Source organism: Rattus rattus, chromosome 7, assembly GCF_011064425.1.
Source record: "Rattus rattus isolate New Zealand chromosome 7, Rrattus_CSIRO_v1, whole genome shotgun sequence".
Taxonomy (NCBI): Eukaryota; Metazoa; Chordata; class Mammalia; order Rodentia; family Muridae; genus Rattus; species Rattus rattus.
Window position 1 is genome coordinate 87,026,573 of NC_046160.1, and position 72,089 is coordinate 87,098,661.

Sequence of the window (72,089 nt, forward strand, 5' to 3'; positions counted from 1 at the left end):
CCCAGTGCCTGGCACACAATGACTATCTGTCAAACAGAGGCACTTATTTGATAAGAGCTAGTGTTAGGCCACAGCCACACGCTGGGTCTTGAGGGGAAACCTTCCACTAGGACTTGGCTGGTAGTACTCACAGTTCACATTTTTCTCAGGGACCAGGAGTCATAGAGGCAGCAAAAGATGGCTAGCTCCCTTCTGCTTGGTCCTGGGACGGCTAACCCACCCCCACCTCAGCAGTGATGTCACACAGGGCATTGATTCTCTAATCCTTCTCATTCTTTAACTGCTGTTTTTCATTACCATGAAATGGTGAGGGGGGAGAGGGAGGGAGGGGATGGGGTGGGGCACCCCATCCCTGAATAAAATTAGTTTAGGGCTATTTCATATGTTCAAATTCAAGAAAAAATGGGTAACAGAAACTAAATTTTGGATTAAGTTTTTCAAATCAAGGAAGAGAAAAATGAGGGCAAGAAAGGAAAAGGAGATGAAAGGAGTACAGAAGAAAGGGAGAAGAGAGACAAGAAGAAAGCAGACAAGAGGAGGACACACGAAGTGGCTATGGGAGAAAGAAAACCCCAAACCAGGTAGTGAAGCAGAGGAAGGGAGAGACGGACCTCTGGGCTACTTGGCTTTGTACTTGGGTAGTGCTCAGCTTTCTGTGGAAGGATGGTTGGCTGGCTGGGGGAAGGGGCTTCTCAGGCATCCTGGAGGATCATTTACATGCAGGAGAAGCACTTTGAAAGGCCTGGGTTTTAGGCCATCTCAGACCGAGCCTCTGGATGCACCATAATAGTTATGCAATAAGAAATGTAACCCCACACACTTTTTCTTTTAAATGTATATTAATAGTTCATCTTTAATAATGGAGAGAGTATTGAGTGTACTAGGCTTTAATTTTGTGTACTAGTGGTTTGGGGTCCTTCTGTTTGTTTTTGTTGTTTGAGACAGGGTTTCTCTGTATAGCCCAGGTGGTCCTGAAGCTCACTCTGTAGACCAGGCTGGCCTCTCACAGAGCTCCGCCTGCCTCTGGCTCCTGAGTGATAGGATTAGAGGCATGCACCAGCACTGGCCTACTCTAATATTCATGTTTAGTATTAAGTGTATTGGTCTTAGCTTCCTTACTGAAGCCCTTGTCTTTGCCTCACTCACTCCTAGGCTACAGGAGCACAGTAAATTTAGTACTTTTTGAAACTATATACCTTTCTCTGTTAACTAAAAAAAAAAAAATTATTCTGCAAAAACGATCAAACTGATATGTCACCAAAATTTGTTGTGAAGACTTCAAACACTGGTTAGAGGATTAAAGTCTAACAGTTCAAATGTGAAAAACAGTTATTCCTCTTATTTCCAAAGCCCCTTTTCTCATGGTTGTCATATCTTTAATCCCAGCACTCAGGAGGCTGAGAGAAGTGTGAATTTCAGGATAGCCAGGGCTATGTGTGTTTCTGAGGTGGTAATATGTGCATATTATGTCTAGGTGGTGGAAACTCAGAGACTTAATTTTGATGACTTGAGATTGGTCATAAAGGAAGGACTAATACTTTGGAAGTAGTAAACACAACAGATAAAGGCTTGGCCGTGCCTTGTCTGAATTTAAGAGTGGAACCCGGAAAAGGCTTCCTATAGGAACTAGGTGTGTCTCATCTTTAACTTTTACATGGCAGTTTATTTTATTTATTTTCTGAGACCCTGTCTCATCAGCAACACCAAAAATTTGATAATAGAAGGGAATATCATAGTTGAACATCTTAGACAATATGAATGTCTAATTCCAATCTTTTAAATGTTAAACTTATGGCCCACAAGTTTCCTACATACTACAACATCCCCACAGATGGTGTCCAGAGACTTGGTAGACACAGTTGACCAGTTGTCTGTTATGCACCAGGAAGACTCCTGAAAAAAAAAATCTCATATTTTATATACTGTATATTATCTGCCTCTTCTGTTACCCAGGTTTTCTTACAAAGCTAGAACAGAGAGACTGCAGAAATGTAAACCCAGAGAAAACCCTCCCAATTTCCTATAGTGTACATTGCCACAGATGACTCAGCTCCTCTCTCTCAACAAGACAATGTGTTGCTTAAGAGCACTGTAGACAGGTGTGGTGGTGCACCGCAGGAGTAGGGATGTGAAAGCAGGAGGACCAGTTAATGTCCCTCTCAGTTTCATAAGAGTTTAAGGACAGCCTGGGAAGTCTAAGACTCCATTCTGACACACACACTCACACACACACACACACACACACACACACACACACACAGACAGCACTAAATAGTGGCTGTCACATTACTTTTCTACCTTGGAACATTGACAAATCCACTCGAATGCCCATCATGCAGTAACTTGTTCAAAGTACTAAAAGTACTATGAATTGAGTCAGGTATGGTGGCACACGCTTGTTCCATCAGCAATCCAGAGGCAGACTGGGAGGATCCCTGTATGTTTGAGGCCAACAAGAGCTACACAGAGACCTTGTCTCAGAAAACAAAATGAAACAAAACAAGCACATGCACATAACACAAACCCTAACCAGGGCTGAGGACAGAATTCAGTGGTTGAGGACTTAACCTGGCTTTAATCCCCACATCAATAATAAAACTTAAATAAACCATCCTGTATACATAATATATAACCCAATAAAGTGGCATTTCATAAAAAGATTCTGCATCTAATTTCATTTTTTTCTCCACTTGTGTAGAAAAGAACTAAGAACTGTATAGTGATATTTATTTTTACTTTATATACCTGGAGATGTTACATATTCATCTTATTCCCAAGATACTGAGTGATTTGGAGGGTCAGTGGGTCTGCTGGCAACTGGTAGTCATAGGTGGTCCTGCCGTTAGATGTCAGGTGTGAAAGTGAAGAAGGAGAATCATTTTCCACAAGTCATGGTGAAAATATCGGACATGGTTTCCACAATATCCAAAGTAGAGAAATAGTTTGTGGAATGATAGTCTGCGAAAAGCAGGTTGCATTTGATCTTTGAGTCAAGACAATGGAGTTGTTTTTAATAGACACAAAGTAGCAGGGTGCAAATCTCAGTAAGCTCCAGAGAAGAGGGGGCAGGCCACAGTGCAATTCATCTTACTGGCTTGAACTCTATTTGGCTAATAGTTTATATGTATATATATTTATTTAAAACATTAGCCTGTTTCAACGGAATATATGCTTTTTCTTTGTATTATACCAGAATCTCTCTTAAACTTCTATTCCTGCGATTTTGGTGTAAGGGTTAAGCAGTGACTGAAAAGCTGGAAAGGCACCCCAGCCAATGGGAACTCATACTGGTGATGTACTGCTTTCCAGCTCTGATTCATTGGCTGCCTAGGGTTTGTCATTCTATCCCGGCGTCTGCAAGCAGCGTGGGTCGGATTTTCTGTGGTCTAGCTAGCTAAACTGGATTCTGGTCGCCTGCACGTGCAGCTTCAATTACCTTTAGCTCATCTCTAGCTCTTCATGAAAGCAGCTGTCATGTTTCTGGTTACCCTCTAGATTTAAAAAAAAAAAAAAAAAATCCTCGGTTCCATTAACCCCATTGGAGGTCTTTGGAAGTGTCCGTTGAGACCGGATCACGTGACCCTGTAACGTGCACATAAATACAATTCGGAATCCCTAGAGCGACTCAGGGACAACCCACGAGAAGCTCTAGGCACGTGTCCCAAGGCGTGAACTGGTTGCACACGCACGATTGCGGTATGGCCGTGGCAGCCGTGTGGGCCCCCTGAGGTCGAAGGGGCAGGCTGACTCCCCTACGCCGGGCCCTAACCGAGACTGCACCTGATGACTGGCGTCTGTAGGCAGGTGTAAGAGTCAGGTGTGGACGAAGACGGCCGGGTTTGGAGGGGGCCCTCCGCGCCCTAGCACGAAGGCCGCGCGCCTGGCTCCCACCCAGGACTTCGAGGCTCCCAAGGGATCAGCCCGCGGCGCCGGCGGCCCCACAGCAGCCGGCTAAGGAGCAGCGCAGGGCAGTGACGTCACCACAGCCCCTCCCCCGCCCTAGCCGCAGTTCCGGCCCTCCCACATCCGGGTCTCTCCAGCCCAAGGGCCGCGCCGCAGCTGCAGGGCCGGGGGTGGGGGGAGCGGCCGCGCGGGGCGGGGCCGGGCAGGGAGAGGGGCAGCGCGGTCGAGAGCGCGCGTGCGCGGGGCCGCGCTAGAGGCGGCGGCGGCGCTGGGGGCGGGAGCGCGCGCAGGAGCTAGAACGCCGTGGTCTCCGCGCCGGCCGGGTCCGCAGCTTGGGATCGGGTGGCTGGGGCGGGGGGAGGGGGGCCCAGGCAGGTGGGGCGGAAAGCGATGAATCCTCGGCGCCTCCTCCGCCTCCCGCGGGCCCCGCTCTCTGCCTCCCGCTCCGACGCCCGGATGATCTGAGCCGCGAGGGCTCCGAGAGCCGGGGGCCCGGACCCAGCCCGGCTCCTCCCCTCCTCCGCCCGGGCCCGGCCGCTGTCGCGGGACCCCGTGCCCGGCCGCCGTCGCCACCGCCGCCCCGGCCGACCGAGGGACCCGCCCGCCCGCGGCTGCTCCGGGTAAGCGCGGCGCGAGGGCGAGGGCGAGGGCGGGCGGGCCTGTGCGGCGGCGGCCAGGCCTGGGGCCTGTAAACAAGCCGGGCGTCTGCCCGGGCGATCCCGGGAGGAGACGCGACAACTCCACCCCCTGGGCGGCCTCCTCCCGGAGTCCGCGCCGGGCGGCGAGGGGTTAACGCGCGGCGGGGGCGGGGGCGGGGTGTGTGCGGCGGCAGGGAAGGGGCGCGACCCTCGGCCGGGCGGGGCGGACACCAGCGGCCGCCGAACTTTCGGGTTCGGGGAGCCTGCTGCCGGGTCTCCCCTAGAACAGACCAGCCGGTGAGTCCTCTGGATTTGGAGACTCACCCCCTGGGCTTAAAGTGAGGCCCCCAACTCCGTAGTAATGCCTCCAGTTCATTCATTATTCCGGCTTGGAGCAAACTCATTGAAGTAAACTACAGGTTTTGCATCATTTTGGCCTTGTATATTGGAGGAAAGTTCTTTATGTTAGAGTTTAGTTGAGGCTTAGCTCCCTTCTGCTTGTAGGTTGTAAATACACTCGGATCCTCTTCTTGAAAGACAGCTGGCTGTAGAGAGAGCCTCTGCCAACTGGAGTTTTAGATGTTTTGCACATTTCACCATCCGAAGTATATTTTTCTCTTCTCTCAAGCACCACATGATACTTAGAAATCCACAGAAGTCAGAGTCTAAGCAATCTATGTTGCCGCTCCCACCCCAAGTTTCCTGCTAGTTGGAATAATGTGCCTGATGTATTTTTAAACGTGGTTAGTGTATACGAGATTGGCATTGTTTGAGAATAAATGATTTTGACGTTATGAAAATTAGTTTTCAACAGTTCTGAGAAGAAGAAAAAGCAATCTTTTCAAACCCGGGCTTTCAGATTCCAAACATGACCACTTTCTGGAAGGAGGAAAAGCCCTCTGAAGAGTCAGAATTTAAATGGTTGTCTTCTGGGCCTTAGGATTTTAGAGTTTCTGAGGGATCACTCTGTAGTCAGTAGCGCTTGGTCCTCCTCACCTCTGTTTAACCAGACCGAATATTTCATTTTCACACTTCTACCTTTTTGTATTTTGGACCTTTCCCAAAGATTATTTCTGTAGTTATAGATGAGGAAACTTAGGACTAGAAAGACAGGAGCACACACCCACACACTTTTACATCTTAGATACTGCCTTGTTATTGCCTTAATGTCTCCTTTTACCACTTAATAATTTGAAGCACAAAAAGCACTTCGGCTTCCCAGTGCTACAGTGTTTTTTATATTTAAAACTACCTTTCGTTTTTTTATGTTTGTCTGTTTTGCATTGCTGGGTATAGATTTTTAGCTCAGGGCCTCTTGAATGGTGAGTTACACTCCCAACCCTCGTTCTCATTTGTCTATCTTGTAAATATCTGATTAAACAGTCAGCTATGTTGGGATGATTGCTTTTAACCTGGAAGTTTACAGCAGTAACAGATTGAAATTATAGTGAACTACATGTGCAAGTTTCTTCAAACATTTGTATTTAATACTAAACACTTATTTTTACCTCGGAAGTAATTATGATGGTGGTATAAAATATTAAGATGGATATCTATCGTTCCACATTAGTTGCCTTAATATATGTTTGAAAAATAGCATAATTGGCCAAGCACCAAGTTGCCCCTTGCATGGATTGAATAACTATATTTCAGTATGAAGCACTACCGTGATGAACCCAGTATAAGCTGCTGTAAGGAACCCTGCTCTGCCAGAAAAGTGCTGAAATTATCTGTGTCCACAGACACCTCCTGTAACCTTTGAGTCTCAGCTTCGGAATCAGTAATGCCAGGAGTTGGATTACATCATCCCATGTATAGTTATTACTGTTTGTGGGTTTTTTTTTGCTATTCTGTGACTGTTAACACATACCTTTCACAAATACGTGATAGGTGCCAGCCACTTAGATGTGTTACCATTCTGAAATTTACTTCTCTTTGTGGGCTCTGTTGTATTGAAGTTTGTGGCTGTGGTTTAGGGAAGCCTTCGCTTATCTTTCTCTTGCCGTTGGGAGCCTAGAAGAACCTGTGGGGCAGACAGGAGGATGGATGTCTGCAGAGACAGCATGTGCCAGAGACAGCATGTTTGAAAGAAGCTGGGATCCTCAGTGGTTAGATAGGCATTATAAGAATACAGGGGGGTTGGGGATTTAGCTCAGTGGTAGAGCGCTTGCCTAGGAAGCGCAAGACCCTGGGTTCGGTCCCCAGCTCCGAAAAAAAGAACCAAAAAAAAAAAAAAGAATACAGGGAAAAAAAGAAAGAAAAAGAGTACTCCGTGTGTGTGTGTGTTCGTGTGTTCGTTCAAGCCGAGAGTGTTGTTGATCTTGTCTTACTAAACTTTTGTTTGGAAATTCACCTAATACCTAGTTGTCATCCTCCCCACCCCGCTACCAAAATGTGTAGCAACCTCTTTTGCTAAGTGGTTACTAAATGCCGGCATCTTTCGAATTTTTTCAGACCACATGTTGACTGTTTACCCTATGGCCAATAGGATGAATTGCAGCTCCTGGTTTAGCCATCATTGTTTCTCTAAAGACTGGATTGTCTTGAGGCTAGTCTGTTCAGATACAAAGATTATTCTGATATGTATTTGATGTTTCTTTCAAATGATCATCTGAAGTAATTCCCTTGAGTATGTTTCATCTTTAATCAAATCAGAAGACAGTCTTAAACAAAAATCAGCTCAAGGGGAGTTGACCCAAACAGATGAACTAAAGCTTTGGCCCTGTGACATACACAGGGACGGACCTCAGGAGAGGAGTACATACTGCGTGGCGTTAGGAGGGTTCCTGAAATGTCATGTTTGCCCTGCCTTCAGATAACACTTAACAGTTCAGTGGCCTCTCGTGTTACTTCATTGTTTTTAGCAAGAATGTATGTATTTTCTGTCCTGTTATTAACTATTCTCATGTAAGAAGCTTGGATTAATGCTAAAGAAAGGCTGATTATATTCTTCATGCTTTCTAATGTTTAATGCATCCATATTATATAACATTTAAATTATTTTATTTATTTATTTACTTACTTACTTTTTGGAGACAGAGTCTTACTACATAACCTTGGCTGGCCTAGAACTTACTATGTAGACAGGCTGGCCTTGAACTCACAGAAATCCATCTAATGCTTGGCTCCCAGTGCTGGGACGAAAGGCACATGCCACCATTCTCAGCTATAAGTAACACTTTTTTGCTTCATTATATGTTTCCAGAATGAATGAATGGATAAATGAATGAAAAATATAAAAAATGATTGTAATCTTTATATTACCTGTCTAAATACTACCTATACTGAGCTCCTCCCTGCCCCAGGCAAGAAGAGCTAGAGAAAGTGTTGAGTGTGATGAGCTCTACTTTTACATAAAATGTAATAAGACTTTATATTTTTTTAAGTACATCTATACTTGTATGAGTACACTGTAGCTGTCTGCAGACACACCAGAAGACAACATTGGATCCCATACAGATGGTTATGAGCCACCATGTGGTTGCTAGGAATTGGCCTCTGGACCTCTGGGAGAGCAAATGACTGAACCAGCTCTCCAGCCCTAAACTTGACAATTTTTATAAGAAACTAAAAAGTGCAAATTTATATATATTGAAAAATTGAATCGTAGGGCTAGAGAGATGTGTCTGGTTAGGACCATTTGCTGGGGTTTTTTTTTTTGTTTTTTGTTTTCGGTAAAGAACTAAAATTTGATTCCCAGCACCCCATGGCAGCTCATCATCAGTTACTCCAGTTCCAGGAAATTGGATGCTTTCCCAGCTCCATAAGCTGTGGTGTGTAGACATACATACAAAATAAAAAACAAATCTTTAAAAACAAAGATACTGTGTTCTTAATAGAGATATTTTAAGCATTGGGTGAGTGATAAAGAAGAGAGAACTTGAGTTTTCATAATTCTTAATGCTTTTATTTGCAACCCATTGACTCAGGTGTATGTAGTATTAGTATTTAGGATCTGAATTAAAATTCATTAGTTTTTGTGGCAGATGATTTTGAAAATCATGACACAAAAGCTCTTCAGGATAAATAAAAGTAAATAATAAAAACTATACTTACCCGGCAGTGGTGGTGCATTCATTTACAGACAGATCTCTGTTAGTTCAAGGCCAGCCTCATCTACAGAGTTTCAGGACAGACAAGGCTACACAGAAAAACCATCTCGAAAAACAAAACCCCCTATTGACTTTACTTATGTAAAGCTTTAATTTTTTCACAACAGTCTTCTAAAATACATGATGATTTCTCCTCTGGACAATTAATTTTCTGCCTCTTGGTTCAATCAACCTTGAGTTAATTTTTTTTTATTGAATATGTTTCTAAACATTTACAGACTTTCTTGTATTTATTCTCTAAACCATATAGTTTAATTTACACAGCATTTCTAATGTTTGGTAGGCACTAAAACGATCTAAAGGTGATTTGACGTGTACAGTGGGTGGGTATAAGTCCCACACAGCTACAACACTGTATTAAATGAGAGGCGTGGATCCTGCATCCAGTCCCCTGTTAGGGGCCAAGGGAGAGGCTTAGTGAGCCTAAACGACATCACAGAATCACATCAGTAGATTTAAACATAGTCTTAAAAAGGTCCCGAGTGCATTCTTCCAACTAAAAGGGCCTTGTTCTGGAACCAGAATTTTAAAAGCTCAATGTTAGCATTTATGAAATGTGGCTTTCGGGAGTCGAGATAGTGCCTGTAAGTGTACATAGTTGTCCTCATCTGAAGACTCTGGTGAAGGTTTGCCTCCTAGCCATGCTCCTAGAAATAAAACTCGAACTCAAAATATATTTACAGGTATCTTGGCCATATAGCTAGGTTCTACTCAGACTAAGTCATAACTAAAATATCCACTTACTTTACCCTACATTCTCTCATGTGGCTGATTACCTGTGCCCAGACCATGCCTTCCACCTCCTTACAGCCTCCCAGAATTCTTTCTCCCTCCCAGATGTTCCCTGTTTAAGCTATAGGCCGTAGGCCTTTTAACTGACAGGCGATGCATCCATACAATACACACGATGTTCCTTGTATACTGAAGGGGGCGGGAATACAAGAATCCCTTCAATAAGGATGTGTGATGATGCTTTTTATTAATGCCATTTCAAGGGCTTTAGAAGTTAAAGCCAAAAATGTTGTCTTTGCTCCCCACCATTGCGATCGAGGGGTAGAGTTAATACTCATGAATGGTTGAGGATTTTAGTGTAGAACCTGAGTACTTGAGTAGATGACCATTGTAGCCTCTTAGAAGGATCCATAAGAAGAAGTATAACACAGCTATCCTCCAAAAGCTAGACTTCAGTAGGTGTTCTTGACTAATTTACTTGATTTCTTAGTTTTCCCCTATCTGTCACATGGAAATGTCTCTTATGAGATTGTCTTAAAGATTTGGTGGAATAATTATAAAGACTTGTATCGGGCATGGTGACTCATAACAGCACAGGGTGTGATCTCTGAGTTCCATGCCAACCTGGTCCATATAGGGAGCTCAAGGCCTGCAAAGGCTACATAGATAGCAAGACCTTGTCTCAAAAAGGGGGGTGGGGCACTTGACATTTTCCATCATAAAGAAAGTACCAAATAAATGGTAGCTATTGTTACTAAGTTTATGGGATCTTACATACTTAGGGATATTGACCAGCTGTTAGTAAAAAAAATTGAGAACATGTAAAGACTTGGAATATGCACAGAATGAATTATGAATTTTGGTGTTCTGGAGTTGGTGATTAGGCAATAATAGATGGTAAACTTGGTGATAAAGAACAGCAGTGACAGCAAAGGTGAGAAGAGCAGTAAGTAGGGAAGAGTTGAACTGGTAAAGAAGAGTAAGGAAACCACGTTATTCTGCCTGGCTCAATTCTACTGTTTTAAAAACGTCTCTTTGTGATGGGCATTAAGGCTTTGTGTTTGTTCTGGGTTATTTAAGGCTTACTACCTCAACAGAGAGCAGCAGCAGCACTCCATTCTGTAAATACAAGATTCCCTCAAATGCTGTTTCTGTCTTGTTCCCGTCCTTCCCCTCTTCCCCTTCTGTGCTTAGCTCCAGGCATCGTCTGTCTCAAAGTGCATCCCTTCCTGCCTCTCCAGGGTCTTCCTCATACTAATTAGCAGTCTGGAATCTGCATAGCTCCCTCCCCCTTTAAATCAAAGAAGCTCGTATCAGTAGCATGCGCGCATTATTTCTATGGTTTTAAGTCGTGTATTTTAGGAGCTTTGGGTAGCAGGACTGGCTCTTTCACACATCCCAACCATTCACAGATGATGCAGATGAGGGATCTGGGCCTGGGTGGCAGCTGAGCTGATCAGCACACCTGCTGTCCCTTATCTACACCACCAGGGTGAGCTCTCCAGCACGACTCTAGCTAGGCCACCTAATACCACAGTCAGCAGGAGGCAGGGTCAACTCCTGCTCTCATGCCCTCAGCCAGCTCACCCATTCCCATGCCTCCAGAACCAGTCCCACTGTGCTGCCCAGTTAAGGCATGAGGCCCACTCTTCCAAGTGTTGTAGCCTGTGAGGGTGGGCCAGCTCTCTCATGCTTACACCTTGGGAGCTGGCTCATCTGCGTCAGCCATAAGTGCCAGCTCTACTGTGTTGCCCAGAAGAGGTGCAGGGTCTGCTCTCCCAAATACCACATTGTAAGGGGTAATTGGGGGGAGGGCACCCCCCTGCATTCATGCAGTTGAGTGGCTGTGTCCGCTCTCCCGTGCTCTTGCCCTTCAGCTTGGTCATCTGTGCAGTCTCCACCAGGGCTGGCTCCAGTGATTGGACTTCTGTTGCTGCTGTTGAAAGCCTGGTGGGTAGTGAGGTTTCGGTCTTGCTATACAAAGGGCATGACTTCAGTTGTGTTGTATCGAGTGTGACTCTGGTGGTGAGTGGGGATCTAATATAGCAGTGTATAAAACATGTGAAAAACATATCATATACTTTAGTTCCCTTTAGAACTTTTTACCAAGCAGAGTTACATATATGCTAGGGAACACATACAGACACTCACTTCTGGGGCTATAGTATAAAAGAAAGTCCTTGAAAATTGGGGCCTTTACTTACTGGAACTAGTTCTTCAGTATATTCCTGTTATCATTTCATTCTCTTTTGGTTTCTGATCACATGACAACAAATTAAATGTGAGCTAGAAATATGTCAGACTCTAAGAAAGTATAGGTCATGTGCAATTCAGTGTAATTGTAGACTGGTACTTTGCATTTATCTGTGGTATGACTGTCTCAAGCAGAGATGGGAAAATCATTTTTACTCTCCCTATGTATATCTTAAGTTATTTTAGCGAATGTGCTATTCACAAAGTATATATTCTGTTTCAAAGAACAACATAATTGATTACCAGCTTCGAATGCCTAAATTCTTAGTACTGCTTCCTTTAGTATGATTGGCAGAAACTTTAATCAAATTGTTATTACATCTATAGGATAGGGTTTGCCCTCCATTTTTAACAATTCAGAAGTGAAAAATGAGACAAAATACAAATAACTATGTATTTTGTTTTGTTCTTGTTTTCTATGCAAAAATGTCAAAACTTGCTAGGCTTTAGGAAAACATCTTTGCAGCTTGTCCCCATGCTTCAGAATGGTGGGGGGTGGGGCGCCCTGCCCTGGCTTGGAATATATTTGAGCCTTCCTACTGAGATACAGAAGGCGGGGATGTCAAGAAGTAGGTCTGCCAAGTGCTAGCTACTTTTCTGTGGTCAGTCCACAGCTTAGCCCACGTGTGACAGATGTGTCATGTGTCTGCACACATGCTTCCTGCTGCTGTGGTCCCTCAGCATGTAATCAGTCATGGGACTGCTGGTCCTACAGTGGCTGTGGGCAATGGGAAAGTAGCTCCTCTACTGCAGCTCTAAGTCTGTCAGAGGAGTGCCTCCTGCTCCCATAAGTTAGAGCTTTTCATGTAAAATACCTTTTTCAAAGATTTATTATGTATGCAGCATTCTGCCTGCATATATGCCTGTATACCAGAAGAGGGCGCCCGATCTCATTACAGATGGTTTTGAGCCACCGTGTGATTGCTGGGAATTGAACTGAAGACCTCTGAGGAGCAGCCAGGGCTCTTAACCTGTGAGCCATCTCTCCGGCCTAGAAGAAGAATTTTTAATGAACACATCTGTAGCTCTCTAGTTTGATGTTTTCCTAGGATGGGGATCTCATTAGGTTGCCTAGGCTGCTGTAAACAACCCAACTCAGAAGGTACTGCCACCTTATTATTCTTCCCCACTTCACATGGGCATTGCCCAGCTCAGTATTTCCTATATGTGACCTGTTGTGATTGTTTGTGTGTGTGTGTGTGTGTGTGTGTGTGTGTGTGTGTGTGTGTGTGGGGCAGTGAAACTGAATGCACTGCGTTCTACAGGGTAAACGGGTGGAAATGGTAAGACATGGTTTGCTGGCAGGTCAGAATCTCTTTGTTTGTAGAACAGATTCCCTGCTGACAATGGGAAAGTCAAGATGGCAGCTGCCCTTCATTTCCTCCACGTGCACCCTATCGGGTGTTATCCTGTGCTAAATACTGGCCACAGAGGCAGCTTCTCTTCATGAATCTTAAATATAATCAGAGACTGCTCTGACAGTGAGTGCCTCTCTGAGCATGTGGCTAGTGGCAGATCAATCTCCTGAGACAGGGAAAGTGATAGGGACTTGGTGTTCTTTCGCCCATGTCACTGAAGTGAGGCTATTCAAATATATGCAGCAATTGGATGTAATTTCTTATTCCTTTCCCAGCATCCCTGTCCTACATTGGAAGTATCTGTGTCAGTGTATAGAGTCCGTGAATGTTCGTGCTGTTTGTTTTGGAAGACACATCTCTTAAGTCTTCTTAGAGCAGCTGCTATTGGCTGACTTTCCTAGAGGGCACAATTATATGTAAAATATTTAGAAGCCCCATGTATTTCTTGTGCTGATGAAGAATGTCTCACCTTAAATGTTAAATAAGTTACACCTCTCCCTTCTTTCGACTTAAACATACAAGGTTTTAGCAAATGTTTCAGGTGTTCAGTTGAGGGGCTTGTTTTCAGCAAAAGAAGAAAGGGTAGCGGGGCCCGGGAACTCAGCTATTGGATTCCAAGTCTGAATTGTTACAAGGATTAAACATTAGAAAACCTAGAATTAGCTATATTAAAATCTGTAGCGGACGAGACCAATGGAGATTGTACGTATCACACATTCGCAGAGGACTTACAGAGAAAGTAACTCTATGCCATTTAAATCCAGACTATAATGGTTAGAGAAATGGGTCAGTCTCTAATTTTTATAGTCTCTGGAGCCCTTCAGCTAAATTTGGCTCAGATATTTTTTCAGGCACTTATTCGGTGTACTTGTAAAATTTACATTAGAAAACTGTGTGAGACATATGTAAGCAGTGTGTGGCCGGTATCCTTACGCACTATGCAATGTGGATAACTTTTAGAAAGTTAGGAAACACGGGCCGCAAAACTCTGTGATGTGCACTCTGAAACTGGCCAACATCTGGACAAACCGATTGGCTGGAATACTAGTAAATTTTTACCTGGTCTGGCAAGAACTAATAATTTAGGGGTTAGAAGAATGACCGTTAGCATAGTAGACCTTTGTCTTATTTTGGTTGATTCAATTAGTTGATTCTAGTTGCATTTTGAATTTTTTTACAGCTTTTATTTGGGGACATTTAATACAGGGCTTCACTTGCATTAGAATTATTTGAAGCTATTTGTTGTGGAGGAAGGTATAAATATTTAATTGTAAAAGTAAATACTTAGTTGCAGCTATACAATGAAATATTGGGCAACTGAGAAATTTTCCAGTAATTTCTTTCTCCTTTAGAAAAACAAATACAGATCTTTTCCATATTAGTATGTCTAGTCTTATGGCCATGTTTCAGCCAGTTTATGTAAAGTGAAACGCAGAAAAGGCTGTAGGAATAGCCCTAAACAGCTTTTCTAGGTCACATGCCGTGAGTTTGCCCACTTGAAGGTTAGAGTGGTGGTTTTTTGTTCACAGAATTAGCGGTCACTACTACAGCTGCTGTGCTCGCTTAGTTTAAACTGTTTGGGGGACAGGCTTTCCCACTGCCCCCTAAACTGGTCTCTAGCTGTTGGGTTTGCTCAGCCCTCCCATCTCAGCCTCCTGAGGAGCTGAGACATAGATAGATGTCGCTATGCTCCCTTCCCCCAGTTAGTTGGAGGGTATTCTTATAGTCCCAAAGATTTATATTCTCCAGCAGTTGGTCCCTGAGTCTTTCTCTCCTATCCCTAAAAATCTCTTTTTGTCTGTAGATTTGTCTATATGAATATTTTATATAAATGCAATGCAGGTAACTTAAAAAAAAAACCCAAAACAGTGTTAATGCTCAAAAGAGAACTACTTATAGGTAAAATCATTGCTTTTTTCTTGTGTAACTAGGGAAAAAATACTCTAATTCAGAGAGTGTTCAAATTAAATCAAGACTCAGACTTGTCTCTAACATAACTGAATATATGCATAGGTCTCTAGTGCTTTTTGATGGTTACTGTGTGATTTCCTTTTCTTTCTTTTTTTTTTTTTTTTTTTTTTTTTTTGGTTTTTTTTTTTCCGGAGCTGGGGATCGAACCCAGGGCCTTGCGCTTCCTAGGCAAGCGCTCTACCACTGAGCTAAATCCCCAACCCGTGATTTCCTTTTCAAAATGCCACTATTGTAGTCTTCATGATTTTGTTTTTGTTTTCCCCCTCCTGCTAATACTACTCAGGCTTGCCTGAGTTTCACTGAAAGGTTTCTCTTTGCAGCCCTCAGGCTTGGGTTCAGGGGCTCTCCTTTCCGCCCAAGTTCATTCAGTAAGACAGACTTGAAAGCTAGATGGTTAGGTAGAGTGGCATTACTTGAGGTGTGGGAGAGAAGAGTGGTAAGAACAGATTCCAATGGCTTCAGATCCCAGTGACACTGAATTTGGTACAGTAGAATAAAAGTGAGGCTGTTGAAGAGAAGAATAAAGCTAGGCACTTTGGGGCACATCTTTAACCCCAGCACTCAGGGGGCAGAGGCTAGGGCCAGCTTGGTCTACACACCAAGTTCCAGACTAGTCAGGGCTACATAGTAAGATGATGAGAGAAATGGGGAGGGCAGAGGAACACCTGAGACAAAGATGTAATGTGATAAAGGGTAAGAAAGATGGGTGAATTTAAAAAATAACTTTGTTGTATGACGCTCAGTCATACTTCAGTGATAAAACAAATAGGTTTCTGATACTTAGTTCCCTAAGATTCTTTTTCTAGAACCTTGGTTAGGAATTTTGAAGGTCTTACAGTCTTATCCAAGGTATTCAAGTTGGAACCAGTGTAGAGTAGTAAAGCCATATAGTCACCTTGAAATAGGTTTTTGGAGTCTCCTAGAGGACCCAGTAGCATCCTTCTGGGTTTCCATGTTAGAGGAACCCATACCTTGTAGGATTGGGACTCTATCATTAACCAGCAAAATAGAGCTAGTTAAGAAATGGCTCAGTGTGAGACATAAGAACTGTCTGGCTTGGTCAGAATCATTAATCAGTGAGATTTTTAGGATCAGTCAGTAGAAGTGCCCTCAAAATCAGAAACCCACATAGAATTTTAAAATCAGTAAAGTGCTATTGTAGTAAACAAACTGGGAATTCATGGGCAGGAGGCTATAAGCTATGAAGTCTTAGATACTGTAGAGTAATAGGTTAGAGATGCTGTCAAGAATATTTTGTGTATTTTACGTGTATGAGTGTTTAGTCTGCTTGTATGCTGTATGTGGGGGGTGTCAGATCTTGGAGTTTAGCAGACAGTTGTGGGCTGCCATGTGGGTGTTGGGAACCGAACTTGGGTTCTCTGCAAGAGTAGTCAATTCTCTTTAGTTCTCTTTGACTGCTAAGCTATCGCTCCTAACAAGGGTCTTAAATGCCAAGACTTCTTTATTTTCTTAGAGCAAGTGGGGCTTGTTTGTTTGTTTTGAGGTTCATTGTTTTATTTTAATGGTTAAAGTTGCCTGATTTAAATTGAGCTTGTAATAGAAACAGATTTATTTATAATGGCTGTATTATTTGTTTTAACTTTTAGGACATTTGGTAAAAGACTTCCATATAAATCTACATTTATACACAGTTTTCTAAGGAAATGATGAAAGTGGGCTCTTACTCTCCCGTCAGCTTACAAAATAATTGTTATCATGCAAAATAATGGGTTTTGTTGATATCTTCTACATACATGTTATTTCACTTAACATTATCTCTTACATTTTCCTGCAAATATTTAGTTCTTTGTATCAGAAATATTGCCTAGAATATTTTGTATCTAATTTTTTAAGAACAAAGTGATAGGAATGTATTTTCTTAGAGCAAGTGGAGTTCATTTTTTTGAGGTTAATTATCTTAACAGTTAGAGTTGCTTGATTTAAATTGAGCTTCTAATGGAAACAGGTTTATAATGTATATACTATTTTTTTTTTAATGATAAGGATACTCTGTAAAAGACTTCTATATAAATCTTTTTATAAATGACCTATATTATATTAGGAGAAACTTAATATGGATTTTTAACTAATTAACCTCCAGGCTAGATTATTTTGTTTTTTATTTTGTTTTTGTTTTAAAATAATAATTGAGTCAAGAGGAATCTGAGAAAATACAAACCTCGGAAGAAAATTAATGTGGCATCCTAAAACATTGGCTTTGTAAACTGCCAGCTAATAGACCATGCAGGAAAATCTGTGTCACCAACACAGGTGAGCCCAGCATCCACACGGTGGCTCGAATTCATCTGTAACGCCAGTTCCAGAGGATCTGGTGGCACAGACTTCTCTTTGATGTAAAGTGTTTAGAAAACACGAGCTGCTAGAACCTTTGCTGCGTGAGATTTGGCTCACTATAGATGAGGTGCCACACTTGGCTGGCTTTGAGCATCTGTGCAACAAGTCATGCTAGAGAATTCTGCTATTGCCTTACGTCAGGGAGCACAGAGCTCTAGACTTGAGGCTCTGCAGTGCCTGTATCTAAGGGTCATTTGTTATTAATGTAGCTTACATATCCTTTCAAATGACTGATCCCTGTCTATCTCTGTGAAATACTTTTTTAAAAAAAGACCAAATTTCTTTGCCTGTAATGGGAATTATGAATAACCTTCAAGAAAGCTGGAGAAAGATGGCTCAGGTATATGCTTGGGGCTGGCTTAACCCAAAAGCTCACACAAGGGAGCTGACAGCCTCTTCTGACCTCCAAGAGCACTGAGCATACAGATGGTGCACATACAGACATTCAGACAGAACACCGACACACATAAATAAATCCAAAAATCTTTTTAAAGGAAGGTAATATGTGAAAAATAAGTTTGTGTATAATGGCTAGTGAGGTTGGTCATTGTTCCATGTACTTACTTATCTATGTGTTTTATTTATTCATTTAATTGCCTTTTTCCATTTCATTTTCGTTGAAATGTTTGCTCTTCCCAGGGGTGAATATTGGAGGATTAGGACTTCAAGCTGTTTTAGGCCTCAACCGGTTCCAGGGCCCTGGCTGTGGTAGACTCAGTCTGAAAATGATAAATCAGTAGTTCTTGTCTTAAGAGTCTTTTATATATTTTAGGAACGCTAAGTTTTGTTTCATATATTGCAGGTACTTAAAATTGCTTGCCTTTCAGAATTTTTTGTTGGTATTACTGTTATGTTATTTTGTTCCTGAGATAGGGTCTTGCTGTCCTCAATGTGTGACGACCCTCCTGTCTCAGAAGTACACACCAAACACTCCCCCTAGTTTTACAAACTTTTTCTAAGTATAAAAGTTTATTCAGGTGCAGAGTTTTATTCCTCTGGAGTTTTATCTTCCTTTCCCTTTGCTCCATTACTGCCATGCTTGGAAAGCTCTTTCCTACCCTCAAGTCAGAGAGATTTTCCAGGTGTACTGGTACGGCCCTATTATTAAATTTTCGATTTAAGTCTTTACTCTTGTGTATCTTTATAAGGTGGGAGGTGGCTTCCCACAGCAGGGGCGGAGAAGGCTGTTGTCACCATTGCTGAGCCTGTTCCTGTCAGGTTCCTCCCTGGTCTCAGCTCTGTTTTACCCCTCAGGTTCGTCTGTTTCAGAACCGCCTCTCAAACACTCTGATGGTGCAATTCCTGGTGCTTGAGAGTGTGTGGGCCACTCATTCACATTTGTTTTTCCAAATATATTTTGAAATTTGATCGAGGCCTACTTGTGGCTCTATTGAGTTTATAGTCCACTAGGATGACATGATCTTCATAATGGATCTGTGTAAGTAAAGTCTTATTCTAGACAGAGCCTCCTTAAAGGTGGTCGGTGTTGCCCAGGCAGGCTCTTGAACTTGGTCTCCTACCTACCTCAGCCTCCCACACGCTGGGTTGGTGAACAGGTGCTTCCTGCCATACCCACTCCACGTTTCTGATTTTATTGCTGTTTTCTTTTAATTTTTTAAATGACAAATTGTTAATAGTTTTCATATGATTTCTCTATATCCTTGTGACCTGACAGTTTTTTTTCATGTGTACATGTTAGGTTTTCAGTAGTTGTTGGGAAATTTGCCCTGTTACCGTTTCGCATTTCTATCTCACCGTGTTAACAAGTCAGTCTTTCCAGACATTGCTAAGTAACAGGAAGAATATCCCGCTCTTGTTTTTTTCCCTCAGGAATTGTTGTAGTCACAGTGTTTCATTTTTTTATCTTACTTATTTATTTATTCATTTATTTTTATGTATGTGATTACACTATAGCTGACTTCAGACACCAGAAGAGGGCATCGGGTCCTATTACAGATGGTTGTGAGCCACCATGTGGTTGCTAGGAATTGACCTCAGGACCTCTGGGAGAGCAAACAGCTGAGCCGGCTCTCCAGCCCTCATCTTTGATTTTAAATATGAATTACCAAAGAATGAATTTTGTCAGATGTTTTTAGGGTATGCTATAGTTGTACGTTTTCCCTGGAAGTCTTTTGAGATGGTCTCACTATAGCCTTTCCCGGCCTGGAATTTGCTGTGTAAACGAGACTAGCCTCAGACTCGGAGGTTGGCCACTCTTCAGACATCTGCCTGTTTCTGCTTCTGAGTGCTGGGATTGAAGGCGTACGCCTCCACACCTGGCTCCTTTGAACTTTCCTTTTTAAAGATTTATATATTTTATATGAGTACACTGTAGCTGTCTTTAGACACAACTGAGGATGTTATCAGATCCCGTTAAAGTGAATGCTCCTTGGTTATTGGTTATTTATAGTCACATTTAACTTTGTTTTTTCTAAGAACATGTTTGCATAGTTGGTGGAGTGTGCTTCTTTAGCCACAGAATACACAGACATTGTTTTACCATGGCCTAGTTGATACTGCAAAGGAGTCTGAAGCAAGCTAATTTGTTCCTTGTGAGGAGGGACATGTTAGATTTGTCTGAATCATTATAATAATGAATTTCATTATCAAATTATGCTTTGATGCTGTCCAGCTTCTATTGAGCTTAAATTTATTTTATGATTATCATACCTATGTCCCCAAATAGCTATGAGTACAGCCCAATGTAAAACTGTAAACCAAAAACATTCTGGGTTTTTTAATTGGACCGTGAAGCTCTTGATGTGAACTTTCTGGATGAGTCACCTGCCGGGCAAAGGCACTGCTGTTTGTTGTCCTTGGGCTTCGATTGGTGATTGGTTCGGACCTGGTTTAGTTGCTCCCCTGCTGTTTGCTTTTCTTTCGATGTGTGAGAGTCTCCTTAGTGTGCATCTCTCCATGCACTCACTCTGACACAGGCGGCTGCTTTCCTTAGTTTCCCTAGGCACATGGCTTGCATCTCCCAGCTCCTCTCCTGGCAGCTAAAATGTTGCAATTTTTTTAATCTCCTAAATTTATTTTCTTACCTTCGCTAATGATTTTTTTCTTATTTTTCATGTTTTACAAACCAGCTTTTTAAAATTTTTTTATGCGTAAGTTTTGTTTTTTCAAGTAAATCAAAGTCAACACATTCTTGAATACTTTTTCAGAATTTATATATTTATGGTCCATAATTTTTTGGAATATTTTTTATTTTGATAATTTCGTATATGCATACAATGTATCTTGATCATCTCCGATCCAAATCCCTCTCCTCCCAGACCCCCTCCCACCTTAAAGCCTTGTCATCTTGTTAGGTTTTTTGATAACCCATTGAGCCCAGTTAGCCCTGCCTGAGTACACATTTGTGTGAGGCTGTTCACTACTCCTGGGCAACTTCAGTGCTCCTCAGGTGGGAACTGGAGCTCAAGTCTCTCCCATCTATGCTGGAGAATTGACTAGTGCAGCCTTGTGCTGGTAACCATGACTGCTGTCAGTTCACGGCGCCCTCCCATCCTCTGACTTTTGCATCCTTTCCTCCCCCTCCTCCTCAGTGTTCCCTGAGCCTTGGCAGTGGCTGAGGGTGGAAGAGGAGCACTATAGAAATATCCCAGGGAGCACTGAGCACTCAGCTGTCACATGTGCTCTTCTCAGCACTCTGACTGGTTCCATCTGACTGCTTTGACTGGTGCTCAGTACAGACAAGCTTCTCTGACCAGACCCAGACCAAGACCATCATTAGCCTGTGGCTATAAACAAATATTTAAAGGCAGTTTGACAAGAGAATTTAGCAAAACTACAGTATAAGCTTCCCCCTGCTGCCAGCCTTTAATACAGTTCTGATGTTGTGGTATCCCCAACCATAAGGTTAGTTTTGTTGCAATTTCTTAACTGTAATTTTGCTACTGTTATGAATTGTAAGTATCTGTGTGGGTTGTTTGTTTGTTTGTTTGTTTGTTTTTTCCTTTTCTTTTTTTCCGGAGCTGGGGACCGAACCCAGGGCCTTGTGCTTCCTAGGCAAGCGCTCTACCACTGAGCTAAATCCCCAACCCCCTGTGTTTTTTTTTTTTAAAGATTTATTTATTTATTATATGTAAGTATGCTGTAGCTGTCTTCAGACACACCAGAAGAAGGCATCGGATCCTATTACAGATGGTTGTGAACCACCATGTGGTTGCCGGGAATTGAACTCAGAACCTCTGGAAGAGCAGTCAGTGCTCTTAACCACTGAGCCACCTCTCCAGTCCCGTATCTGTGTTTTCTAAGGTAGCCTCTAGAGGAGTTGCAAACTGCTGCCCTAGGATTATGACCTCTTTAGCCCTGGACTCTTGATCAGGTTTATAATGAGATGCCACTTCCCTCCAGTGGAACAAGCCTCAGATTTGGTCAGAAAGTAGTTGATCACCCCTCAGTCCTGCATCATTGTACCAGTGGGCACATCTTTTGTAACATGTAGGATCTACCACAGTGTAAGTCCGTGGATGATTTTTCTCTCCTGCTGCCATGCATAGCACCTTGTAGCACAGTAGGTAGGAAATTTCCAGATCTGTTCTAGTTTGATGGCTCCACAAATTTTGTTTCTGCTTTCTACTTAAAGGTTACTAATTTTCTCTGTTGTTTACCCCAAAATAGTTAACTCTTGTTTGTTAGACTATCTGGGCACCATTCATATGTTCCCCTTGGAATTTAAACTAAGAGACTGGATTATATAGACTTAACAGTTTATTATGCCTGTTCTTTGAAGGGTCCTCACTGGTTTTCTCCTGTTTCTTATTGCAGTTACTGCAGATTACCATCTTTGCCAGTAGAAGCCCTTGAGTACTACTGGGCATTAGTATTCACAGCTGACTTGATAAATTACCGTGAACTTAGTGGTTTAAAGCACTTTAGTTCTAGTGTAAAGTAGGTGTCACTAGGTCTAGGTCATAGTCAAGAAATTGGAGGAATGTGCTCACTCCAGTGGCTTTCTCCCGCTCCTTCTGTGGCTGTTTGCATCCTAGTCCTTGCCTTGTAGGCACATGGCTCCAAGTACCAAGGTGACCATCCTCAGACGGTTCTGTGCTGTCAGGTGACTTTCGTGTGCCAGTTATTTTCTAACTGAGTCAAGGACATGTAGATGTGGATCTCCCAGGATTACTTTCCCATCTCAAATTCCCAACTTAATCTCTACAAAGACCATCTTTCTGACCTCCAAAATTAGGTAGCACAGGATTAAGGCCTGGTAATTTCGGAGCTGTTATTCACCCCACAACAGGTATTGTTTTGTTTTGCTGCTTTGAATGAAGCAGGCAGGTGGACTCAAGATTGAATTAAAGCCTTAGACTTTATGCTGCTAATTAGAATGCAGCAGTGTTGTTCTCCTCATGGAGTGATGAGGCAGTGACACTGTGTGTGTGTGTGTGTGTGTGTGTGTGTGTGTGTGTGTGTGTGTGTGTGTGTGTGTGTTGGTTGATGGAATGGGGAGAGGGCAACAACTTCTGAAGGTCTGACTGCTACTGCTGTTGACAGGCTTAATTTTTTAGCTACTATAAATTTTTTTCTTGTAAATTTATCTCTCTGTAGTAAAATAATATCCACAATTTTAATAAAAACAGGTTTTATTTCTATGCTTTTTCCAGACAAGGTTTTTCTGTGTGGCCCTGATTGTCCTGGAAACTCTGTAGACAAGGCTGGCCTTGAACCAAGAGATCTGTCGTCCTCTACTTCCCAAGTGCTAGGATTAAAAGTGTGAGCTACCACTGCCCATCGAAGAGTAACAGCTTTTAAATGGGAGTTTATTGACTAGATTTGTATACTACTTATTGCCTTGTGCTGTTTCTGCTTTTCAATTTATTTATTTATTTATTTATTTAATGTATATGACTGCTTTTTCTTCATGCATACCAGAAGAGGGCATCAGATCCCATCATAGATGGTTGTGAGGTACCATGTGGTTGCTGGGATTTGAACTTAGGACCTTTGGAAGAACAGTCAGTGCTTTAAACTGCGGAGCCATCTCTCCAGTTCCCTTACTTCAGTTTTTTTTAACCTTAACTTCTTACACATATCCTAGAACAAGCTAATTAGCAAGCAAATAAAGTTACTGATTTTGCCAGCAAGGAAAATTAGATTTTAAGGTAAAAGGAACTCTTTAATAGCACATATCAAACAGTCATATATTTTTAGGGTGGTGTTTTTAGTTTTTGGCTACACACACACGCGCACGCACGCGTGCGCGGGTGATGGTGTCATGGCATGCATGTGGAGATCTGAGGACAACTTGTAGGAATCAGCTGTCCTTCTGCCTCTTGGTTCCCAAGGTTTGAATTCTAGTCATCATACTCAGAAGCACGCTTCTTTACCAAGTGAGCTAGCTGTCTTGCCAACCCTAGACATAACTCTTCATCTTAATCTTAATATGAAGGTGTATTTCTGTTCTTCTGATCTTTAATTTGTTTGTTTTGAGAAAAGTATGTATTGGTTGCTATGTGGATTAGGCTGGCCACAGAGATCCACCTGCCTCTGCCTTCTGAGTGCTGTTATTAAAGGCTTGCATGGCTAATGTGATGTTTTATAGTGCTTTGCTGTTTATTTACTAAGTCCTAAAGGTGTGGATAGCTTCCCTGGTATTTTTAAATGATTGAGCACAACTATCTGTAGCTCTAAGATCTGTCACCTTCATACAGACATACATGTAGGCAAAATACCAATGCACAAAATAAAAATAATTTTTTAAAAATGTTTTTTTAAAGTGCTGGAGAGGGCTCACTAGTTAAGAGCATTTACTCCTCTTCCAGACGTCCTGAGTTCAATTCCCAGCAATCACATGGTGGCTCACAACCATCTGTAATGGGATCCGATGCCCTCTTCTAGTGTGTCTGAAGACAGCTACAGTGCACTCACATGTATAAAATAAAATCTTAAAGGTTTTTTAAAAAGATAATTATGCACTAATAATATTTAAGAAGCACAGTCCTTGAGATTTGATGGAAGAGCTTAGGACGGCAGCATATGGAAGAAGGCCATACTTAAAATGGCTGGGGAGATGGGGTAAGCCTCTCAGGAAGACAAGGGTAGGGAACCAGAAACAGTATTGAAAGTAGGTATGTAGCAGTCAAGGGAAGGTTGTTTCTGGAGGGATAATAGTGTTGAAAAGAGCTTTGAGGCATTGGTTAGATAGCAGCTGGGGAGATGGTAAGGGCACTGGCTGCTTTTCCTGAGGTCCCTACATGGTGGCACACAGCCGTCTGTAGCTCCAGTTCCAGGGGATCTGATGCTCTCTTCTAGCTTCTGTGACCATTGGGCAGGCTTGTGTTGCATATCAGGCAGAGCAGCCATACACAAAATGAAAACACAAATAAAACCTTTATTCCCATGCTCCCCTCCCCCAAACAAACAAACAAAAACCACAGCTCAAAATTAATTAGGTAAAGTGTCTTGGAGGACCCTGGCCAAGCACCACTGTGGGATCATCACTTTTCAGAAAGGTTAAAAGAGAAGCAGTTGGACAGCTAGGAGAGCAGGAAGGTTTTGGTGGTCACTTGAGTAGCACTTATGCCACATTCAAGGCCTGATATAGCACACACTTTTAACCCCATCACTTCTGAACAGTGAGTTCCAGGACCTCTGAGTTTGAGGCTGGCCTTACGTACATAGCAAGTTCCTGGCCAGCCACGGCCACTCTACAGAAACCCTGTCTCAAAAAAGCAAGACGTGAAAGAGCCCAGGAAGCTAATGTGGGCGCCCAGAAGAGTCTCCAACGCCAGAGCTCTCACAGGAGGGTTTATCATAGGCAAGAAATAGTCTATTAGGAAAGATGCATGTGAGGCAGGATGAATTCAGAAAGGACCATTTGCTGACCCTCACTCCCAATGTCATCTCCACTGCAACTTTCTGGTTTTCATCTTTTTCATTTCCAGAAAACGATTTTCAGTATGCCTTTAAAGAAATGACAGCATTGTTCAGTGTCATCCTGGCTTGATTGATAGGTTCTGATTTGTAGCTAATACAGTCTACCTTTTTGACTTTTTATGAAAAACACAGCCTTTTATGTTTAAGGTGCTGTGTGTGTGTGTGTTTGTATGTCTGTGTGTCTGTCTGTGTGTCTGTGTGTGTGTCTGTGTGTCTCCCTGTCCTTGAATAATAATTTTAGACTTTTTCCCCCTCTTGGAAGTATAGGTGTTTAGGAAATGATACATACAGACTTGTAGGCAGGGAACAATGTTAACTCTGGGGAAGTTGGGTTTTGTTACTGTGTTTGTTCTCTCAGAACCTTGAGCACTTACTTCATCTGTCTCTAACAGGCCCTGATCATTCATGTCCATGTCCATGTGATGCCATGTGTAGAATTGGAGTGTCTGTCTAGAAATCTGGAGCCTCATCCCAGCCTCACCTCTCTTCTCCTGTGCCTTCTTGTTTATGATATAGTTCTTGACAGCTTGCTTCTGTATTTATATCAGAATTACATTTGTAGATATAGATGCATTTCTGTTTTGTTTTCCTTCATGAGAGGTCTTTACTCCCAATTTGCTTTAGTTTTTATGCCCCCCCCTTTTTTCATTTCTACGGATAACCTTGAGGTAGCTGTCTTTTTTTTTTTTTCCTTCTTTTTTCTTTTTTCTTTCTTTTTTTTTTTTTTTTTTCCAGAGCTGGGGACCGAACCCAGGGCCTTGCGCTTGCTAGGCAAGCGCTCGACCACTGAGCTAAATCCCCAACCCCGAGGTAGCTGTCTTAATTAATCATGGCTTGGGAAATTAAAAGTGCTTTGTGTGGTTTAAGTGATCCTTCTCAGAGGTGTGACTGCAGGTAGTGTGTGTTGCTTCCCTGAACTGTAGCTGTTCGTGTGTTGCCTGATACTATTCAGTATACACTCCAGAAGCCAGCGGACCCTGATACTATTCAGTATACACTCCAGAAGCCAGCGGACCCTGATACTATTCAGTATACACTCCAGAAGCCAGCGGACCCTGATACTATTCAGTATACACTCCAGAAGCCAGCGGACCCTGATACTATTCAGTATACACTCCAGAAGCCAGCAGACCCTTCGAGGACGAAGTTCATCAGACAGAAGCACTGATGGGCTATATAAAGTGTAAAAATTTGATGGCACTAGTACACATGTATTTTGCATCCCCTGCATATAACTCCCATTTTGCCACGCTGTGCGTTGCTTCCTATGCCTTTAGCTACTACTGTCCTCCCAACCCCTCTTTCCCTGAGAAGCTTCTTGCCTCTTACTGTGTGCACTTCTCTCTGAATTTCCTTTCCACCTTTAGGTTGCTACTAAGCAGATCTATTCTAGATACACCCGTCTTTATAACTGTATCTATTTTAATGCTCATCAGAGGCTCTTTGGTTCCCACCATCCTTCCTGTTGCAATGACAGTTAAGCAGTGATCTTTTGTTATTTGAGTATGTCCTTGGATCTCACCAACCCCCACCATAAATACCCACACTAAATACTGCTGTAAGCATTATGTGGTATCATTTGCTAAGAGCGTCATTTTCCTCACATTGTTTACATATGTCGATTTGGCATAGAAACGTGGGGAGTTGTTTATTAGACTGTGTCTACAGGCAAACAAATGTAGTTTGACTCGGTCTTTTTTTTTTAAAAGATGGCCCAAAATAGACAATACTTTGTGTTTAGGAGCTAATATGGAGTTACATAGGGATGCTCAGCATAGCATAGCATAGCATAGCATAGCATAGCATAGCATAGCATAGCATAGCATAAATAGTATCCACTTATTTATCTGTTCTACCTTTTAATTTATAGTCATGTTGCTTCCATGTTTACTATTATATTTCTTATAAGGTCAACAGTAAAGCATAGGAGCTTTTTAGAACTCCCATTCGGTTTAATTCTTAGAAGATTAAGCCTCATGACTAGTAGATTATTACATTAGCTTTGCTTCATGAGAGGGGCAAACTTAGTGAGAGGGATGTAGTTTTGCTATAAACTGTGTCATACACCAGGTCCTGGGCTTGTTTCTATTCTAGCACCACAGGAAAAAGCAGGTGGACCTTTAATGAGTGAGTTTAGAAGTTGGTTTCATTTTAAAGGACTCATGACGTTCACTGTGGCACTTTGTTTTGAAATGCAGATCATCAGATCAGCTGCCAATACTTGTGTGTACCCAAGTAGGTGTTAGACTCGGAATCTGGGATGAGTGCTGGCTTGAGAGGCGTGCACCACCACTGCTTGGCGCCACGTTACTTCTATGCCTGTGATTATTCACTAATATCTTGTCTAGTTGCTGAGAGGTGAGAGTGTGGGCTATGGGTTACTTTTTAAGAGAATTCCACGTGCTTTTAAAACATGACTTGGCTTTCTCTGGACTTGTTGGTAGAGATAACTGTTGGAAGAGTTGAGTACACTTTAGAGGAAGCAGTTGTTCCTCAAATCCTCCTTGTCCCTTTAGTACAGCCAGACTTGCTTCCTAAACTCACTGTCTCTTTTCTTCCCAGAGAGAAACTAACACTATGATGTGCTATTGCATTTCTGCTGTTAGGCTCTGAGTGCTGGAGTGCACAGTGAATAAAGTCCCTGTGCTCGTGGAGTTTGCAGCCACTGTCCTTGTTGATATGCTATAACATGTGTACGTAGAATTGCTTTTCTGCATTACTCAACAAGATACTGCCTTTTGTTGGGAAAAACGTGTGATAGAGTCCAATGTCTGTTAAATGCTATCCCTTTACTATCTTTTCTGCCTTTTCAGAATCAGGTTATTTCCGAGGTTTGCGATTATAGCTCTTAGTGATGGTCACTGTACACATGGTCTTTGTCAGATAGGACAGTTTCTCTAAGATGGTGTGTTCCCAGTTCTTTAACTGACCATAGTAAGAATCCTGATGTATGTACTTGAGCTTGTTAATATAAGTGTACATCTGGAACATTCATTTGGAGACATGGTATTCGCTTACTTTTGTTGCCTTACTCCAGCTTGTAAGATGCAGGACAGACAATCACAAAGGTGACTCCATAACCTGGGCATGTCTGCTGTTCATAGCACACTGCTCTGGAATAGGTCACTAGGGTCACTGAGCTGGCATGTGCACATTTCCTAGCTTTCGCTGTCAGTGCAGTCACTAGTTTCTGTTTCCTCACATTCTTCCCAACTTTGATATTGTCAGCCAGGCAAGAAATGGCATTTTTTAATTGCCTCCATCCCCTGTTTACTATTAACGTGTTTAAAGTATGTTTTAAAATGTATTTGTTACACAAGAGATAAATGTATAGCTTATTGGTAGACTACTTAACCTAGCATGAGTGAGTCTCTGAGTTCAGATTCTACCCCCAAGCCCCAACATACATAATGCTCAAGCTTTTTGCTAAGCAGCAGACAAAGCTGTTGTCCAAGAGAAACCTCTTACAGCTGGTTCCCTCCTCTGGTGGGAAAGTGGTCTATAGTAAGTGTTTATAGTGTGCTGGCTGCACTGTACATTTATTCCTTGTAAGAATCCCGGAAGATCAGGACCTTAAGCCATACCTTTAATCCCAGCACTCCAGGAGCTGAGGCAGGTAGATCTCTGAGTTTTAGGCCAGCCAGAGCTACACAGTGAGACCATTTTTTTTTTTTAAATAAGGGGGCGGGGGAGGGAGAAAGAAAAGAAAGATTAACATCTTATAACACAGATGAAAAGGATCCAGAAAAGCTAGTGGCTTCACACTTATTGTGGTCACACTGTTAGTAAGAAGTAAAGTCAGAGTTTAACTTAGCAGTCTAATGTTGGCGGTGTTCTTTAGGGCTTGATGTTGGGAAAATCTGTGGTTCCTGATTTTTCTTATTGGTTTGTCTATTAAATGAACTTCAGTTTGAGTTTTACTCCTGCCTCCCCACTTCTAGTGATAGACTCACTTCCTCCTTATTATTTCTAGTTGTAGATTTGAGTTGATTTTTCCCTTTGACTCCTATCCGCTAGCTTCTTTTCCCTTCTAGATTTTTTGCAGGGGTTGAGGGGATCACCTGCCTCTACTAGGATTATAGGCTTGAGCCACAGATCTCGATTTTAACTAATCCATCACACTGTATGTACTCCATCTGATTCCCCCATCCCCAGAGATGTGCAACTTTGATATGCCTTATAAATCAAAGGAAATTTTTTAAATTTAATCTTTTGAGTTTTATAGTACATGTGCATGTGTGTACACAAGTGGAAGTCGGGAGGAGTTAGTTGAGTTTTCTCTCCCAGTGCATGAGTTTTTGAGGAAAGAAAAAGGTGGGAGGGGTAATTGCTACAGAACAAAATTTCTTACTTTTTCTCTAAGGGGTTTTCCATACCATTTCTAAATTTATCATTTACTGGTGCTTAATATCCTAGTTTCAGAACTTCATGCTTATTATTTTTAACACAGTAAGTTCCTCAACATCCTTTCTCTGATACTGTATTCTATTTCAAGATTTTATTTAATGTATGATTCATTTGATTACTTGGACTGAAGTCTGCATTACTAAAATGTTGTTTGAGCAAGGGCCAGCCTAAATCTTGACCTCCTGTGTCTGCCTGTATGAGTCCATTCTAGACCTGAGATCTGGCTAAATCTTGGCAAAGGATTAGATGAGCCTACCTAGACCCTTTGAATCTCTCATATGATTTATTCCTAGGGTCTTCAGAGCATAATAATGACACTTGCAATTACTATTAGTTTAATTATGAGATTAACTTGGTTACATTCTGTATAGTAAAATTGTCATTTATTTTGTTGCGACTTGAAAATCGAAACTGACTCGTTTAATAACTGATTGGTCTTATCAAAGACTGACAAGTCTGATGAAGGAAGTCAAGTCTGAACTAGACTTTAAAGGATAGATACAGGTATAGTTTTTTGGTAGTAAAGACGTTTGCCAGGATATTCTAGCTAAAGAGAATGAATGTGCAAGGGTTTAAAGAAAGACTCTGAAAATTTAGACCAGAGTGAGTAAATTGTTTGCTTTTACAGAGGTTTCTAATTGCGGAAACAAAACTAAATAGCTTGGATCAAACGCTCACAATTCCTGAGCATTCAGCCAAGGTACCTGAAGTAGAAGATACTTGTATGTTCTATGAATTAATTTGTCTTTTCTTGATTGACGATAAGTAATCGCGTGCTGAAATCTTGCTGGTTCGTGTAAGTTAATGGTCATCGCTGACCCCTTGGTATAGAGAGAGGCATACAAGCTCTTCTCTTCCTGGTGGTTTAGTTCCCTCTGCTTGTCTAGTTGAGCTGTACTTGATTAGCCCTCCCTTTCTTGTTAATCTCCACATTCCAAGTCAGCAATAATGCTCGCAGCATAGCCTCTGTTTTTCCAGCTTCCTTGTATCTTGTAGATTCTGCATAGAGACATGTGTTTTATTTCAAAGACAATTACTGACTTTCTTATTTCTCTTCCTTTACAGATCTAGAGGATCAAGTCATAATGGGAGCATTTTTAGACAAGCCAAAGATGGAAAAGCATAACGCCCAGGGCCAGGGGAATGGGTTGCGATATGGCCTAAGCAGCATGCAAGGTTGGCGAGTTGAAATGGAGGATGCACATACGGCTGTGATCGGTTTGCCAAGTGGACTTGAGACATGGTCATTCTTTGCTGTATATGATGGGCATGCTGGTTCTCAGGTTGCCAAATACTGCTGTGAGCACTTGTTAGATCACATCACCAATAACCAGGATTTTAAAGGCTCTGCAGGAGCACCTTCTGTGGAAAACGTAAAGAACGGAATCAGAACAGGTTTTCTGGAGATTGATGAACACATGAGAGTTATGTCAGAGAAGAAACATGGTGCAGATAGAAGTGGCTCAACAGCTGTGGGTGTCTTAATTTCTCCCCAACATACTTATTTCATTAACTGTGGGGACTCAAGAGGTTTACTTTGTAGGAATAGAAAAGTTCACTTCTTCACTCAAGACCATAAACCAAGTAATCCGCTGGAAAAAGAACGAATTCAGAATGCAGGGGGCTCTGTGATGATTCAGCGTGTCAATGGCTCTCTGGCTGTATCAAGAGCTCTTGGGGATTTTGATTACAAATGTGTCCATGGAAAAGGTCCCACAGAGCAGCTTGTCTCGCCAGAGCCCGAAGTCCATGATATTGAAAGGTCTGAAGAAGATGACCAGTTCATCATTCTTGCATGTGATGGCATCTGGGACGTCATGGGCAACGAAGAGCTCTGTGACTTTGTGAGATCCAGACTTGAAGTCACTGATGACCTCGAGAAAGTTTGCAATGAAGTAGTCGACACCTGTTTGTATAAGGTAGCCAGACGCTTTCCTTCAGTCAACTCTCTGCCATAGTTACTGTTCCCCTTTAGTCATCTTAGAGCCTGTAGATCTCAAAAGGATTTTTTTAAACACAAATATAGGATATTCTTCACCAACTGAAAATAAAGGGGCACTTCAGAAATTAGCCAGTTACCACCATGTGTTTGCAAGAGTTGTATCTAAATAATTAGTTCTTAACCATGAGAGTGTGTGTGTGTGTGTGTGTGTGTGTGTGTGTGTGTGTGTGTGTGTGTGTGTGTGTGTGTGTCTGTGTGTGTGTGTGTGTGTGTGTATTCATTCTCTTCTCATGCACACCAGAAGGAGAATCAGATTATAGGGATTACAGACAGTTGTGAGCCACCATGTGGTTGCTGGGAATTGAACTCAGGACGTGGAAGAGCAGCCAGCACTCTTAACCACTGAGCCATGTCTCCAGCCCCCAAGTACTTAGGCTTTTTAGTACTACAAAAGAATATTAGAGGTAAAAAGATGCTATCCGTGTGCATGAGTAAGAGAGTGGGAAAGTTTGTAGCTCAGTATTGTAAGTTCTAGAAATGCTTTGAAATTCTAGTTCAGTGATTATAGCATCCATACAAAAGAATTGAGTATTGGGTATGGTGTAGTGCACAGTCTTGGATGTAGAGTCAGAAGGACTTACTATGAGAACCCATGACTTGAGGTAGGTAAGCTTTTATTTGTTATATAAGAGAGAACAGAGATTACCCTGTCTGGGGCTCTTGGCTGTTAGGCGGATCCAGTGGAATCATGTATACAGATAAGCTAGTTGAACCCCTTTATTTTACAGATAAGGAAGCTGAAGCCAGATAAGGTTCTGTGGACTTAAAAGTCAGACAGACCTGGGATCAAGGCCTACCTCTGTTACTTTTGTACTCTTCAGTCGTCTTAAGCAAGTTGCTCAACCTCTCCCGGCTATAAAATATAGATAATACCTAACTTATAGGGCTATCAAGGATTCGTGTGTGTGTTTGTGTACTCTAGACTGATAGATAATAAATCTGTAGTCAAAACATGCTCCTGACTTTCCTGGAGAACTCAGCATTCATTTCTACAATGTTACACAACTTAAATCGCAACCATCCAGACTAGAAAATTTGGGTCCTTGACTTAGCGTCCTGTTGTTTCTACCACATTGTTCTTTGTCAGTGATGTTCCATGACTTATTATCGGGAAACAGACCTTTATATATCCATACATTCAATTCAGTAAAAAATCTTAATTATGCCAGAAATAAAGTTCATGTAACATCTAGCCTGTGAGTTTTCAATGGGCAGCAGAGTGACAGACTGCTAGTTAGAATGCTGTCAGTTCCTAAATCTCGGAGACCAGAGCAAGGTGCAAGTGGTCGTTACCACTCAGTGTAAGGCTCAGCCACCTTTCGCTAGGTTCGCTGGAGAGTACTGGAGAGTTAAGTGATATCAGCTAAATAAAAACTTGAAAAGTTATTGAAATTATACTTTTTTTCATGCTGTCTTAAAATAATTCAGTACCTTAGCACTTGCCACATTTATAATTATATATTCCTTATAAGAGTCTGTCTTTGATATTAAACTATTTGAATTATTTGTTGTTTACTATACGTAGGGTCAGTTTTCCATAGAGCTCAATTAAATACTAAAAGCAAGGAAGTGAAGTGTGGGCCAGGCGTGGTGACCCACATCTTTCAATCCCCACACGAGGCAGAGGTAGGTAGATCTCTGAGTCTGAGGACAAACTGGTCTACAAAGTGAGTTCCAGGGCAGCCAGACTTGCTCTGTTGAAATCCTGTCTTGAGAAAAAGAAAAAAAAAAGAAAGAAGAAAAGAGAGAGAAATATAAACTTGATCTAGTTTTCCTTTTGAGTGGGCATTTGTACTTCAGAAACATTCATTAGCCCCATATAAGTATAAATTTGTAGAGACCAGTACTGGCAGTCTCTGCCATGTTTCATGGCCACGTGCGACTGTATGGTACCCACATGGTAGGTTGCTTGAAGCAGAGCGGTCACCAAAGAATATTCCCACATTGGATGTAGCCTGGGACGATTCCTCTGGGATGCTGCTGGTGTGCTGCATGGAGGCTCGTGACCTCCCATATATGTGCCTATTTTTTTCTCCTTACAAATAAACGATGTAGTTACAGTTGGCAAGTTATAAAGATAATCAAGGTTTTAAAGAAATAGAAGGAAAATCAAACATTCTCTTGGCCTTTTCTTCCCAGGGAAGTCGAGACAACATGAGTGTGATTTTGATCTGCTTTCCAAACGCGCCTAAAGTCTCAGCAGAGGCGGTGAAGAAGGAGGCAGAGCTGGACAAGTACCTGGAGAGCAGAGTAGAAGGTGGATCATTTAACAAAAATAAGTAGCTTGCTTTAAAAACCAAACCCTTCAGCACAAGTCTCACATTTAGAAAGGCTTTAGTTTGTTACAGCCTTTGGCATGTAGTACTCAGTGTGTAAAAGTGGAAAGGACGTTCTGTAGTAACCATTTATTTGGATGTGTGTCCCGGGCCCTGTGCACTATGGTTAGGAGATGTGCAAGTGACTGAAGCACGGCTGTAATACAGCTTCTTGTTGAACTCCCTGGCATGAGTAATCCCACGCCAGGAAAGCCTGATGGCCCCATTTGAATGTCTTCTCTCTGAAAAGATGTGCACATTTACTCCCAAGTCTCTGGAATGTTTTTAATTACCTGTGTTTTGTTGGTTGGATTTTGGGTGGTTTTGTTTTAGTTTTGAGAACTTGAAGGTCAGCAGGTCAGTGACGACCGCCAGGTCCCACAGCTTTTAGACTTTGCTTTCTGCTGCTCACGGCTTTACTCCTAAGTCATGAGTGTTTGAGCTGACAGCACAGGCCTGGCGGGAATTCCCCGAGGAAATGGAGAAAGTAGCCTGCAGCCCCAGGAGTGTGGTTCTGATGTCTCTGCAGATCACCTTAGAACAAACGGGAAGTGCTGGCGCCTCAAAGGGGAAAAAGGAATGCTTTTAACTATTTGGAGAAATTCATCTTTTGTTGGTTGTGGAACTGGGGATCAAATCTAAGGTCTCTTGGGCAGAAGGGAAGTATTTCCCTCTGAGGCGCACCTTGGCCCTCACATGATCTTTGAAGCTGTTCACCAAGTTTAAGCCTAATCATTTGTCTCCATAGACAGTAGGTTCACTGTGTGGAGTATACAGTAAGTATGTAGATCGTGCAGGCCCTAGAAGCAGAAGCACTCCCGTGTAAAAAGTACGCCTGACTCTTCTGATACCGTAATTGGCATGCAAGCATTGACCTACCTACCATGTTCCTGCATCTCATTGTGTCTTCATTATGAAAATTAGTGTGCATCTTAATTTTATTTTCCCTTTCAATTGCTCGATTTCATTTGTAATCTGTCTGTTAGAATCATGCTTGGTTTTGGTTGCAGTGTTTCTAGAGGCCCGAGAAGGTTTTGTTCTTATCCCCTCCCTCCTTTTATGGTAATGTCTGTGTTTGTACTGTTTAGCATGTCACTCATGGAGTGCACTACTAGTCAATGCATTTTTCCTCACTAGTTTTAAGGCTCGTGTAATTTTTCCACATCTTACATAATTCCAACATGTTATTTGTAGATAAAACAGTTAAGTTAAAAATACGTAGACTGTTACAGTGATTGGTGTAAATTGTTGATCAGTAGAAAAATATGAAGCCAAAAAGTATGCATAGGGTAAGTTCGTGTTGATGCTTTGGCACCTCAACCCAGGCATACGTTTTACTGGTATAAAGAAATAATAAGTACTTAGTATTTTTATTATGAAGTGAGATCCAGTTTTAGGAATAAATTGCTATTTTTCTCTTTAAGCGTGCTTTATTTTAAAGTTAAGTTTTTGGTGGAATTATCAAACACTCACTACATATAACTTTATATTTTAAGTTTTATATTTCATACTATCAAGTGAGAATTGCCACCTGGGCAGAGTTTACATTAATAGTCAATATTTTTGCTATGTTCAAGTGTTTACCATGCAGTTGGAGGTAATATGTCATAAATTAAGTATGGTATTTTTAGCTCTGATGAGATGCAACTAAAGAGAAAATAATGTTAGTTAAAGCTGCTGCTATTTAAAGGCATAGAATGTAACTTTGCACTGTAAATGATGTATGTTTTAAATGAAGATACACAGCTTCTAAAACAGACACCAAATACCTTTTTGTTTTTAAAATATATGCCTTGACTAAGTTGTTGTGGCCTAGTAAGCCTCATTGATGTGCTGTCAACATTCGTGGTTCTGTGTCTACAGCACTGGAAAGGATAGTGCTCCCCTCGTCCTGTTGTGTCCCCCTTACTTTAGGGAGTGGCTGTAAAGACCCCTCCTATGTAAGCAGAGCACTGCTGTGCTGTGGTCCTCGGGCACTTTAGGGTCACCTGTGTGACCTCGCCCCTGCTGCTGCTCACTGGGCTCCCTGAAAAATCACTCTTGTGCAGGGAACACTTATGTTCGTGTCTGTGCTCATGAAACACAAGAGAATTTGTGACCTACATATTCTTTATGAAAGTACCAAGTTCGTTAAAATGTATAGTCCAAGAGCAATTCAAATAATTTTCTTCTCATTCAGTACTTTTCTAGAAGCTGAAGGAAGAGGGATAGTGTAATTGTTCAGTTTAAATGATTGTCCCACATCAAATAAGAGATTCTAATTGTTTCTAAAGCTTTTATTATTCTTAAAATAACTTATTTTCCTGTATTCTTCACAAAATATCCTAACATATTTGAGTGAAGATGTAAGCTACATCGAATACAGTGGGTTTTCTCATCAGTGTTCATTTCTCTTGTATCTAGAGCTCTAACCAAATGATTGTATTGGCTTAGTAGACACTGTGTTGTGTGTTACAGTTATAGATTGTGAACTTGTGTAGCTTAGGTAAGCATCAAATCCCTTTATTTTTGTATAGTAGATTTTCAGCACTAGAACCATGTAGAAAATCGATATGCCAAAATGTTAAAGATTACACAATAAAGGAATTTGGCAAACCAAATCTGAGATCTTTGCTTTTTGTTCAGATTTAAGACTGCTTTGTTTTGTTTTGTTTTGTTTTAAGGAAAGAAGGCATACAATAATATTATAGGTGGTAAATTTGGCCTTTATTTTAGGACAATTTTGAACCATTTAAAGAGATTTTACGGGTAGCAATGTCTTTAACTTGTTTGTGCTTTTAATGGTGTGAAGTAAAATTTAGAGATTTGGTTAGAGAATTAAAATTTTTATATGCATTGTTAATTTCAGAGGTGTTTACACTTGGAGAACTAAAATGATAATTTCTTGCCTGAGTGGCAAAGAAAAATACAATTTCTTAATGTAAATGTTGAGAAATAAAAAGTTATAAATGCCTTTAGCTGAAGTTTGCACTGAGAATAAATCTGCTAAGTTTCCAATGATGCCTTGACTTAGTTTGGAGTCCGGGTAAGGCTCCGTGTTTGTGGCTTGGGCTGTTTTGTGATAAGAATAACACTGCATCTGTAGTCGCTTCAGTGCACACCTAGTAACTGGATGCTCTGAAACTAATTTTAAATGCAGCTTTTTAAGTCTTTTCTGTTCTTAATATTTTTGTCATTAAATTTAGACCTTTTTCATTTAAAACCTTGCTTAAATAACAAATGAAGGGAATGGTCTATATATCATTTAAAGCTATATTAGAGGAAAATTGACCTGCAGTGATGTGCAGGTCTATAATGTGCATGGTATTTAAGTCATGTTGCAACTATAAAGATGGGTTAAATGATAGAGACAGAGATGTAAATTGCCCTATACGTAAAGGATTCTTCAAGTCTTGAGTTAGTTTGTTTATTTATTTATTTATTTGTTTATTTATTTATGTATGTATGTGCAATGTATTTTCCTGGGTAAAGTACAGAAAACTTGAATCCAGTGTAAGGACAGGAGTTGATCTCAACAGTAACTAGTCAGCATCTTAAAAAAAGGAAATCTTCATTTGTGTGCACAAGTCCTTGATTTTGTAACAGATAAAGTTAACTAGGTGTATTTTTTTCTTTTCACATTTTTGTCTTGTTTTTATTTATTGAAGTAAATATTTCATCTTTTCCTACATCCTTTGTTCTTTAATTTTTGAGGATAAGTGATTGATTTTATACTAGTTTAGAAAATCTCAGGTGTGGTGAAAGTAAATACTGTGATACCTAAGATGCTTTTGTTTCAGTGTTTTAAAAATTGAGTTTTGATAACACTTACAAAAAAAGTACTTCTGATTCCCAGAAATCATAAAGAAGCAGGGGGAAGGCGTCCCTGACTTAGTCCATGTGATGCGCACGTTAGCCAGTGAGAACATCCCCAGCCTCCCACCAGGGGGTGAACTGGCAAGCAAGTGAGTATGTTGTGCATGCCCTTGGCCGATGTGTGTAGAGAACTGCGTTTACTCCGAGTGTCTGGGGAGCGTCCTCACTGTTAGGAAGTGTGCTTGTTTCGGATCAGTACTGGAACATCACCCTTAATGATTGTACTGAGATCCTTCTTAGTAGAAGCTTGGGTAACAAAGAATAAATGGAATAATATTGTGAGAATATTTTAAATGAAAGTATATGACACTACAAACGTATAAGTGGCTATAGTAACACTGGTTGGGTTTCCTTGTTTGTTTTGGTTTTTGTGTGTTTTTTTGTTTTGTGGTCACTCTTGTATGACTTAACACTTTAAAGATTGTCTTCAATCTGAGCAATGTTTTCTATATGTCTGTATTTTCCAGTATTTTATTGTTGGTTAGTGTTTACTGTCAGAAAGGGTAGACCCTTTTTGCCCTTCCTGTATCGCAACCATACTGTATGGTTGAACCATACTGATGTGTGGTAGCTGTTAAGCTTACACATCTGTCATTAACAGTATACGTTATGGAATTTAAGGGTTTTATTTTTTCCTTCATTTAGTGCTTGGCACTAAGTGATATTTTGACCATTTCTTTCATTTTCTGTAGTTTGCATGTTTACCTATAGTTTTTGTGATCATTTCACCAGGGATTAGAAGTGTGGAGGCTGTAGCGTGTGGGGGGGGGGGTGGTACTGAAGCCACATGCTCGATAGGCAAGTGCTTTGTTATTTAAGAATCAAAGGGGTTTCTTTGTTCTTGGCTTTTTTTTTTTTTTTTCTTTCTTTCTTTTCCTTTTGAGATATGTACAGTCCAGGCTGGCTCCTAACGCAGCTAATCCTGCCTCAGCTGCACATGCTGAGGTATAGGCCTGTACAGCCTGATTTTAAAATAAAATAAACGTAAAGACTAATTTCTATACTTGTCATGGAAGTGTACATTTTAGGGGTTTTGTAGGTTTTTGGTTTGTTTTTCTTAAGGGATGTCAAGAAAAGCAAAGACATTATATATGGTGGATTCTTTTACTATAACGTGTTAACGTTGCTTCCATTTTGAAGCTGTGGTCTCGTCCTTAGCCAGTATGTCTTACGACTGGCACGGATGTTGCACACTTGCAGCTCAAGTTGAAATAGGGGCCATGTAGGCTTTAGTGTGTGTGCACGTGTATATGTGTGTGTCTGAGTACACGTACTTGGAGGCCGGAGGTTACATAAGGCAGACAGCCTCTTCCTCTGCTCTTGTACTTATGTTTGACACTGGTACTCTAACCCAGAACTCAGTACCTAGCTGACCAGTAAGGTCCAAGGCTCTGCTTGCTCCCACCTCCCCTCTAGTGCTGAAGTTACAGGTGCAGGCCGCCATGTGGGTACTGGGGTCCCAGGGTGGGCCTGTGCATGTGAGATACACCGTTTTTGCCACCTGAGCTAACTAACTCCCTAGGCCAGATCTTTCTTAAAGATGTATTTATTTATTTATTTGAGTACACTGTAGCTGTCTTCAGACACACCAGAAGGAAGAGGGCATCGGATCCCATTACAGATGGTTGTGAGCCACCATGTGGTTACTGGGAATTGAACTCAGGACTTGTGGAAGAGCAGTCAGTGCTCTTAAACACTGAGCCATCTCTCCAGCCCTCTTTGGGTTTTTTGTTTGTTTGTTTGTTTGTTTGTTTGTTTTGTTTTTTAATAGTTGTGTGAAGGCGTCTGCACCAAGCCTGGTGGCCTGCCTTTTCCCCCCGGAACCTATAGAGTAGAGGTAGAGGAACAGATCCCTGCGAACTGTCCTCTGACCTCCATACACATGTGCACACACATGTAAATGAGTGTTAAAGAGAGACCAGCTGGTGGCTTGTTAAAATAAATACTTTTAGTTTAAACTGTGCTTTTTGCTCTAGTGTTCTCTAGTGCACTGGGCTGTTACATTTATTCTGTGTTAGAGTAACCACGCCTCTCTAACACTAGGACACAGGAGTTGACAGGCTTGGTGCTGACCACAGAAGTTAAACTATTTAGTGTGTGCTCAAAGTGTTAAGATTACTTTTTGGAGTTTAATGAACACCAGGCTAGGGGTTACTTTCTGAAGGATTAACTTGGTGTTTTTAACATTTAGGCGGAATGTAATTGAAGCCGTTTACAATAGACTGAACCCTTACAAAAACGACGACACTGTGAGTAGCGTCCTCGCTCGCTCTGCTCCCCTCTCTCTCCCTCTCCTCAGTGCACACCCTTCCCTGTGGAACTGTTCTCCTAGTGCAGCCTCAGTGAGTACTGTGAATTCTGCTGGGTCCGGTCTCTGCATATAGCAGAGTCCCAGTGGCTGGGGACACAAGCATGGTGAGTGGCCTCTCACTCAAACAAAGACAGTCTCTACAGTTGATCAACTCTGGAAGACCTACCTTCACCATTTTAAGTTAGGAATCTCTTTGCTCAGAATCTTGGATTATTCCGAGTTTTATGAGGAGTAGCAGCAGAATTTTGATTGTTCATTGCCATGATGTTTTTATGCTTACAAAGATCTTTGCCACAGTCCTGGGGCAGAGCCTTCTGTCACTAAAGCACTAGAGTAGTCCCTGCCTTCAAGCTTTGGCATGGCAGAGAACTGTAGTTTCTTCTACTGTTAACTGGGAGTCACTGAGAGCTGCTCTCCCGTGCTCTGCAGGGTTGTAAAGCTCACTGAAGCTTATGAACTTTTAAAATGACATAGGTAACGATTTTTAGTGATTCTCTCAGTTTAATGATATATTTGTCCATCCTCACTGTTTTTCCAAATCAAAGGGTTTATTTGTCAGTGGGTGGGGCCAGGCCAAACAAGTTTTTATTTTTTAAGAAAACAGATAAAATATTAGTATTTCATAGTTTCATTTACATTCTTTAATGACCAAGTAAGCTCTAGCAATGAGTGTTGTAAAGCCTGATGTCTTTCTGCATTATTCAGAAAGTGACACATTTTAGTATCTCAAGGTTTCGTTTAATGCCTTGTTTTGTTTGTTCCCCCATGTGAAGGATTCTGCGTCAACTGATGATATGTGGTAAAGCTGCTCATCTAGCCATGGTTTCACCTTTGCCTCCAAGGGAGAGAGATCAGCGCATCCTTGCTGAGCCTTTAACATCCATCACCGACTTAAGGAAGGGGTCCGACATGGGTGAGGGACTACAGCTTCAGCGATGGAACAGCCAGCCCAGAATGGATTTTTTTTTTTATTGTAAATTTGAGACTTATGTAGCGTGATTTCAAACCGTAATTCATGTTGTAAATCAGACTCCAGCAATTTTTGTTTGTATGATTTTGGTTTTTGTAAAGTGTAATTGTCCTTGTACAAAGTGCTCATATTTAATTATGAACTGCTTTAAAATCACTATCAATGATAAAGGAAATTTGGCTTGTTGTATGGCACAACAGACATAGTCATGCTGTATCTGGACTTGGGGTAGGGAAAGCAGCAGCAGCCACATAGCTAGATGCTCATGTGCACGTGATTATGAAGACTTCCCAAAGCTATACATCAGGGTGTATGGAGAATTGTCGTCTCTGTGTCCTGGTGAGGGCCTGGCCTGTTGGAGCAGCCACCCCTTCTCACCTGTCTGTAGGATGTCCTCTCCTCGTAGCCAAGAGTGTCACAGCTGACCCTCTATATTCATGAGAGCATCTATCAGTTTTGGGCTAACATGCCTTGATTCTCTGCACCTCTTTATGAGTTCTTACATTTAATTACTAATTGGCAAGCAGCAGCTTCCCACTCAGTGGGAGACTGCCACATTTCTTTCCTATCATGATTGGCTGGGCCTGCTGCTGTCCCTAGTAAGATATTCCGAATTCCATTTTATCAATAAAGCTTGGTTTAACAAACAAGAGATTTAATCATGTATGCGTAATTCCTCTTTTACCCCGGCTTTCAAACCCCATGTGGGTAAATGGGATGTTCCTCCTAGGGAAAGGTGTTCCGTTTCCTTTTATTGGAGGATGGTGTTGCCAACCAGGTGCAGGTGGATTGGAAGATTGGCGTCTGCTGTTTCCTAATCTGTTTAAATGGGTTTCTTTCAGGCTGCTTACTTACCATTAAGATGTGCATCAGCTTGAATTTACCTTACTATTAATTAAAATGATTGTCAACGTTTGGCAGTCTAACAGTATGGTAGATGTGTGTGTGTTGAATGTGTGTTTACCTGTAACTTTTAATTGACCCACGTCTTTAGAATCTAAGAGGTTAAGATATATTTGTGATTTGAAATATAGCATGTTGATAATATTTAGCTGTTGGCCTTTAAAAATAAATTTAAAGCTTAAGGAATTGTAGATAAAAACCTAATTTAATTTAGGCTTAACCCCCCTAAGTAAGCATGTAAGAGTAAGTCTTCCTGTCTGTCACATGATAGAGACTGCTGTCCTGTACTTTCTGTATCTCCGTCTCTAGGTGGTGTCGTATTATCTCCATGCGATTGATTGTTATAGTCAGGTCCCCAATAGGATACGATCAATACAACGTCAAATACAGTCACAGCTTTGTGTATAAAAGTATAATACATTCTGTTCTATTTGTTTTTCCCCTCAAACTTGGAAATGACATGTTTGTAATAGACAATGTCAAGTTGAGGACACGCGGGAAAGCACTGTGAAGTGTGGCAGACTTCAGTGGCTGCGGTACCAGCTGCTGCTTCAGTGCCCCTCTTAGCTCTGAGGGGAATAACTAACTTCATTGTATTTCATTGACACAGCAGTCCGGCATAAGGAAGAACATCTGAGGTACTCTTTATATTTAGGAATTCACAGCAGCCAAAACACAGAACCAGTTCTAAACGTAACTTACAATAAATGCTTCATGTCTAAACCTGTGGTAGAGTTGGGAGTATGGTAATGTTCTAAGCTGTGGCTTTGCAGAGTTGTAAATGTTCATTTTATGAAAATCAGTGCTTCTAGCACAGACTGGCCGCTGGCTGACAGCTGGCGCTGAGATTTGACAGGCGACCAGGGTCCTCCTGGAAACCTGGAGTGTGTGAAGCTGACGTTTCCGTGATGGAAAGCTGTCTCCACACTGTACCAGCGTGGAAGAGGAAGTCTGAATAGTCCTCTGGCGGTGGTGGCACCACAGGTTGAAGTAAGGACCTGAGAAGACTAGTCTTTCCATGTGAGTCAGCACTATACTCTATACAGTTCGCAAAACTACAGGAAGAAGGTATGCATCATAAAAGTAGGTATCGTACTGCCTGGGGAAATGGCGTGGTGGAAGCCAGCAACACTTGAGAAGGAGACACTTGTGCCTGCATGGTTCACTTCATTCTTCACCCCCATCCTCCTTCCTGATAATCAGCATCTCAGGACACACATGCCTCAGATATTTTGGAAGGGTCTTTGGGGCTTTGGTGGTTGTTTTGTTTTGTTTTTAATATTTATGGAAAGGGGAAAAGTTCACGTATGATGCTAACATTATGCACAGTATATACTTTTATGTCAGTGAGAAATTCAGTTCTGCAGAGCAGGCTTTTGCTAACTTACTGCTCAAAAGTTTCATGTCTCTTACTGTTTTAACAAGGGGTCATATGTGCTGGGCAGTGGTGGCACACGCCTTTAATCCCAGCATCTGGAGGCAGAGGCGGTGCAGGCTAGTGTGATCCTATAGTCCCTAGTGAATTTCAGGACAGCCAGGGCTCCACAGACATCCTGGCTCATCTCCACTTTTCTCGTCTTCAGAATGCTTCTCAGACATTAGTTCCTGTGCATCATTTGACGAGGCAGCTAAGCAGCTGTCCCTGCTGCCTAACTTCTTCTGCCATGTAGTATTAGAAATTGGAGTGGGAAAGCCCGGAGTGGGGGCTGTGACTGTGGTCCTAGCACTTGAGAGACTGAAGCAGAAGGATCATAGGTTTAAGACTAAACTGGGTTACAAAGTGACACCCTGTTTGAAAAAAAAAAAAAGTTTTTTTAAAGAAATTAAAGAACAATGAGTTATGTGATGGAAATTGTTTGAATTACAGTGCTGCTTACAATGACCATATTTGAGCACATTAAACCTGCCAAGCTCCGCTTCCCACAGTGTAAAGTGTTGCCAAAACACTGTTCTAGGCTAAGTCCTTCGGGACCGTAAGGAGGTAAAGTAGGTCCTTGTTCTCAGGGAGTTCACCTTTGAGCAGAATTTAGAATCTACTGTATGTCTTATAAGTAGATCATTGGTATAAGTGGAGAAAATCATGGTGTCACCTCCATCCCGCCCCTAGTGCTTTCTTAAGCAAAGTAGGTCACGACCCAGAAGAGTTAGTTGGTATTTTCTTCATTTCCTGGGATTGTTTAAGTTTCTTCTCCCCAAAAGTCAATTCAATAGAAAATTATGCTCAGCATTGGGAGTAAGTTGCAGTGCTGAGGTACGTCTTAGTATCTCTTCAGAGGACACAGTGATCCGTAAGAAAAGACCTTGACGTTTCCTCCTGATGTCACAGCAGTGATGTGCTAAGGTTCTCCCACCTTCCGCATCCAGGCGGGATCTAGGTAAACTGTGGTCTTCCCAGCACAGCACCAGTGTTCACAGGAAACAGTCGGGCTCTCGGTGTGTGTTTACAGTGGTCATGCGACCCCCGCTTACTGACAAATTAGCAAGGGAATTTAACAAGTAGATTCCAAAAAGACTGTTTTGCTTTAACTTTTAGTTTCATGGTTTACTTCTAATTTAGACTTTACTAATTTTACCATATGGAATTTGGTTTTGAAGAGTTGTAAATATTTTAGTGTATAAGTGTTTCTCATTGAGACTTTTCTTTGGAGGGACCTTCAAGAACGTTATATATTCTCACATATTCTGGTAATGAAGTAATGAGATGACTATTTTACATTTACTAGTCTCCTAACTAGTTTTTTCAGGCGTTTGAAAGCCTTTCATTTTAGAAGCCTGGTTTTACTTTGTATCCTACAATAATGTTTGTGTGTTTTGGTTGCAGTTCTTTTAAATTATATAGTATTTTAGAATAAGCTTGAAATAATTAAGAACATGTTTCCTAAATGTATAGTATCTATTGTTGTGTTGATCAGTAGTTTAGCTAAATGGTATTGTTATTAGAATTCTCTCCCTGTGATGGGCATTGGCTCTGCTCTGTTGTCAAATGAGTATCTTCCATTTATGGTCAACTCAGCAGTTTCCTCCCTCTCGTTTGCTCTGTATTCTGTTACTGACTTTTGCTTTCTTCCTGGTGGAGTGCCAGAAAAACTCAGATTTTCAGTTCTGCATAGCAGGCTTTTGCTAACTAACCATTAATTTTTGTGTCTCTTAACAAGTGATCAAAAAATAAAATAAGCCGGGCAGTGGTGGTGCACACCTTTAAGCCTAGCACTTGGGAGACAGAAGCAATCTGGTCTCTTGAGCTCAAGGGTAGCCAGGGCTATGCAGAAGAACCCTATCTCAATCTTCCACCCCACCAAAAGAGGAAAACTCAGATAGTATCCAAATTACAGTTGTGTTTATGAGATGAGGAAATGTAGTTTAAGTTGAGGTAATAAATGACCATTTTCCTTTTTATGATTTGTAAAATAGGAAATCTATACCCCCACCTCCATTTCCTTTCCTTGGTGTCCCTTCTTAAATAGAAAGAGGCCAATTTTATTCTGTTGAACAAGAAAGGCCATGTATTACCTCATCAAGGCCAATTTATACTTTGTTACACTGAGCGTAAAGCAAGAAAGCTTGGGATGTGGAGTAGTGAGGGTAGGGAGGATCACTGACAGCAATACCATCTGTAGCGCGGTCGCCTTTGGGCCTGGCTGTCAGAGTTTCAGAACTGAGCATCACAGAAGTCAGCCAGAGACGTCTCAATTTGTTTTCTGCTTTGGTGGTGTCAACATAAGACTGAGAAACAAATTCATTACTTATTCTTCCAAACCAACCATTTGCCTCTTCACTGTTCCAACTTCCAGTTCCCACCGACTGCTTTCTCATTAAGCTAAGTGTTTAGGAAAATTGTTCATTTTATGTAGTCCTGACTGAAAGACGTCTGAATAATACTGGTGTCCGTATGGTCCTGTCTGAAGTAAGTTTGTGTACAAGATCGGGTGGCTGTAAAACAGAATTGGATCTTGAATCTATACCTGAAATAGCGGGTTGGGGATTTGGCTCAGTGGAAGAGCGCTTGCCTAGTAAGCGCAAGGCCCTGGGTTCGGTCCCCAGCTCCGAAAAAAAAAAATAGCATAGGTTTGTTCTTGAGGGGCTTCTTAAACTTTTGGGGTTCACACCTTTAAGATGTGAATCTGAGGGACTGTACCTAGGAAAATGTATACAATGTATAAACTCCAAGAATGTCTTTCTGGCCCGGTCAAGACCCTCTGTTACACATAAGGCTACACAGAAAAACCTTTCCTCTCCAGCAAAGCTCCAGATATCCCAAGAGTGTTAAAAATCTGTCAGGAATTATTTTACTTTGAAAATGGTAGGGAGGCAGGTGGGCACCTGGCTGGAATCCAGTATTAAAGTTGGTTTGGTGTGTGTTTCCTGGGGTCCTGTGTTGTGAATCCGTGTTTGTAAAGGTGGAAGCGTGGTGACTGGGCTAGTTCTGGAGGTTTGCCCCTCCCGAAACTCAGCAGTGGGAAGTGAACTAGAGTTGGGCTGTGGCCCTGCTGACCCTCCATCGTGTACTATACGTTAGCTGTCAGCTCTCACTCAGGTTCTAAGACTTTCTTTAAATACTAACTTAATTTCAGATCTAAGGAATTAAGTACTTAATAAGGAATGTTTAAAACAAGGTCTCTCATATCAGTGGAGAAGATTAATGATTGCTAAGGAAGATACCATAATTACATTGGAAAATAATTGTTATATTTGTTGCCAAAATTTCATGTTCAGTTCTGGCTTGATTTGTTTGTGGGAGTAGAAACAGGATTCATTGTTTTACCTGGCTAGCCCGTAACTAACTCGGCAGCACACGTGCAGGAAGACACTGGGGCGACGGTGCTCGCCACTGAGTGGTTTCGGTGGTTATCAGCTCACTTCATTTCTGAGTGTTTTGAGTAGAGCAGTGTACATGTTAAAAGCATGTTGCATTAGACATAAATTCAGTTTTTTAAACTCTTACTGCAGAAATATTTTTCTTAAACATAATATGTAACAGAATTCTCCACTTTGCAGTTTATGTGACCCACAGTTTTAAAGAAATTCCATAAATGTATATTTTGTATTATGTACCATTTCCTGGTCCAAAGAAAATATGTGAACTCAGTTCTAATTTTAAGAATGTAACCTTTTGTTTTCTAGTTCTTTGAAAAATTGCATTCAGCCTGTGAATGGTTACAGATTGTATGTGAGATGAAAAGCAGAGATCTCTGGTTTGCAAAATCGGTGCCATGAAATAAAACAGGCAACTGCATCACGTGTGCGCTTATGATTGTTTGACGCTGCAAGGAGCGTGCGTGCTGTCCTGAGGAGCCGAGCAGTCTGCGTGTTACCTATTGAGTAATCTCAAGGGCATTCCCCCTAGCAGAACTTGGTGAATTGGCTGATCAGATAAACCAAGTCACAGTTTGAACTAGAATGGTTTTCAGTTTTAGGAAGATAATTTAGTAGTCACAAAGTTTGGGTTGCTGGTTATTGTTATGAAAATACTCCAGAAATAAAAAAAGCCAATAGTTACTGCTCTTGGACAAGAAGAATGGTAAGAGGGTTGGAAGTGGTCTGAGGAAGGACTGTCAGCTAGTAGTACCTGCCGTGTGTGTGTGCGCGTGTGTGTGTATGTGCGCGTGCGCGCGCGCAGGAAGGAAGGATTCAGAAGGGAGGTGCTTGCCTGGCTCTCCTAATAATTGGCCATAGCTGCTGATCTGTCATTTTGTCATGTGTTCACCCATGTCTCAAAATGACCTACAGACTCTCAAGTCAGGTCTTCACAAGTAGAGATTTGAAAACTGATCAGATAATTAAATGGAGGAAGCTCTGTAACCTGCCAGCTACTTTTCCTCGATGCTCACCAAAAAGTCTAGCACTACAAAATGCTCGCTAGCCCTCTGTAGCTCAGAGCTTGCTGTCAGCTGTGCCTCTGGGTGAAGATTGTGTCCTTCACAAGCTGCATTACAGAAGGAAGGTTTGCCACAGCCCACCTGTGGCCAGATGAAGATTTTGCTTCACTGGTTCCCTGGAGGGAGCCTGAGATTGATGTTTTTGGTCTGAGATTCATGATTGTAGTTGTGTGCTGCCCACACACAATGAGTTGCACCCGGTGCCAGGGTTGTAGTTTTCAGGCCCAGGCTTTAATCTTCAGACCAAAGCACTTCATCCTCAGCTATCCCTGCAGGCACATACAAAGTGATTCCCAGAGGTCATTTCCAATATTTGACCACTACTGATGACTGTGATTTAAATTCTTCAGTTTGATACCCGTTGAAATCAGTTGTCTTAGAACAACCAGAGTATCAGTAGTTGGTATTTCTCACCATATCTTATATGTGTGTCCTTAGAATGTGTGAGAGGTTTAAAGAAAAAAACACACATATCTATGTACAGGTACATGTATGGGCAATTTTGCAAGGATGGCATTGCTAATAGGCAGTACTAAGTTTACATGCTGTGGTAGTATCAAGTCAACGTACTGCTTAGCTCTTGATCAGTGTTGATGGAAAGGAGATGGTGAACTGTTGAGGGCAAAGTTCTACGTCGACAGTAAGCTGAGGATAGGAAGATAACTAATTTTGGGGTCAAAAAGACGGGTCATCAGGTAAAGGTACTTAGGCAAGTCTGGTAACCCAAATGCCTTAGGTGCCTATTTAACATGAAAGTGGACCTGTCCTCCCACATTCTACCATTCTTCAGCCCCTACAGAGTATGGCTGGCATACCCTGCCCTCTACCCAGAGCGGGCTGCCCTTCCACCAGGAACTCTTCCCTATATAATCCAGACATTTTGGTTACCTGTCCCTTTAATACCTTCGTCATCTCAGTTGCTGCACCTGGTTCCCTATCCCCGCAGCCACACACGGCCCAGCTCAGCCTGGTCACGTCCACTGTGGACTCTCCTAGATGTCCCTGCCCATGCCTCTACCTATGCGCTCCCTTTTATTTATGGTTAACTTTCTCCACCATATCTAGAAGTCACTTGTTTTTCCCATTCATATAACAGTATATATTTTTAAAAGATCTGTTTTGAAATACATAACAGATGAGTAGAACATTCCTTTTTTTTTCTTAGTATTGTATCAGTGTTGGGAGTCCAGGCTTTGAAAAATCTGTGAAGATAATTCTTTAAATTCAGCTTTTATTCTTGATGAAAAATTAATTTAGACAGTGGCCATCTGATTACCTCTAAAAATTTTTTTTAATTTGTATTTTACTATTATGTTTGTCTTGGTAATGACTGGCAAAATTTTGTAGAATTTTAAAAAAAGGTGGTTGCCAGTTTGTGGCTTTTGTTGTTCAGAGAGATTCTTCCATTATGTGTCTTGTACGTGTATATACTGTTCCGGGGTATCTGCTCTGTGTATCAAACAGTCTTGAATGTACTTTCAATTCTATATAACAAAATATTTTTTTGAAACATTCATTGATTATTATACTAAGGACATAGTTCTTTTTAATTACTTAACTCTTAACTACCAAGAACTGTCGAAACTATTTTAGTTCCTTTGTGTAGCCCTGGCTGTCCTGGAACTTGCACTGAAGACCAAGCTGTCCTCGAACTTATAGAGATTTCCCTGCCTCTGCTTCCCCAGTACCACCACTACCTGGCAGCGGAAACCTTTTTAAACTAACAGTTTCCAGAACATTTCTTAGAAACATAACTACACATTTTTGGCATTTGGGGTGAACATCGTAGATACAGTATTGTCCAGGCTTATAGGAAGTGGTTCTTTAAAATTCATCACGAGGCAAATAAGTAAATATCAGTGTAGTTGATGTAAGGCCCACCCCTTCTGCCTTTCTTCAGGCACCTGCCTGCAGGGATCCTTAGAATAAAACCAGCCTCAGCAGTTCCTGGGTGCACTAGACTGCTTTTGCTTGCTTCACAGAAAGGAAATGGACTTGGCATTCTTTTTAAATGTTTACTTGCAGCCTAGAGTCAGAATTCTTTTCCTCCTTCCACCGTCCCTCGTGTTCAGTTTATATTCACGCACACTCAGACTTCACTCTGCGTTAGGACTTCCATGAGAACTAGGAGAATTCTGGAATCAAATCTGCATCCTTACACACCACTAGGGTCTTTTTGCCCTATGTTCGCTCTTGACTTTTGCAAGCCGTAGGCGCTATAGCTGGCCAGTTTGAAGTGTGTTACATGTGCTCATATTCTTGTTCAAAGTCAGTTCAGTCACCTTGACCTTCAGAAAGGCTTGCTTGGAGACCAGACGAATCTAGCACCTAACTGGACCATAGTATTGGCAAAAGGCTTCAACCTGGGACAGTTGGGGTTTTACAAAGGGACTTGTGGGGAGCAAGTCCCCAGAGTGAGTACAGGGCTGGAGAGATGGCTCAGAGGTTAAGAGGATTGTCTGCTCTTCTAGAGGTCCTGAGTTCAATTCCCAGCAATCACGTGGTGACTCACAACCATCTATAATGAGATCGGGTGCCTTCTTCTGGCCTGCAGGTATAAATTGCAGGCAGAATGTTGTATACATTATAAATAAGGAGAGAGAGAGAGAGAGAGAGAGAGAGAGAGAGCGCTTTAACATTTGATGTCCTGTCTCTGCATGCTGAGAAAAATTCAAGGCTTAACTCAAGTCCTGAATGAGCTAGCTAGACATTTAGAAATTGTCCTGGTTGCAGATTTTTGAGGAAACATCATTGAGGCAGTCTGGGGTAGGATCAAGCAGGATTCTGGAGTAAATATGTCACAGTGTCTCAGCATCCTTGAGGATGAGTCTTGTCAGGGCCTTTTAACTCCATTGGTATCTGTAAACATATAAACTTTCACAAGTAGCATGCATTTCTGCAGTAATATGTGTTGAAATGTGTGGTATGCACAGTTCAGTTAAAGATAATTCTTTGCTCTCTGTTTAAGCAGGTGAGGTATCTGTCCTGATAAATTAGTTTGGACTATATAACCAAACTGTAATATAAATTTCTATCTATGCTATTTGAAAGGATGGCATGATAAGTCCAGAGGATTTTGTAGCCAACAGGATTTATTTTCTGTGTACAGCTGAAGTTCTGGCTGGAGACATTTTCACATCTCAGCCAGTCTTAGAGCTGTTTCCAAGTAGAAGGACCAGCAATACACGTTACCTGGTTTGTTGGTCTTCACGATTTAGGGATCATCCCCTGTCTAATCTGATTTTTATCAATTTGGAGGGAATCCACAGGTTTTTCCTCTCTTGAAATAAGAACACATTCTCTTCCCCAGTGCAATATATTACCTCCCTTCCATTCTGAGGTTAGGACATCCTTAATAACAGGATGATCTAGGTCAGTAGTTTTTCTTTTCTATAATCCAGTGTCTCCCAGTAGCTCTTGTTTGTTCATTAGCATTCAAAGAATTTAAAGTTAATAAAGCACTGTGTAATCTTCTCTGGGAGCCTCTGTTACCCTTTTTTGTTAAGCATCTCCTTTAAAGTGAGATTAGCTCTCTCTACAACTGCTTGTCCTATAGGATTGTAAGATATGTCTGTAACATGTCTTCTGCCATAATATCTAATGGACATAATGTATTCTAATATTGTATTCTAATGGATACATATATTGACGCACCATCAGTTTCAATCCGCAAAGGCACAATCACCATTGCACATCACTTCCTGAGATGTGCAATCTCAGAATCAGCCTTCTCAGGATTGAAGACATAAGCCCATTCTGAATATGTACCAGGAATATGGTGCATCAGAATATGAACATATCTTAATTCTCCAAATTCTACAAAATGGAACATATAATCTATTGTATGACATTGTTCTAAGTAAGCGTAATTTGTATTTTTAGTTCAGTACACTATATCTATGGTTACCATTCTAATCCATCAATCCTTTATGAGTTTTTTTTTTTTTCATCTGGAACTACCCTTTTTGCTGTCATTATAGGTTCTATAAAGAATCCTCTAATCTCTGTTCTTTGGCCTCCAATCTAGAATTTTTTTAGTCTTTTCTTTCTCTAAACCTGCTTTATTTTTATCTCTCTTAAAGAGGATATATAAAATTATAATGATTACTGAAAAAATAATTATTTGTGTGTTGATAAGTGAAACAAAATCAAGTGGGATCCAGATACACTGTGTCATTGCATTTTCCATTTTAACACAAAATAATTTTCTTTTTAATCTCTAACACTCTCCTTAAGGACTTCGCTTTCTTATTTTCAAACTAAATATTTTTCTCATGATTTTTTTAATAGTTTCCTTTCTCTTTTATTGTTTTCAAGCTTAATACCTTACCAGTTCAGAAGTTTGGGGCTTTTCAGTCCCACCAAGCTCTGAGAAAATGTTCATCTTCTGCAAGTCTGCAGGTACCTCAGGCCAGCATGCCTACGGCAGCCATCTCCATGCTCTCTCTCAGTCTGGCAGGCTGGCCTTGCAGGTTCTGGGCTAGAGTCGCACACACAGTTTGTCCTGTGAGAGCCAAGCCTCATACCCTCGGGTACTGACTTTTACATAGTGCTGGGGATTTGAACTCAACTTCTCTCCCATTCATAGTGTTCTTATCCACTGAGCTATCTCCCCAACACCAAAGATTACCAGCTTTATTTACAGTGGATTGAATGGCATCTTTTCCTGCATCACCAGCCCTGGCCAAAGATGGAGACAGGGAAGCTGTTCCTGGTGAAGATCAATGGCCAATTCCTGTGATGATAATGGCTCCTGACTTCCCATTTTAATTTTCTAGTTAGCCCAGAAAATGAGGTCTGTGGATGCAATTTGCTTTTCTATGCTTGTCATCTCCAAGAAAGTGATAGATGCTATGAAAATAAGTATGTAAGACGCCTTGCACTGTGCCTGCCACATAGACAAACAAAACAAAACAGTGTGGGCCTTCTTACTGACGAGTTAATTTAAGATATAGAAAGTCTGTTAGAGGCCTGAGGATATAGTTTGGTGGATAAAACCCCTGCTTATCCACAAGACTCAGGTTTGGGATTTGGGTCCCCAGAAGCTGTGTAAATGCTGAGCAGACATGGTGGCTACCATAATTCCAATACAAAGGCAAGATGGCTGTCTAGACTAACCAAAACCACAGGCAGGTCTGTATTCAACAAGGAACCCTGCCACAGTAGAGTGGAGAGTATGAGCCCAAGAGTATATGAATGTACATACATTCATGGGCACCATGCATACATAATTTTCTAAATCCATTAGAAATTCACATATATGTACATATATGTATATGTGTATATTATATATATATGCACATATATGAAGGTGTCTTAGAGTTCCTATTGCTGTGAAGAGACACCATGACCATGGCAACTCATAAAAGAAAACATTTCATCGGGGCTGGTTTACAGTTCAGAAGTTTAGATCATTATCATTGTGGTGGAAAGCAGGGAGGCATGTTGTAGTAATTCATCAATATGGTGGCTCCAGCAAGGGATCATATCCAAAGATATGGTCTAGCAGACACAACACACACCTTTAATCCCTCTGGCTGAATTACAGACGTGCCTTTAGCACACACTTTTAATCCCAAACAATGATGTGTAATTGAGGGGCAGACAATCAATTAGAGAAAGAGTTGACAGAATGAGTCAGATAGGGATATGACCAAATCACAAGGAAGAGAGGCTATTTAAGAACAGTGAGGGATAGAGAGTAGAATTCAGTTCAGTTCGGTTCAGTTCGGAGTAGTTTAGTTGAGTGCAGTTTAGTTCAGAGCAGAGTAGTTGAGTTTGGAGTAGTTCAGTTCATAGAGCTCAGAAGCAGTTCTTCTAAGCACAGCAATTCAGTCAGAAGCTGAGAGAAACTAATTTGAATCAGTCAGCTTGGAGAGGTGTTTGAGCCAGAACAGCTAGGTTGAACCAGCCAGCCAGAGTTCAGACAATGCTAGAAAGGGTGAATTTATTCAGCAGTAACTCTTGGAGGCTGAAACATTCTAGGCCTAAGTTAGCAGGCAGAGGTATGGGCTTGGAGAAGATTGGATTGTATGGAGGCTAGAAGTTTCCAGGCCTGGGCCTAGGGATAGTTAGAAACACACTGGGCTCAGCCCATGCTGTGTAGTTGTAAAGCTTAGATATGGCTCTCATCTCATCACTTCATCTGCGGAAATAAAAGCTACATTTATATTTACGGCATGTGGGCAGACATGGTTCTGGAGAAGGAGCTGAAAGTTCTACATCTTATCCACAGGCAGCAGGGAGCGAATGCCACACTGGGCATGGCTTGAGTTTCTGAGACATGAAAGCCTAACTCTTAGGGACACACCTCCAACAAAGCCACACCTACTCCAATGAGAGGACACCACTAATAGTGCCACTCCCTATTGCCGAGCATTCAAACACGTGAGTCTACGGGGCCATTCCTGTTTAACTTACCACAGAAAGCTACAAAGGAAATAGAAAGTGGGTAGTGGCAGGCAACTAGAGCAAGGATCTGTGGTGGGCTGCTGTGTTTGAATGAAAAATACTCCCCAGGGTTCAGGACTTGAGCCCCTGGTTTTCAGTCAAGACAATGTAGAGGCTTCTTCATCTTATACTCTTGCTTGGGCCATTTCAGGTTTAACTACAATTTGATCTCCTTGATGGAGAATCCCGTGGGAAATTACCCAGTTCTCTTCTAGGACTGAAGGCCAAGATGCCCCAGCCAACTTATCATAGCTTCTGTAAAACTGCACGTTTACACAGAGCCCTCCTCAAGCTACCAGCTTAACTTAGCTTCTGTTAAACTGGTTATTTGTGCAACACCCCTTCCCATCCTCTCAGCTGCTGAGTGAGATACCCAAGTGTGGGGTTTGCTTCTAAAAGTTCCTTGGTGTAAATGCTTGGGTCTGCCAAATACCTGAGTGTAACCCCAGCTGGTTGGAATAAAGACTTCCAATTGGCTATAAACTGTCTGGTTAGCTCTGGTGGGCTCCTTGCAACATTTTGGAGGCTCCAGCAAGATCCCCAGACATTAGACCCTGATGTGCTCAGGAACCGCTGGAGTGTGAAGACTGTGTCTGCTGGAGAGGACACTTAAGGGAGTGTGCACCCTGAGATGTTCTGAGCCCCATGATGTATCATTGCCAAACACTCCAGGAGTACACTGACATGGCCACCTGAAGCGGGAAAGGTAAATTGAAAGTCGTCTTGTCTGAGAACCTCCAAGGTAAGTTTGATCTATAGAAGGCACCATCTGGTTAGGACAGTAAAGGAAAAGTCAAACATAACTGTAGACTCTGTGTCTGGGATCTGTGTGACTGGACTCTCCTGGTCTGTCCAGGTGTATGACTGTGTGGTGTCTGCTACTGGTTGTCTTTACTGTAGCTCTCTGCATGACTGTGTTTTATTTAGGGTTACTGTTGCTGTGGTGAAATACCATGGCAAAAGCAACTTGAGGAGGAAAGGGTTTGTTTTACTCAATTCCATGTAACAAACAGTTCATCCAAAGCAGTGAGAACAGGAACTCAAACAGGAACCGGCAGGAGCTGATGCAGAGGCCACGGAGGAGTGCTACTTACTTGTAGAACCCAGGACCAACAGCCCAGGGTTGGTACCATCCAAAATGGCTGGGCCCTCCCCATCAATCATTAATTAATAAAATGTCCTACAGGCTTATCTACAGCCCCATCTTATGGAAACATTTTTTAAAATTATTTATTTTATGTATATTAGTACACTGTCACTGTCTGCAGACACACCAAAAGAGGGCATCAGATCTCATTACAGATGGTTGTGAGCCACCATGTGGTTGCTGGGAATTGAACTCAGGACCTCTCTGGAAGAGCAGTCAGAGCTCTTAACTGCTGAATCTCCCCAGCCCTAGAAACTTTTTTTTTTTTTTTTAATTGAGATCACTCTCCAAAGACTCTCCAAAGACTTTTGGGTCAAGTTAACATAAAATTATCCAGCACAGTCTGTGTATCTCTTCTTGTTTCTTTCACTTCTGTGCATTGGAGAAACATTTCTAAAATTGAAGGGGAAGGGTGAACCATCCCAAGACCACAGCCACAGCTACCCCAAAATGGTACATGATTTTCCACAGGCTTACACAGCTACTCCGGGACTGCCCACCCTCTACTATCTTCCTTCTAGTAGTGACTACGACCAGTTAGTGCTGTTGCTATGGCAACGCCTGCTGCTCCAAAGCAGGCTGTAGCCACCAGTTTTACTGTGATAAACAATGGCTTTCTCTGGCACAGGACACACTCAACACCTTAGCTTAAAACCTGTTCCCTCATATTGGACACCCAGATTATTTTAGCCCCACCAGGTCACCCAGAGAAACTCCAAACCTTCATCTATTCTCTCAGCCTCACCTGCCATAGAAACTTGGTCTGCCTCCCCTTTCCAACTCCTGATTCCTCACATCCAGCTTGTTTAGTCGTTTGAGTCCCACTCATAGTCCTGGGGGCCTGATCTATGTAGAGGGCCTCAGAGTCTGTGCGAGGAGGAGACACAGTAGATCCCTGAGCCATTATGCTCTCTACTCCTTTTCTGGCCTGTTCTATGCACCTGGTTGCACTTGGGAAGGAGGAAGTACTTCCCCAAGTTACACCAGGGGAAAAAATGGAAGTACAACAAATACATTCAGGTTTATGTCTCCTTCTCTAACAATGACTTTTAAATCAGAAGACCCAAACCTCTCCTTTTTAAAAAGCTGGAGGCCCTCATCAGCCTATTGGATACTGTTTTAAGGTAAGAGGGCAATGGACTTTTTTTTCTGCCAAATATTATTAGTTGGATTAAAAGAGACAAAAAAAAAAAAAAAAACCAGAAACTTTTCCAAAGTAGGTCAGGGACTCAGGGCCTGGTGAGTTACCTGCTGGGATGGATGAGTTTCTGGGATGGCTCTGTGACATGAAAATCAGAAAACCATTGTATTGCATTTGTTGTGAAGTCGGCCCTAAACATAAGGACAAAGCGCCAGAAGTTAGAGGGATTCAAAAGGATGAATAGGTCTCCACTTTTGGAAATTTCTTAAAGGTTACAACAGTCAAGATTTCACTAAAGACAGCTGGGAAAGAAAGTCTGCTGAGCTGTGTTCACTGCCTTTGGGGAGACAGACAAGAGAGAAACTGAGGAAGATAGCCCAGGAGAAGGGGTTTAGTGACTCATCAGCAATGTTTGATGGAGTCCTGTGTGTAGAGCTGCTGTAATTTACATAAAGATATCCCAAAAATACCCTGCTGCAGTATGTTGATGGCCTCCTCATAGCTCTGACCACTGAGGAGGAATGTGGACAAGAAAAGGAAGACCTTTTTAGAGCCCCTCCAAGCTCTGTGGCATAGAGTTTCAGGCAAGAAGGCTCATCAGTGTGACCCTCAGGTCATGTGCCCAGGCTACAGCCTAGATAAAGAAAAGCTGAGTTTCAATGTCACAGCAGCCATCCTGTAAGTCCCCACCCCCACATCAGAAGACACAGGTGCAGGAATACTTGGGAGTGACTGATACTACTAGCAACTGATGTTGGGATTTTCTGAGAGAGCCAAACTTCACTATACCAGCACTGGCAGTAGACTGAGTTGGAACAGAGAGACTTCCAAGCCTTGAGAAAGGTCCCTGACCCAGCCCTTCCAGTCATTACTAAGTCATTCCACTTGTATAGTGATGAGGCCAGAGACATAGCCTCCTCATACGCATCCTGGGATTATGGAAAAGACCAATGATATCTGTCCAAGAGACTTGGCCTGGTCAGAGCAGGATGGCCTGTGTTATAAGGACTGTAGCTGCCACTGCCCTGATGATAAAAGAAGCTGACAAATTAACTTTAGGACACATTCTGCTCCTGACAGTCCCACACTCTGTTGGGGCCTCTTGAGGGGAGAGATGGATGTCTAATGCCCAAGTGACCCAATACCAAGCCCTCTTCTGAATAACCCCACATTCAGTTCCATAGGATGTCAGCCCTCAAACTCTGCCAGTCTCCTGCCAGACGAGGACCCATGGGTCCTCTACATGATTTTATTGTGTAGACTGACCTGACTCATTCCAGCCTATACAACTAATCTGACCAATGTTCCATTGGCCATATCAGACGAGGTATTTTATTCACAGACAGGAACAGTTTCATCCAAGATGGGATCAGGTACACAGAGGCAGTGCTGATGACCCAAAGTAAGGCTATCTGGGCACAATGTTTCAGCAGGGGAGCCTCGGCTGGATGAGTGGAGCTGATTAACATTGACTCAAGTCATCTGCTGGTAGCCGATATGCCTTTGTCATGACCCATGTCCTTGGGGCTCCAACAGGGAAAGAGAATTGCTAATCACAGCAGGAAAAAGATATCAAAATGGAGAAGAAATCAGTCCTATCGAAAGCTATGTGGTTAATCAAGATGGTGGCCAAAGTCCATTGCAAAGAACATGGAAAAGGGGATTTCCCAGAAACCAAGGGCAACAGAGCAGCAGGCTTGGCCACCAGATATATGGCCCTTGAACCAGTGGGGCCTCTACTACGTAGGAATATACTCTGGATCAAGACTGACTGGGCAAAGCAAGAAGTGGTCAAACCAGATAAACAAGGATGGCAGGTGCTGGAGGCTGAGAAGGTTACTGCTTATAGATAGCCACCAAGCCACACCCCCTGGGAGCAGTGAAACTACTCACCATCCCAACTGCTGGCAAAGTAGCTTGTCTCATCCCTGGAAAAAAGGCCACTGAGGACAACGACAGATGGACTGTCAGTTGGACCCCAGACCCCTTAAAACTAAGACTGATCAGACTACTAATCCTGGAAACACAATCCCTATCAGTTCCAAACCTGGACATGGGAATTCAGCAAAATTAGGGATGGAACATCTCCTTGAGGTGGACCTCTGCTGTCTTTTGTCCTTTTCAGGAGTGGAGCAATATGGGTCTAGGGGAAGGACAGGGGTCAGTAAGTTAGGCAGTAGAGAAGACAATAGAAAAGGTCATCAGGAATTAAAATTTTATCCATTCTCAATTAAAATTTTATGCATTCTCTGCAAAGGACAAAGTACCTGCATTATGTCCTAAATTGCCTGGTTTGCTTGTATGAATGGTTTGACTAAATGTGCCTCTCCCAACTCACTGAAAAGTCACACCCCTACTCTATGTGTACTGGTCTATGTTATCTGCCAGGTATGTGCCTATAATCAAGAAGGGGAGAGAGCTCATGTTGGTTTCAACTCAATGTTAATGAAGGCCATGATGTCCTCTTAGCCCTGTGGAATCATAAACCAAAATAAACTCTCCAGTAAGTTGCCTTGGTTATATGTTTTATCACAGCAACAGAAAACTAGCTAATACATAGGCCAAGAACAATCCGTGGCAATTTACTGCAGTCATAGGCCTCACTGCTTCCCAAGAATCTACCTCCAGATGTTGTGTGTATCCCAGAGCATCCTGCCTCACATGGTGTACTTCTCAGAAATGGGCGAGCACCTCCCTAGCAAACCCCTACATTACTGTCAACTGTATTTTGAAGTCCAGGCTGTCTGCTATGGCTATTGGTTATTTCTTATTGTTTGGTGGTAGTAGTAGTTTTGTGGGATGTTTTGTTTTGTTTTTGAGATAGGTTTCACTATGTGGCCAGATCCAACAGCCTACTCTCAAGGTGCTGAGTGCTGAGATCACAGTTAGGCCACCCCGCTCAGCTTCTGTGATGTCTCTCATCACAATCCCGTCTGTCATTCAGTAATCTGTATATTAAATGGGAAACTTAGCCAAGAACTAACTGTACATTATGGGCAAATAGATGGAAAAGGTGATATTCGAAAATTCAGATATGTATACTTCCTTACAGTTACCCCAGCTACTGTACTGTATTCAAGCTACACCATGGCTGTCTCTGAAAATCCTCTGCGATGTTCCCTTGGAAAGGTTATGCATGGATGTCCTACTGCTGTCAGGACAGGAGGCTTGCTCTGGCATATACACAGAGGGCTTGCTCCTGGGGGCCATACACAGGCTGCTTGCTCCCTGGCCTCAGCCTGGTCACATAGGCCCAGGTTAAGCAGCCGACCAGACACCGGCACAAGGCTAGTATTTATAGTTCTCTGTATAGTACAGCCAGGTACTTAGAATCCTGACATTTAAATCTTCAAAATAGCACCAGGACACAAAGGTGAGAATTGTCATGAACAGGCAGGCGGGTCTATGGCTAAGTGTCAGAGTGTTTATCTAGCATGCCTGAGGCCCTAGGGACTGTCTCCACCACAGCGAAGAAGCAGCAGAAAAGCCAGGAGAGTCGGAAGGTGGAGAGAAGAGAGAGAGAGGAGAGAGTGAGAGAAGTTGAGAGAGGGAGGAAGGAGAAAGGAGAAAGGGGAAAGAAGAAAGGAGGAGAGTGACAGAGACAGAGACAGAATCAGTCAGTACTATTATGTAAATGAAAAAGGGGGTTGAGAAGGTGTGTGACCTGCAGGCGTACAACACTACGAATTGGTAAAGCTAGGATTTGAACCTAAGAAGGCTGCCTTTAGGACCAGCCTCTAAATCACTCTGGGGCACCCACTTACAACCTGTGCGAGGTTGCTTCACTCCAGTTTGGCGTTGGAACAAATAGCACACACGGGACTCGAGGCACGGCAGCACGCATTACCCATGCTTCTTCTGCCTTGAGCCCCTCCCTTCCTTCCCCGCTTCTGGACTGCCGCTGTCCGCTTAGAGGCAGCATTCAGTCCTCCCCTAACCAGGGCGAAAGAAAAATGAGCTGCAGACTCCTTTGTTACCCGGGTAAATTCTATTTCCTCTTCTATTGTCTCAGGCTTCTGAGTGATGTAACATGACACCCAGCGTATCCTGCTTTTGAAAGGAAACTTCGATGGTGGTTGGCAAATTACTATTCACAGCTCTGACTGCCGAAGTCACCGGAGAGGCGAGAGAGCCGCCGCACCTGGTGTCTGTAATTACAGGCTTTCACCGGAGGAAAGAAGGGATGGGGCTGGCAAATATAGCTGAGCGCAGAGACAGGGAGGGGTTGCTCAGGGCTGGGCAGGAAAAGCCAGCAACGGAGGATGCTGCTCTGCCCCGCCCTGCTCGCCCCAACTCTGCATCCTCATCTCCTTACTTGGGGCTTGTCTGTTTCCTTTTCTTTCTGTTTTCCTTCATCTCAGAACTCTTTGTCCGACTTCCCACAGCAGCGTCAGGCGGACCATCAGGATGAAATCAAAGCTCTTGAGGCACCCACATCTCCGTGGCAAGCGACCTGTGTTTTGCTCCAGAGGCGCCCTCTCTGATGTTATGTCTGAGAACTTGCCAGAACACTCAGGAATTCACTTCAGAGACAATGCTGAGGGGGACTCAAACAAAACAAAACAGGCCACGATGTTCACTGTTCCCTAAGCCAGGCCTTTCAATTCCCCCTTGTAATTTTTGAAGTGGTATGAGAACATTTTGTACCTGGAAAATAATCTTGTATCTTGCACTGGAACTGTGGCTGCCTGGTTTCTCTTCTCCCCTGCTTTCCTTCCTCTCCTCCCCTGCTTCTCTCCTCCTCTGCTTTCCCTCTTCTTCTGCGCTGGGTCAGAACCTTGGGCCTCATGAAAGCTGTCTACCACTGAGCTACATCCTAACCCTGAACTATTTAACTTATAAATTAAAAGACGTCAGATGTATCCACAGGAGATGACACTTCTACTTTAAGGGCAAAAGGAAAAGATGAAGGAGAAGGAGAAGAAGTTTGTTCCCAGCTTTGTACGAGTGATCGTGACTTGAGGAAGAGAGATCCAGGTTACCGTGCAATGACATGGTCCACAATGAAAAAGATTACATGACTTAGAACAACAGCATCAAAAAGTCACATCAAGATATTAACCAGTTACATGGGTGGATGCTTTTTGGAAAGCTGAGTGTCTTAGGCTTCGGATGTAACATTTGTAGCTCTAGTGTTGCTGGCACCCAGAGGTGGTCCCCTAAGGTGCCTCATTTCCATAAATCTATCTAGCACAAGGGTGTTAGTTAGGTCAAATACAAAAGGTGAGGTAAAGGGCTTAAATAGTCCAAGGTGACTTTGACTCACAATTCAATGCAATTCCATCACAATGTTCTAGCATGCCAAAGGCAAACAGTCTTGCAAGATCTCTGAAGAAGCTTTGTGCATATTAGAGAGGAAAACGAAAATTCAGGTTGCACAAACAATTTAAGGGCTAAGTAGTTATGGTCTGTGTGTAGCTGGTGGCTGGACAGTGAAGAGGCTGTGTCTGTCACAGCAGCAAAACCTCAGGCACTAGGATTATTGTCCTAAGGCTGCTGACTCTCTGCTAGGCAGAATTTCCAAAGAATGCCCTGGAAGACTGGGTCTGTTGTCAGAGAGCTGACACCCTCCCAGCAGCCCACCTAACACCTTTTGGGAACCACTTAGCCAAAGATCTGTCTTCTGTTTCTGCTTCTCTACATCCTGAAATAGGGCTCCAAAAATTATCCTGGCATTAAGAGTGAGGTATCTGGGGGCTGGGATTTAGCTCAGTGGTAGAGCACTTGCCTAGGAAGCGCAAGGCCCTGGGTTCGGTCCCCAGCTCAAAAAAAAAAAAAAAAAAAAAAAAAAAGAGTGAGGTATCTGGGTCATGTGACATCTTTTGTCTTCGCTGGTATTTAGATACTGTTTCTATTCCCACCGGTTACATAACAGGCATTAGGAGCTGCCTCTGCTGAAAAGCACTGACTCTTTGCTTATTCCTGCAGGTAACTAAGGTGGGGGAAAAGCCATCTCTGCCTTTATTTGATGTCTGTCTCCTTTACTTGAGGTCACACTCTTGCTTAACTCCATGTGGACATAACCAGTCACTTGAGGAGCAACTGGCAATATCTAAACTGTCTCAACCCCTTCAAGACTGAAGAGGACCAAAGAGTACCAAGGCGTTTACTTGGCATCTTCTACAGTGTTCTGGACCAGACTCTAAAAAGGCAACAGAAGACCTCCATCCATTGTCCTAAACCAATGACACTTTAGACCCATTCCCAAGCAGGAACAATTAGCTGATGGCAAACAGATAGTCCCCTCTATCCACAAGAACTCTGGGCTGGGGAGATGGCTTAGTTGGTAAAGGGCCTGTTGTGCAAGCTGAAGGGCCTGCGTTCAGATGCCCAGCACACACGTTAAAGAGCTGAGACTAGCTGGACGCGACAGCGCATTCCTTTAATCCTAGCACTCGGGAAGCAGAAGCAGGCAGAGTTTTGAGTTTGAGGCCATCCTGTTCTACAAAGTGAGTTCCGGGATAACCAGAGCTGTTATACAAAGAAACCCTGCCTCCAAAGCAAAACAAGACAGGCAGACAGACAGACAGACAGACAGACAAAACCAAACAGCTGAGAGTAGTGATCATGCATGCATCTGTAACCCAGAGGATGCGGGAGTCAGGGAAGGGGGAGAACTTGTTGAAGGAGGGCCTGCTGGCCAGCCATGGGTGAACACTAGCTTTAAAGAGACAAGGTTGAGAGCCATGCAGAGCCAGGGAAACACCAGATGTCATCTCACACGAACACCCTCATACACACATATGATGACTGGCCAAGCTACACCCATCTCTTCCTCTCTTCCCATCCCTTCTCTCCAGGACCAGCTACAATACATCAACACACACACACACACACACACACACACACACACACACACACACACCACACACACACACAGTAGTAAGGACTTCTTCACATTAGCTTGAGGAGCCAGGCATAAGATAAGGATCAGCCAGAAGACACCTTGAGATTTCTGACTCAACTTGGGCTTAGCTCAGGATGGGCTCTGACTGTTCTCCAGGGCCCAAGAAGCTCTGAGGTCCAGCTCTTAAACTCCTGTACCATTCCCTTTTTCTCTGCAGACCAAGCCAACCTCCTTTTGCAGAGAAAAAATGTCTATGTATCTATGTATCTATCTATGTATCCATGTATTACATATCTAGCTATGTATTATGTATCTATGTATGTATCATTCTATGTACCTATCTATCTACTTATCTATCATCTGTGGATATATATCATCTATTATCTATGTATCTATCTATGTATCTATGTATGTATCATTATATCTACCTACCTATCTACTTATCTATCATCTGTATATATATATATATATGTATGTATCTATCTATCATCTGTTATCTATGTATCTATGTATCTCTATCTCTATATACCTCTCCCCTTCCTTATTCTCTTCCTCCTCTATAGAACTTCCTTAGGCAAGAATTAAGAAACTGAAAGAAGCCAACAGCAAATGTCTTAGGCTTTGCAGATCACTTTCTTCCAACTCAACACTGCTTGTTCTAAGTGCAAAGCAGACACAGACACACAGAACTACTTTGGCATGACTGTGTTTCAATAAAACTTTATTTTACAACACTTTAACCCTGCTGGTTATAGTTTGTTGGCCCCTGACTTATAACAGAGCTTGGAATCTAAGGTTTTCCTTTTCTTTTGCTCTCTAATTTTTTTAAAGATGTATTTATTTTGTTTCATGTGTATGTGTGTTTGCCTGCACGTCTACATGTGCACCATTTTCATGCTGTTTTGGAAGGTAGAAGAAAGCATTAAACCCCCTGGAAATGGAGTCCAGACTGCCGTAAGCCACCATGTAGGTGCTGGGAACTAAACTGGAGTTCTCTGCAGCAGCAGCCAGTGCCCTTAACCACTGAGCCACCTCTCCACACACATGCTCTCAATTTTAGAACAAATGTTTACAATTTGTAAAAGAAAAAAAAAAGTTGGAATGTGTTGTTTGTGAAAGTGAGCTGAATCTGAATTCAAACACTCAGAACTTTTTTCTTTCTTCTATGCAAACTGGAGAGCGCTTTAGAGAGGACACATAGAAATTTCCCCAGATGTTAAAAGAGTGAGAGAAAGAAAGGATGGGACAAAAAGATCAGAAAATCATTACGACCACATATCTGAACTGCACTGTCAAAATGAACCGATTCTTCCCTAACAGCAATTGTCAGGATTAATGATGGAGAACATTAATGAAATGCACTTCACTAATCCTCAATCTTGTGCTTAATATTCAATACAAACCCATCTTTTCCCATTTCTCCCCTCTAGCCCTGGCAGTCCTGGAACTCACTCTGGCCGGCCTCGAACTCAGGAATCCACCTGTCTCTCTCTCCCAAGTGCCGAGATTAAAGGCGGGTAACACCACTGCCTGGCATCACCCTGCAGACTTTAAAACGGGAGAAGAGTGTCCCTAGTCAAAAAGATATGCCTATCCATTTAGAAGAGAGGATATAAAAATAAAACGAGAGAACTACCTCAAATTCATTCATTGCCTCCACGTGAGGAGGGTTTTCTTCGTCACAAGGGACAGATGCTTAGTACCCAAAGTTAGATGAGAATTTGAGCTGATCAGAAAGAAACACAGCCAGACTTCAGAGGCAGCTGAGCCTGGCCCTGGAGGGTCCCCCATGGCTTCCCTTGGTCTGGTCTCTCTGTAGTCGAGTTAATTCCCTACATCTCCCAGCACAGGACTAAAAGAGACTGGTGACAATCCTAGCTTCTCTTCCTTTCACGGGGACTCGGAGATGCACATTTTTTTCCCTTTTCTTCTAGTTTTAACATTTCCAGGAAAGGCCCTACTGGATGCATTATCCTCCCAGCCAATGGGAGGAAGGCTGGAGGGTCCTCGGTGCTGTGGGAACAGCAGCCAGGTGGCTGAGGGACACAGCAGGCTCAGCCTTCACCCTGGGTATTCTTCCTGCAGTATTTTCTCAGGGATCCAGCCCACCCCATCTTTCCCCGAGGAGATAGCAGCGACTTGGGACGCCTGTCTTGTATCATGCGTTTCTTCTGTGTTGACTCTGAGCTGACAGTTTTGCTCTTCTCTGGCAAACTGTCTGCTGGGCTAATATCCTGGAAATTCAGAGTGTGGTGTGAACCAGGTCCTCTGCGAGGTATTTTTCCTATAGAAGCTCCTTGGAGTGTAGACAAGCCTTAGGGCGTGTCTGGAGCCCACCCTTTCTGACCCGCCCCTGTCATGCTGGCCAACTGTGGCCAGCCTGGTGTTCCCTGGGGCTGAGGATCTAATGTCAGTGCGGACGATTCTATTCACATTGAAGATGGATATTAAGTCTTTTTACTTGGGCTCTTGTCAAGAAAAACAAATGCGCCTGCTATCAAAGGCATAGAAAGTGCCCCTTCCCGGAACAGCCGTATCTGTACTCAGTGGTTCGGAAGAGACTGTGGGTCCCCAAGCCCGCAAGGCAGCTCGGTCAAGCTCAATTCCAGTGATCCTTTTCGATGATAACCCAAAGAGGATTAAGTTAACATCTGACCTTTAAAGAGTTTATCTCTAGGGAACCAAGCTAATTTTAAAATTAAACGGTCACTTTTCAAAAATATTTAGACCAAAGCCTAAGGAAAGCATGAACACGCTGCTATGGCAGCAGAAATAGCTACAGAAATTCCAAACCCGGAGCCAGATCTGTTATCACATGTCTGTGTGTTAAAGAGCAGGGATTCTGGGATTAAATGGAACAGAGTTGATTCCTGATTCGCCACTCTTTACTGGGCAGGCCTAGGGCTGTGGACTCTGCTGTAAAACAGGGAACACAGTAATCATTTGTAAAATTAAGAAGAGCACAGGAGGGTTGGGGATTTGAGCTCAGTGGTAAAGCGTTTGCCTAGCAAGCGCAAGGCCCTGGGTTCGGTCCTCAGCTCCAGAAAAACAACAACAACAACAAAAACAAAAACAAAAACAAACAAACAAACAAAAAAGAAGAAGAACACAGGAGAACCAAGACATCGGCTCCAAGTAAAAGCCTGCGCCCCTAGCCACTCTCCCCAGTACCCTCGACCCTGCTGCGAAAGGCGCAGGTCGAGCGCTTGAGCGTAAGGGCCCAGCTTAAACGGGAGTACTTGCTTCAGTGCAACGACCCCAAACACCAAACGCACATCGAGGAACCTGCCTTGATTCGTTGGCAAGATCAACAAATGGTTTATCCTAGTTTCAGACCCACTCCCAAGAGCTCACTTTTAGGAGCTGTGGCAGGTCTTAGGCCTCTCGTTTTCTGGTATTATGTTCAAAACAGACAGGGACAGAAATGAAAGACTTATCCAGAAAGGAGAATTGGACAGAAAATTTAACATCCCCTACTGAGTTTAGCAATGACGATTCTATTCTTGCATAAATAAATCTATTATTAAAAAAAAGAAGAAGAGCACAGGAGATGCTACTTGGGGTGTGTGTGTGTGTGTGTGTGTGTGTGTGTGTGTGTGTGTGGTGTTGTTTCCTTTAGTTCTGGGGATGAAACACAAGGCTTCATATATGCTAGACGAGTATCGCTGATTCCTACTGTGGAATCAATCTCTCTCTCTCTCTCTCTCTCTCTCTCTCTCTCTCTCTCTCTCTCTCTCTCTCTCATAGTTTTATATAGCCCATGTCAGCTTCAAACTCACTATGTAGCAAGGTGACTTCGAGCCTCCAACCCTCCTGCCTCTACCTCCCTACTACTGAGTTTACCGACACGTAACACCATGCCTGTTTTACACAATGCTGGGGATCAAACCAGCGAGCAAGGCAAGAGCATCGCCAACTGAGGTACATCTCCCGACACTGACATAACGAGGTTTAGAGGCTTAGTTGTTCAGTGCTCCATTTCCCTCTCACTTCCTCTCTTGCAAGAAGCCTTCTTCTCCAGTCTTTTTCCTACTTTTGTGTCTTCTTGTGTGTGCCCCTTTGAGTTTAATTAGTTTCCTGCAAGGAGGTGAGTGGGAGGTTATTTACTGTACTGAGAGCATCTTATCAGCCCCGTGGGCCCTCTTCCACTGAAGATGAGATTGTGACCCACCCAATCTTGTGCAGATAACCATGGCGCTTCAAGTTCCTGCTGCCTCAAATGTATGTCATGCAACTGTGGACACTTTTAAGTTTAATTTTGTTTATCGGTTGGTAGGTTTGTCTTATCCACATACTCTGTCTTGTTGATAGTAGAGTGAACTCTCTTGAGCATGAAGTTTGCTCTCCCTGCGTCTACCATTCAGAGAATCAGCAATGCCAGGTAATGTGCTTGTGTTTGGTGAGTTTTCTCCAGAGCACAGTCAGAAGATACAACGGGGAAGGATTCATTACTTGCGGCAGATCAGGGTAGACCTGGAGTTAAGAAAGACACTCCTTCTTGGACCATGAAACACTATCCTTTTATTTCCTTTTATTTCTTTTATATATACTCGTTCTAAAATAAACGTGCAATGTTCCACCCAGGATCATGTGTTTGAACAGTCTGATGATACTGTTTTGGGAAGGGCCTTACTGGGCCACTGGGCATGCATGGGCTTTGAAGAGTAAATCAGCCTCTGATTCTAGCTGGAGCTTGGCTTCCTGATCCACCAAGATGTGAACAGGCTGCACTCTAACTACTGCGGACCATGGCTACCCCAGCCGACCACAGGTTCCTGCAGTGATGGGCTGGTATGTCCTGGAGCTGACATCCAGAATAAGTCTTACCTTCTTTAGGTCGCTTGTGACTGGTATTTTACAGCAGCCACAAGAGCACTAAGCAACACGATACTGACATAGGAGCCCACTTTTGGAATGGATACATTCTGGAGCACAGTTCAGAAAAGGAAAGATGGCAGACACACTTCTGAGCATGCTCAGCTCAGGGTCCTAGGGCACAAGGACAGAGGTTAAGATGCCTAAAGGATGTGTCAGTGGCTTGGTGACCTTTGCCAATTATCTGAAAGTTTCTCTAATGAGTTATGTTTTTAGCCCACATAGGAAGAGACAACTCTGGGGATGCCTCATGGTGATTTCCGCCTTCAGGAAGCCGCCTCTCTTAGTGGCTAACAGAAGCCCTAGGTTCTGCGATAGCTCGGCTTTGGACCAGGTGTTACCGCCAGGCATTCAGCAGCACCAGCATCCCAGTTTCCCCAGCCCTGGGCAATCTGCCCCAGGGACACATGATGACTACTCTGTCCCAACTAAAACTGTCTTTGAAAGTTGTGACACGGGAGCGGGTGAGTGAGAACCTGTCCAGAAATGTTTCTACCCCTAGAGTCTCCTCAAAGGCTTTCAATTTGGGGATAGATTTCTTTCTTGGTTTTGGTTTGTTTGGAAAGAGAAGTTTCTCTATGTAGCCCTGACTGTCCAAGAATTCTGTAGACCAGGCTGGCCTCAGACCCATAGAGGTCCACATGTCTTCGCCTCCTGAGTGCTGGGATTATAGGCATGCACCACCACGATCTGGTTGGAGAGGTTTCTTACTGTTAAATGCTGTCTTCCCAGAGACTATTCCTCATTGAGCTTGATTTTCTTTCCTTTCTTTTCTTCTTGCTGGTATGGGGAATGGAACTTAGGGACTCTTCACAAGCTAAGCAAGTGCTCTGCCACTAAGCCACACCCCAGGACTGCTTTTCCCTTCACGGGTTTGTGAAATCTCTTTGGTGTGCTGGCAAGTGGCTCACGGCCATATGGACTTGAGGTGGCCTGAAAATCAGATCATAGACTCTTTCTGAAATACAGTTCTGCTTGACTTCAAGCCCCTGCTCCAGCACCAAAGCTTTCATAGCACAAGGGAGTTTCTCAGAACTGCAGAAACTTTGACCTGGTCCTAGGCTGCTGATTCAGAGCCCCATATCTTATCACCCCACCCCCAGGTGGTGCCGTGACATTCAAGTTGGTGTTGACCCACTGGGAGGTGCACATGGGACTCCCCCGAACAGCCTGGTGATGTCCCTGATTGGATAGGTGCTAGGATGTTTAAAATCTCTCCAAGGTGGCTGAGATGTCCAGTCAGACAAGGCGAGTGAGAGCTGCCGCTGCCAGAGGGTTCCTTACTCTTCTTCCATTTCCGGCTACTGTTCCCGACCCACACCTCCACCCTCATCATCATGTAGCCCAGGCTGACCTTAAACTCCTTATGTAGCCCAGGCTGACCTTGAACTCTTTATGTAGCCCAGGCTGACCTTGAACTCTTTATGTAGCCCAGGCTGACCTTGAACTCCTTATGTAGCCCAGGCTCACCCTGAACTCCTTATGTAGCCCAGGCTGACCTTGAACTCCTTATGTAGCTGAGGATGACCTTGGGTTTCTTGTCCTTCAGCTTCTGTCCTTCAAGGCCTCCACCTGCCACCACTAGTTTACGTCACACGAAGGATCGAACTGGGGCATCATACAGCTAGGCAAGCACTCCACTGAGCTACATCCCCCATCTCTCTTCTTTTTTTTTCTTAAAAAAAATAAAAAAGAAATTCTCAAGCTACAGTCAACATATATGGTGACAGGTGACCAGTTTCTGGACTACGCTCCCCAATCTGAAGATGCAGTTTTGAATCTTCAAATGACCTTTGAGAGTTTCTTCAGAACTCCGTCAAGGCTTCGTCCTCCTTCTAACTGACAAATCCAGAGCCAGACAGTGCCCTCTAGTACAACAACGTGAACATCTTCACAGAGGCCTTTTGTATCCTTCTGAATGAAAGGTACTGTCTTCATAAAGTCTCCTGAATGGCTTCAGTGGCCAGCAAGGCGTTTGCTCGTGCCTGTAATCCAAGGATGAGCGTTCCCGTTACATAAAGAGGAAATCTTCCTCTGTGCCGAGCTTCCTAACTGGGGTACTAGATGAGCTGTTATGCAACCAGACACTGCGATTAATAAGCTTTCTTGCATCTGTAACTCGTGGATGACTAAACAGATAAGCTTGTCCTATACTTTGAGATTGATCAGTTGATTCAATCAATTCGGGTAATGTCACGAACATAAAAATCATCGGAGCCTCACGCTTTAGAGATGGACTGCATGCGCCGCTCACAAGAATCACCTGGACTGCCTACCAGGCACTCAGAAGAGTCGGGTCAGGGGTCTAGAGGTCTGTGGCTTTGGAACCTAGATGAATTCCTCTCACACTTTAAACTGTCTCAGCCAGGAGTGGTGGCTCATACCCACAGTCCCGGTGTTTGGAAGGCTGAGGTGGGAGCAATACCTCGGGTTCAAGGACTCTAGGTTACAGAATGAGACGCTCTCTGTAAAACCAAAACACAATTTAAAAACAATAAAAGCCAAGACTGGGGGGTGTCTTGAATGAGCCTTTGGTCCTTTTACTCTATCTGAGCTGTAGAGGTCTGAGAGCCTACATTTCCTGCAGTATGTTCACGGGTCACACTGAATGGCAAGGTCCTGGGTAACATTAGAGATCAGGCAGTTTGAAACCTGAAGTAGGGGACTTGCTCATTTCTTCACATCAGTGTTAATCTGAAGTTCAGGGCATGTGGATGAGTGCGGAACAAGAGAGGAATGGCACACACTAATTAAAAACAAAACAAACCCTGAGCTGGCAAATTCAATTTTAAACGGTGGAAGGAGCCTGCTTTCAAGTGTTTATGCTTTGCCAAGCTACACACAAGGAGAGAGTGAAATTTTATTTATTTATTTTTCTCCAGTGATCTGCCAGCAAGCACAAAGGCAGGAGGAAGCGATGCTTTAAATTCACATTATTTTAGCTGATGTATCTGGAGCACGGTGATAAATTAATCATGACGGCCGGTCTGATTCTCCATCGTATTGTAGCCCAATTTACACTTCGCATTTGCAGAACTGAAATGCGATGCATTAAAATGGTGCACACATCACAGATTTTTCTCTCCAGTGAACCCACGGAGAGAAGGGAGTAGCTTTGTGTCTGTTCCTGTAAGGACCTGCCTGTAGGCCGGGGAGCAGCCCCGCACTGGGAGCACCCAGGAGGCCGAGAGAGAAAGGACGCTGCGGGAAGCCTGCTTGCAACTGAGCGTCCTTTAAAACTGTCTTCTTGGCATACTGACCAAAGCCAGCTTGTTCACAGAGGAGGGGGCGCGGGGTGGTGTTACTAAACATAACAGATGGCAGCTGTCTGCAGCTATATAGGGCGCTCTGACAAATCCTCCTGGACGGCGGCGCGGCGCGGGGCTGCCGGGCGTGGGTGTCGCCTGCGGGGCGCAGGGCAGCGGTGGCTCCAGAGACTGCCAAGGCCAAGAAGGGAAGGGCGCGGTCTCTCCAAGGTCACCGCCCCGCCGCACCTGCGCCCTGATGGCCATGGGTTCCTGAGGACAAGTGATGTCCTTAGGCAAATAGTCATTCACGACAGGAGGGCGAGGTTGGTAAAGTGCCCAACTCGTAGCCACTCCGGAGGAAGCTTAACCTGGCCTGCGTGCTGGTTCTGTGTGAAATGAAGGAATTTCCCACCATTTCTGGAATTTTTCAAGGCCCAGATCAAGAATCGGTATCTGTTCAAAATTTGTTTTTTCTGTGATTCCGAGATTCCTTCAGCTAGGGAAATCTTACAAAGTATAACTGGTAGGCACTT

The 72,089-nt window shown here is 42.7% G+C and overlaps 1 protein-coding gene and 1 pseudogene across 1 annotated transcript; both read left to right on the top strand.

Annotated features, from left to right (window-relative positions):
* Nucleotides 1–4,363: 4,363 nt before the first annotated feature.
* Ppm1a (protein phosphatase, Mg2+/Mn2+ dependent 1A) lies at nt 4,364–42,695 on the top strand. The gene is made up of 6 exons (XM_032907928.1): nt 4,364–4,523; nt 30,682–31,535; nt 33,758–33,875; nt 37,769–37,877; nt 39,980–40,037; nt 40,873–42,695. Exons 2-6 carry the CDS (start codon nt 30,702–30,704, stop codon nt 40,900–40,902), a joined length of 1,149 nt encoding a protein of 382 aa, XP_032763819.1. The 5' UTR covers nt 4,364–4,523; nt 30,682–30,701; the 3' UTR covers nt 40,903–42,695.
* A 21,617-nt stretch (nt 42,696–64,312) lies between these two features.
* On the top strand, nt 64,313–66,913 carry LOC116906132 (annotated as a pseudogene).
* Nucleotides 66,914–72,089: the final 5,176 nt, after the last annotated feature.

Excerpts from the sequence above, each read along its gene's own strand:
- Ppm1a (XM_032907928.1), top strand. The coding sequence starts at position 30,702 with ATGGGAGCATTTTTAGACAAGCCAAAGATGGAAAAGCATAACGCCCAG. Across the intron at positions 37,878-39,979 it reads GGGGGTGAACTGGCAAGCAA|GCGGAATGTAATTGAAGCCG; the intron begins GTGAGTATGTTG and ends TTTAACATTTAG. Across the intron at positions 40,038-40,872 it reads CTTACAAAAACGACGACACT|GATTCTGCGTCAACTGATGA; the intron begins GTGAGTAGCGTC and ends CCCCATGTGAAG.